The sequence below is a fragment of the Camelina sativa genome, chromosome 5, assembly GCF_030686135.1.
Source record: "Camelina sativa cultivar CO46 ecotype springtype chromosome 5, ASM3068613v1".
Taxonomy (NCBI): domain Eukaryota; kingdom Viridiplantae; phylum Streptophyta; class Magnoliopsida; order Brassicales; family Brassicaceae; genus Camelina; species Camelina sativa.
In genome coordinates this window covers 9,125,210-9,186,157 of record NC_141884.1, presented here as the reverse complement: position 1 = coordinate 9,186,157, position 60,948 = coordinate 9,125,210, and the positions used below count along the sequence as shown (strand labels likewise).

Below are 60,948 nucleotides of genomic sequence, written 5' to 3'. Positions count from 1 at the left end.
CATCTTACTGAACGATATTCTTGTTCTTCCTTCACTAGCCTAATGCCTTGGTTTCCCGCAGAACTTGCAATGCTCCAACTTCTCATCATCTTTTCAAAAGAGCATAGATTTATCTATACATATATCATATGTATGACACAGTAATCCTAGCTTTCACATCAAAGTTTCTGTCTCATAGTATGAACCGGTTGTCTGATTACCCTCTAGTAAATACTCCGTAAACAATCATGTCCATGAATCCCTACAATTTTTAGACAAACTGTAGTCGACCTTATTGTTCATGAACCGAGCTGCCAACGATAACTGCGATTGCCATTCCCGACACCATCATACATTGGAGTGTTTGCAGCAGCTAACATATCATCAAACCGTTTTTCTTCTTGGGTGGGTTGTTCATGAACATGATCATTTCCACTTTCATGTTCATGATACTCATTATATTGTACAGAACCATGAAATGCATCATTCACCATCCCAGCATATACATTCTCCCCATCAAATCCTATTGGTTCACTAGCACTAGCATAATCTGTATTATTAGCATAATGATTACTAGTTCCTTCCCAACAACATCATAATCTTCACCATGTTCATACCATACATAATAGTTAGGCATAAACCCCCTACTTAGCAAGTGATTCAAAACTGAGGCAGCTTTCAAAGACTTCGAATTGTGACATACTACACAAGGGCAATAAAACTTACCTCTCCTATTTTGTGCATGGCTACTGGCAAAATCGATGAACTCCTCCACACCCGCCGAATAATTCAACTAGATATGATTAGTGGATGGATCGATCCGATTGTACATCCATGCTTTTGATGGATTGTTCCACATTATTTTTTTTTCTTTCTCTCGTTTTTTTTCTTCCTCTCTCATTTTTTATCTTTCTCTCGTTTTTTTTTCTCACGTTTTTTTTTATCTTTGATGTCGATGTAAATGGAGGAAGAAATGGTGGCATATATATAAGAGAAATTTTGCGACTCTTTTGCAACTATTATAGAAAGTCACAAAATTTCAGTACACCTAACATACTTTTGCACGTTTTTTGCCGACATGATGCGACTCGTTTACGACCATTTTCATAGGAGTCCCAAAAGTTGAGTACATCTAGTTTCCACATTCTCAACTTTTTTGCCAACATGCAGGGATGACTTTGCTACTAAATGATAATTAAAAAAGTCGTTGCAAATAAGTCTCTATTTTGCAACCAAAAAGGCAGTTGCAAAGTAGGCACAAAATGCATCTTGTTTTGCGACGAAATAATATCAGTCACCAAAGAGTATGTATGCGGTCGCAAACGTGAGACATTTTTGTGACTGTATTTTTTCGTCGTAAATTTGCGACGCTTTTCCTTCTGTATTTTATATGGTCGTAAATAAGTATCAAAACAGTCGCAAAAAATGTCACACATTATTGCGACTAAACAATCAATCACAAACGGTAGTCGCAAATAGCCTTATTTCTTGTAGTGTTTTACCATGATATCGTAACAAGAAATAAGGCTATTCGCTTCCAGCTGCTCTCTTGCTGGAAGCGAAGGAGGATTAACCGGTAACTGTACCTGACCAGATTCACCGGAAGTAGAAGCGCCATCACCATCACCACCAGTAAGAAAGTTTCCACGTTCAGATTCTCCTGAAGTAGAGCCGCCACCGTGGCTGGAACTGTTATCAGAAAGCACATCGTTTTCCTTCTCCAGATCCGAAGGGACAAGAGCAAAGCAGAGTTTTCCTTCTCCAGATCGGAAAGACCAGAGAGGAAAGAAGTCGTCAACCTCAAAACTGTTATCAGAAAGCACATCGTTCCAACCTCTACATAAGACATAATTCCAGTTTCCACTCATCTTCCACTTCCTCAATTCAAGGGCATGCTTTTTCATCTCAGGATCCACCAAATCCACACTCACACCATCATCACGAAGCTTCATCGCATTTTCATGTATGTGTGTTGTCTCTTCCTCTGTCAAAAAGTCTGGATTTTTAACTTGCTTAAAAGGAACAGAGAGACGTCCTTGGATTTTGTCGAGATCAGTCTTGTACAGTTTCCTCGTTGAGATCAGCTTCGGATTGTAGCTGTCCCCTTCTTTCCTCATCACCCTCAGAAGCCACTCCGGTGGAGTCATTTGAATTGGTTCAACCTCTAAACCACGATCACGATCAACTTTGCGTATCTTGCGACTTCTCTCTTCCACCTCAATCGAACGTTTTTCCTTGGACCGACGATCTCTAACGCGAGAAGACCGAGAAGATTCTGAATCAAGATTAGGGTTTTGTCCTTCTGGTTCCGCGTAAGTGATTGATCTGTATCGACGTTCTAAGAGGCTCTGAAGCCTCTCTCCGATAACTTCGTGCATCATCTCCACCATATTAATCTGCCCTGAGTAAACCCTAGGTTCCTCTTTTTCCGATTTGTCTTCCTTAGCCTTGTACCCTAACGATATGTCGACCGCACAGAACAGTTTAAATCTTTTGTCTTCGTCATCAATACCGTACTCTTTGTTCACAGACGACGACGAAGGTCTAGAAGACGGTTCCGACTCAAAAAGACCAAACGTTTGGGGGTTTTCAGAAACCGTTTGCTCGATAAATTCGTAAAGTCGCTGCTTAGAAACACTACGATCATCAGATTTCATCATCGTGATCAAATCTCTTGAAGATGTAGAACCAAAAATAAAAAAAACCTAGAAGGAAACTCTTGAGTTCTAAACCAAAGAAGGAACTGGAAGGTTATAGCTTTGTTTGCAAGTAAATTGGAAAACAGGAGAGGTATTAAATAAGTAAAAAACGATTCAGGTTCCTATTCTTATAGGAAATTGATTTGAGTAGACCTAATACGAGAGTCGGTTTAATGCCTATTTTTTATATCCTTAAAAATTCAATTTTGGAAAATTTCCTAAACACTAAGGGTTAAGTTTACATTATTAAAAAAAAAAATCACATGTAAAAAAAAAAATGCTTCGACGGTCATAAAAAAACAAAATCTCACACTTTGTTGTTTCTTTCATAATAACATCAGTACGTTGTTTAGTAGTTTCAGCTCCTGCATACATAAAACTCTGTTATTATGTTTCCATAATAACATAACATAAAGTAACTGGTTTAGTAGTTTCAGCTCCTCTGTTATCAGAACAGAGTTTTATGTAACACATAAGATGCCATAATCATGTTTGTTTTCAGTAACTTGAGACACATTTACAGATCAAATTACACACAGAAAAAACAAAGACAAAATGAAACAATATATTCAATTAGTCAATCCTAAAGCTTTCTGATGCCTCTAAGCATGTTCTGACGACCATCATTCTTGATGAACCACCCAGGCTTGTACAAAGCAACAACATGTCCTATTGCCAATCCAAACAACACTCCTGGCCCATACCCTATTATTGCTGCTCTCCACTCCAATATTCCTTCGTCTTCTTCTTCAAGCTCGTGTGTGGATGGTGCGTCTTCCCTTAAACAGCTTTCTTCAAGAGGAAGACCACACATAACCCTCGATTCCCTTCAAATGAGGATTTAGGCTGCCCTATGATCTGTGTCCCTTGTGGTATTCTACCTATGAGCTGATTATTAGAAACATCTATGTACGCCAAATACGATAGTCTCCGGAGTTCTTGCGGGATCTCCCCCGAGAGTTTGTTTCCTGATAGGTCTAATGACTCGAGCTCAGTCACATTGGAAAAAGACATCGGGATATGTCCTGTGAATGAGTTGTCTGATAAGTTGAGGGCGATCAATGTTTTCAAAAGACAATAATTCTGGAATCTCTCCTTCTAGTTTGTTACCAGAGAAATCAATGGCAGAGTAGAAAGTAAGAACTTTCCCTTGCTCCATGTATAGACCTTTGTATTGCAAATCCAACGTATCTTCATAGGCAAACCGCTCATTCGAATAATCTCCCATATATAGCCTCTCTTCATCATGCATCTTGATAGAAGTTGCACTCTAGTTCGTAAAGTAATTTCTTGGTAAGGTTCCGGTAAATCTGTTATGCGATATTTCAAGTATCTCGAGTTTAGGAAATGCAAGAGGACCTTGCTCATCAGGTGGAGATATAGGACCATCGAATCTATTTGAACGGAGTGTAAGGACTTTCAAATTCTTCAATGCCTTGAGCCAGAAGGGAAAAGAATCATTGATATTGTTGTGATCCACACTTAAAAACCTTAGGAGAGAGCTGTTCAGGAGAGATCTTGGAAGGTTTCCGGTTAGCTTATTGTATCCAACATCAAATGTTTGTGTCAAAGAACCGCTATAGAACTCGTCTGGAATGTTTCCTTCCAACTTGTTTTTCCAGAGGTTCACTATACTGAAGTTACCCATACATGGAGGGATTGAGCCGGTGAAGTTGTTGTAGGATAGGTCAAGAATATCGAGAGCGGTTCGGTTACAGACAGAGAGAGGTATCTCTCCGGTGAAACTATTGTTCCAAGCAGACAAGTGGATGATAGAGACTGGTGGATTAGGGAATGAACCTTTGAAAGAGTTTAAAGCAATATCTAATACCTGCACCGATGAATTGGCCAAAACATGATCCAAGGAACCTCTGAAACCGGTGAATGAATTGTTTTGAAGATCCAAAGATACTAAAAGAGGAAGACTCCATAACCAATCAGGAACGTCCCCTTTGATTCTGTTGTTGGAAAGATCTAAATACCATAACTTCTTTAGGGGCTTCAAGAATCTGGGGAAATCACTGATGTTGCATCCGGACAAGAGCAAGACCTCCATGTCCTTTGGAAATTCGATGTCTGAATTCATACTCGTTGGTGTTAAACTGTTTCCGGAAAGATCAAGGTGTGACAAAGATTGAAGAGAAGAGAAGATTTTTAAGTCAATTGGGTGGCTTATGTTTAAGGAAGAGAGGCTGAGATACTGGAGACTAACCAACTTTGAAATATGATCTATGATCTCTGCTTCAAAATGGTTATTCCCAAGCTGTAAAGTCTCGAGTTTAGACGAAGATATATTAGTGATTTCAAATGAGCCAGTGAGTTGATTATCACTCAAATCAAGATAAGACAAGAAAGGCATGGTGATGAGAGAAGAAGGTATGGTTCCAGAGAATTGATTAAAAGAAAGGTCTAAAGCTGAAAGATTGGTTAGATTCTGTACAAGTGGAGCTAAGTTACCAGTGAGCTTGTTGTGGGAAAGATGTAACTTGGTTAATTTGGGTAGGTTACGTATTGAAGAAGGAACTTGGCCGGCGAAGCCATTAGAGGAGAGAAGCAAGACCTCAAGATTTTTGAGTTGACCAAAAGCAGAAGACAATAGAGAAGAATCGAAGTTATTGAAAGAGAGGTTAAGGTAACGGAGATGACTCAACTCGAAGAGGCTACTGTTTTGTCTCAGAGTTCCACGTATACATCCACCGGGGAGTTCAAGAAACGTGACAGCACCGGTCGTGTTATCGCAGACCACACCGCAGAGAAAGTTGGTGTCGTCGCTGCAGATGCTGGAGAACTGAAACTCGTTTTTGAAACGTTTAAGGGTCTCGCACTACAACAAAAATGAGCTTCGGTAGCAGACCTTTGTAGCACAAATTTACGAACTGCTACTAAAAATACCAAAATCGGATGCCAAGTATTTCATAGCATTATATTAACGCTAGTATATAATTTCATTTAGCGGGAACATAAAAATCAGTATTATAGCGGGAAGGTGTATTTTGGAGGCAAACTATATGGGTTTTTTCCCGCAAACTAAAAAAAGTCTCGATTCTTTGACCAAAAAATTAAAGACAGTCTTTTACACTTAGACCAAAAAATAAAAAACCCAGAAAACAAAAAGCTCTCTTATCTCAATCTCAAAGTTTTTTTTTTCCATTCCATCTAATCTCGATTCTCATTGTCAAGATTTCGATTCTCAACAAGAAATTTTTTCGACATTCTCTGTGTAGCAAAATATCCGTTTAGATCTGTCCCTCTTACCGGTATCCATTGCTTTGGCTCTGTCGCTCTCTGTCTCCGTCGTTCTCTGTGGCTCTGTCAGCCTCTGTCTCCGTCGCACTCTGTGTCTCTGTCGCTCTCTGTCTCTGTCTCTCTCCGCCTCGGTCTCTCCGCCTCTGTCTCTCTCCGCCTTTGTCTCTCTCCGCCTCTGTCTCTCTCCGCCTCTGTCTCTCTCCGCCTCTGTCTCTCTCCGATCTCAGTAGATTCGAATTCAGCTGATCTCGTCCACCTGAAAGGTATAAGGCATTCAATAAATGTATTATAGTTCTTTACTCTGATTTTAATTTTGACCGATTTGAATTTTGTCAGGTAATCACATCTCATCAGCTGGATCTTCTGCCTGCTTGCATCAGAACACAGAGGCTAGTTCTCTCAATGAAACTGATACTTCGTTTTGATAAATTGTTTAAGAGTTGAACGAATTGGTTGTTTGATATTTCGTTTTAATAAATTGTTGCTGAATGTGTGAATATGTTTGTTTGGTGTGTTTGTCTAGTGTTTGTTTGGTATTTGTTTGGTGTTTGTGTTATTCTTATGTTTTTGTTTTGTTTTCTTTATGGGTAAGGACATATAATGGTTATGGACAAGACATGGGTTCATCTTAACAGGTATGTGAAAACGTTTTGTATAGTTGAGTTTATTGGTTTAGTTGTTATGTTTAAGTTTTTTTAAAAGTTTGTAATTCGTTTTTTCCTTTGGTTTTTGCTTTTATCTTCATTGCAGAACGGATCCTGGTTATGAGAAAGGTGCTTGGGATTTTGTGAGGTCTGTGGCTGCAGGTTTAGGAGACAATTCAATTATTATTTGCCCGTGTATTGACTGTCGCAAAGTATATCGCCACTCAGCCGCTGATGTTGTTGATCATCTTGTAACAAGAGGAATGGATTGGAGTTACAAGTCGAGGGATGACTGGTTTCATCATGGAGAAGTGAAATCAGGGACTGAGTGTAGAAAGAACACAAGCCAGTGGAACGAAGAGATATTAGGTTTGTTCAAAGCTGCCGAGTTTACGGATGAAGAGCTTGTTAGTCATGGTGATTTAATTGATGTTGATGAAGGGGATGATAAGGTAGAAGATGAGTTCTTAGCCAAGCTAGCTGATGCAGAAGCACCACTGTATCCAGGTTGCACAAACTACAGCAAGCTATCTGCGATTGTTTCACTCTTTCGGTTAAAGACTCAGAGCGGTTGGTCTGACAAAAGTTTTGATAGTCTACTTGAGACTTTAAAACAGATGCTACCCAAGGATAATGTATTGCACACGTCCTTGTATGAGGTGAAGAAATTCTTCAAATCTTTTGATATGGGTTATGAGAAGATACACGCTTGTGTGAATGACTGTTGTCTGTTTAGAAATCAGTATGAGGAGCTCGACAGTTGTCCTAAATGCAAATCTTCGCGATGGATGATTAACAAGCGAACTGGTGAGGTGAAGAAAGGGACTCCACAGAAAGTACTTAGGTACTTTCCGATAATTCCACGTCTCAAGAGGATGTTCAGGTCAGAGGACACGGCGAAAGACTTACGGTGGCATTTCAATAATAAGAGCACAGATGGAAAAATGCGTCATCCGGTAGATTCTATGACGTGGGATCAAATGAATGAAAAGTATCCGTCATTTGCTGCAGAAGAAAGGAACATTAGGCTTGGACTCTCCACAGATGGTTTTAATCCTTTCAACATGAAAAATGTTAACTATAGTGCATGGCCTGTTTTGCTAGTCAATTACAACATGCCACCTGACAAGTGTATGAAAGAGGAGAACATCATGTTGACATTGCTGATTCCTGGACCAACTCAACCTGGAAACAATATAGATGTATATTTAGAACCTCTTATAGAGGATCTAAACCATCTGTGGGAGAAGGGAGAGGTAACGTATGATGCATTCAGTCGCACTACATTCACTTTAAGAGCAATGCTTTTGTGGACCATTCAGGATTTTCCGGTATATGGAAATCTAGCAGGCTGCAAAGTTAAAGGCATAATGGGTTGTCCGGTTTGCGGGAAGCACACAGATAGTTTGTGGTTGAGTAATTTAGAAAGCACGTGTATATGTGTCACCGGAAGTCTCTGTCACCGAACCATGTTTATAGACGAAAGAAAACCTGGTTTGATGGTAGAGCTGAGCTTGGTAGAAAAGGTAGGATTCTGACTGGTCATAACATTTATCAAATACTAAAAAATTACAAAAATGACTTTGGGAATGTAATAGTAAATGGAAGAAAGAGGAAGATGCAAGATCGTGTTGGTTCAGCCTCCTATATTGATGATGAATCCAGTGAATCAGAAGAAGAGGAAGAACAAGTAGATGAAGAGGAGCTATCCAGATGGAAAAAGCGGTCAATCTTCTTCAAGTTAGAGTATTGGAAGGTATGATTTATATGTTAGGTTTGTTATTCTACTAATATTTAGATTTGCTATATCTTAAAAAATAAATGTATATAACATTTTTTGTATTATCTGTCAATACATTGTGTAGGAAATGCCGGTTATGCATAACCTAGATGTGATGCACGTTGAGAGGAATGTTGCCGCCAGTCTTGTCTTTACAATGCTGCATTCAGCGAAATCAAAGGATGGTGTTAATGCTCGAAAAGATATGCAACTGCTTGGTATTAGAAAGGATTTACATCCCCAAGCACGTGGGAAAAGAACCTACCTTCCTCCAGGTCCTTGGTCTCTGTCCAAAACAGAGAAGAAAGTATTTTGTAAGCGATTGTCTGACTTCAGAGGACCAGATGGCTACTGCTCAAATATTTCTAGATGTGTTAAGATAGAAGATTGTACGGTTAAGGGTCTTAAATCACATGATTATCATGTGTTGATGCAACAACTTCTTCCGGTTGCAATCAGAGATTGAAATCTTTTAGATAGACCTCTTGTATATATAATTAGCTGTTAATTTTTTTAATCCTCAATGTTATTTATTTACAGGTTTGTTACCTAAAGGTGTTAGGATAGCTATTGGACGTTTATGCGCTTTCTTCAACAAACTATGTCAGCGAGTTATTGACAGAGAGGCAATTTCTGTAATGGAGCATGAAGTTGTGGAAACTATCTGCATGTTTGAGAGATTCTTTCCTCCAAGTTTCTTTGACATAATGGTGCATTTAACAGTCCACTTAGGCAGGGAAGTTCGGTTATGTGGACCAGTTCATTTTCGTTGGATGTACCCATTTGAGAGGTACAATCTAATAAACCAACTGTATGTGTATCAGTTGTGCCATTTACAATATACTTTATGCTTATCAGTATATTATTTTTATCTGCAGATACATGAAAGTTCTGAAGGACTTTGTAAGAAACATGGCAAGACCAGAGGGTTGTATTGCTGAATCATATCTCGCTGAAGAGTGCATGCGGTTCTGCAGTGATTTCTTGAAAAATACTACAAATGCTGATGAGAAAATGGAAAGAAATGCTGATTATGAGAACTGCTCTATCTTGGAGGGTCGTCCTATATCAACACCTACTTCATGTACTCTTACTGAGAATGAGAAGAACATAGCACATCTTGTTGTCATTCATAATATGGCTCTGATTGATCCTTATGTGGAGTAAGTTCTTCTACATTCTCTTTTATAATATTGTTGTATTTACATTTACTCAATGTTAATGTTATTTTTTCGTTTTTTAGCATGCATCTACAACATCTTCAAGATTCTAGTGAAAGATGTAGACGTGATTCGGTATTTTTGTGGAGAACCCATTTTCAGAAATTTGCCTCGTGGTTAAAAGAACAGGTATGTTTACTATTTTATGGTTTTTTTTTTATCATCTATTCTTCTACAATATAGTAAATGATAGTTGACAATTTTTTGCAACAGATACCTATGACTTCTGATCATGAAGATGCACTTAAGTGGTTAGCATATGGTCCTCGTCTATGCGCAAGGTCTTACACGGGTTACATAGTCAATGGCAATCGATTTCATACAGTCTCGGTTGATATAGGCAAACTCAAAACTGTGGTGTGTTGCATGAGGCCACAGCAATGTGTATAGCTAGTGCTAAAGACAATTCTCCAATAGTTGATGTTGTGTCTTATTACGGCAGAGTGGTGGATATTATACTGCTTGATTACAATGTCTTCTACATTCCTATATTTAAGTGCCAATGGGCAAATATAGGTAATGGAGTAAAGGAAGAAGAAGGATTCCTCATAACATATATATTTCTCTTCATATTTCCACTATTCCTCATAATCAGAATGAAGAGAAACCCTAGCCACTCATGATGGGTACATCCATAGTTTGATAACTTAGATCAATATATATATTTCCACTATTCCTCATAATCTCTTCATATTTCGATTCAACCTACAGTGAAACCCTAGCCACTCATGATGATCAAGAACGAAGTAAGGATGAGAGTAAGTATTGTCGAGGAGAGATCTGATTTACGTGACTTGACTGCTGCTGCAATGAAGGCTACGTACAATACACGGGAACCAGGCGGAGTTGAAAGATGCATCGATTTGTTGAAGCACTTGAAGTCTCTATCTCTTTCCGTGAAGGATATGGAACATTCTGAATCAATAGCTAAGCTGGAGGCTTTGAAAAGTCATAGGAACCCTAAGATCCGTAAGGAAGCTCAAGTTTTGTTTCATTCGTGGTTGAAGACAATCTACACCCAAGGAAGCGACAACTCTTTCCAAGCTACCCTTACCAAGGCTCGTCTGGAGAGAAAGAAGCATGTTCTCACAAGGTGTTCGGAGTTGAAGAAGACGGAAGAAACGAGATCTACGTCTCATGAAGCCACCACCTTTTCGGGGTTGAAGAATAAAGAAGACGAGAGTTCTCAGACTCTTGAAGCGGTAGAGATTAAGAAAACGATAACACTTTCGGAGTTGAATAAGAAAGAAGATCAGAGATCATTGACTCGTGAAACAGAGAAGATTAAGAAAGAAGCAAGGAACGATGTTTCGGTGTTGAAGCGGAAAGAGGATCATAAATCTGATACGTGGGACGAGAAATATACTAAGAAAGATACAAAGAATGATCTAAAGCAGCTCAACCTGAAGAGAAGACGTGTTGCTTTGGAGGATGGTACGACGAAGAAGCCAGGTGAAGATATTGCGTACGTACCAAGTTCCGGTTCATTGACAAAGAAGACTACAACAGAAAAGGAGCTGAAGAACAAGAAAGTGGATGAGATGGTGAAGCTGTTCGAAGCAGCAAAGAAAGCTGCTGATGTGGCCAACGCTAAGGGCATTCTCTCGGGTAAACGAGAGGCTCTCGGTGCATTGACGCACTAGAGTTACTCAAGAAAATCAATATCAGTCCAAAACCTACTGAGCCAAGGAGGATGATGGAAAAGCTTGAGGGACTTACAAAGCATAAAGACCGCAAAATTTGCAATGTTGCATCAGCCCTTCTTCACCTTTGGAGACAGAGGATCAGAGAACAAGACTGTAAAAAGTCTGTGACCAAGACGTTTCCTAAAAACTTCCGTGAAGCTTGTTAGATAGCTGCGGTCAAGGCTTCATTAGAGAATCTACAAAGATGTGAAGATCACGGCTTGAACAAAAGAAAAGTCTCTGGTAGATTCTAAAGGTTATGAAACATAGTATAAAACATATAAGTGTGTGGAACAGATGATATCATTTGTATGCGTAGTTGAGTTTTGAACAAGCTATATTAGAAATCTGATGTTTTTCATCATCCTGGCGAGATGTAAGGTTTCACGTTGGAATCTGAATTCGTTAAATTTTCTGCTTCTTTTAATTTTCTATGCTTTGTTTGTTTTGTTACACACGAGAGTGATAGGAGAGAAATAAGCCAAGAAGGCAAGAACCAATCATGATGAGTGTCTCCAAAACAAAACATTGACAGATACTCACAGTTCAGATTGGAAAAAATACGAGAAGGTATTAAAAAAAGTAAAAAAATTGATTATAATGTGATTAAATTGATTTGAACAAACCTAATACGAGAGTCGGTTTAATGCCTATTTGTTATCCGTACAATTTTGTAGAAAACCCTAAACACTAAGGGTTAATTAAGTTTCCATTATTCAAAAAAATTCACATGTTTTCGTCCGTTGATAAATAAAATCCCACATTTTATTTTGTTTCGTATGTTTCCATAATAATGTGGAAGTAATTTTTAGTAGTTTCAGCTCCTCTATAAACAGAAACAGAGTTCATAGTAAGTAGTATCACACAACATGCCATAATCATGTTTTTCAGTAACTTGAGACACATTCACAGATCAAACTACACACAAAAAAAAAGTAAATAAAAAGAAACAAATCAATTCTAAAGGTGTCTGATGCCTCTGAGAATGTTCTGACCATCATTCTTGATGAACCAATCAGGCTTGTACAAAGCAACAACATGTCCTATTGCCAATCCAAACAACACACCTGGCCCATACCCTATTGCTGCTGCTCTCCACTCCAATATTCCTTCTTCTTCTTCTTTGGGCTCATGTGTGGATGGTGTGTCTTCCCTTAAACAGTTTTCTTTAAGAGGAAGACCACATAACCCTCGATTCCCTTCAAATGAGGATTTAGGCTGACCTATGATTTGTGTCCCTTGTGGTATTCTACCAGTGAGCTGATTATTAAACACATCTATGTACGCCAAATACGATAGTCTCCAAAGCTAAGCATTACATAGTCAAACTCCTTACCTTTGTAAAAACACATCTAAACTTCTTAAACAGAATTAGACAAACTCCTTACCTTTGTAAATACACATGATGAAGAAAGCCAACCTATTAACTTGAAAACGGAACTAGACAAACTCCTTACGTACCTTTGTAAAAACACATGTTGAAAGCCAAACTATTAACATATACCTTTTATCCAACAAAAACGAAGTAATGTATTTTCAAGAGTGGCTGTAGCTATGTTGAGTGAGTGTCCTAGATTCATGAGTGTGTTTTCCTTGTGTGTGTAAGTGTGTAGTAGTATTAGAGTTTGTGTGTGTTGTGTAAGATCAATCCAAGTTTTATAAAATGTAGTTTCATAAAGAAAAATGTTTCTCTTATTTTTCACTCAGTTTCTTGACCGGTTAATTCACAACAAACATTAAACCCGCTAAGTTCAGAGACGCTCTGCAAGCTTGGCTCGCTACAAGATTTTAAGGGTTTAATGTTTTAGCCGTATCAATTTTCTTTCGGAAAAAGCTGCATATATATAATGTACCAAGGATTTTTTTTTGGGTTGAATATATTTTTACATTCATTCAAAAAAGAAAAAATTAATTGTGAGAGTTAAAGAGATGAGAGAAACAAACCACTGTTGGTAAGTGTGAGTGAAGCAGATGTGTAGATGGGTGAATGTCAACAGTCTTTGTTGGTGTTGATTTCAAGAAAGCCTTGTTTGTGCCATTCATGTCGATGTCTCATAAGGTTGGTATAAATTGCTTTTCTAGCGAATAATGATTAATCGGTTGATTTTTCCTTATAATATACACTTCAGGAAGTGTGGGAAAGCGTTGTTGGGGAAGAAAGTCCAGAAAAGGAGACGCCTTTGAATTGAAAAGACTGAGGTGTTTTTGTCTATGCCATTGGCAATCAAGTGGCTCAGGGACACTGGTTGATAAGAATAGTTCATCAACACGATTTCAGACAATAAACACCAAACCCTTTCTCTACAAATTAATTATTTCATACAAAAGTTCCAAAAAGGGTTTCTGAGCTCGATAAGTATAACGGAGAAAGGAGAAAAAAAGGTTTTGGCAACCAAAAAGGAAGACTAATCCGAACTCTGAAAAATAACTGGTTTGTTTTGGTTTTTTGTTCATCAAAAGAACAGCTTGACAACCTATTCAGTTTTAAAAATCAAACTCAAAGTGTTGTGATTTATGCTTGTAGTTATTGTAACAAAAAAAAAAAAAAACTAGATAGTATGAAAAGCAAGAAATCATCAAATACAAAGGTTCATTCTTTAGAAGTGGTGGCGATAAAAGTCCCCATAGAGAAAAAAAAAAAAAAAAAAAAAACACACACACACACACAATTAAACAAAGATATTCAAAGAAAGTTCATGTCTTAGCACCATCATTATCTTTCGTTAAACAATTCAAAGAACAAGTAATCTTTACAGGGTCGGCGTTATATTTTTTGTAGTAGATGTAACCAGAACAACGATTACCACATTTAGTGCAAAATGGCCGAGTGCTGCTACTGTTGCGAAGAACTTCCACTTTGCTAAACCCAAAAAGAAATATGGTAAACCCAAAAGAAAACTTGTAACCAGGCTTCATATAAGCAGAAGATCCGAAGATGCAATCAAGGTGGATAGTGATACAACATTTGTTGCACATGTAGAACCAATCAGTTGGATTAAGCTCTTTCTCACATATTTCACACCAATACTTATCATGTGCTTCTTCTCCATAACAAAGAGAAAGAGGATGCTTGTCGTATTTGTAGCATACTTTGGTTGGAATGGTAGCACATGGATAACACATAGAGAATTTGCATGTAGTACACTGTAGGTAAGACCCCCGACATATCTCCTTGCAACCCTTGCAACGAATCTTGTTTTCACCTTTGGAGGATGTGCAGATGAATAGAGGATGTTCGTGAATTTCATGGGTGAAATAGTCAGGAACTAAAACACAACGAACATCTATCAGAAATTTCTCTGACTCACAATTATTATTGGCACATATGTACCTGAAGCCGGAGGTCTTTCTAGAACAAGCTGAACAATCAATGAAAAAATTTCGACAGTATTGAGGAGAGGTGTCTAGGATAAGAGGGTGTTTGTGTAAGGCATGACTAAGTTTCCGAAGAAGACCAGCACATACCTCGTGGAGAAAAAAATCACATGGCGTGCAATTGTAGAAATCACGAGAGTTGATAGGAAGGATGCATGCTTGACATTGCTTCTCTGCATCTCGAAAACCATCATACTTTTCGATCTTTAGGAGATGGGCATGAGAGAAATGCTTTATCGTGTCACTACCAATCTTTATAAATGGCATGATATCTTCAATTTCGTCAGATTCTTCGGGTTCCCATTCGAGTTCTTCCCCGTCCCATACGTTCTCATGCGTTGCACATTTGGAGTGAACTACATAAGAGCAATTCTCTTGGGTGCAATCATATTGCCCGTACTTGATGTCAACTGGTTGGTAGCAGATCTGACATGGTGAAATTGTAGAATGTAGGTAAGGAGCATGAAGAAGACGATGTTGATGACGCGTGATCTTTATGGCTCGTGGTAAGTTGATGCAGCTCTGATGGACCATGTAGTTACATTGAAAACAAGCATAGCTTGGCTCAAACACATTAACCACTCCACACGCATCACACGGAGTCAAGAGTGGTCGCGGATAGAAGACGAGTTGATGGTGATGACTCTTTGGGTTTGCAAGGACAAGAAGTGGAACATTTTGTGAGCAAGAGAGATCCAAACAAAAGTTGCATATAGAACAACGATAAAAGCAATTTCCTTGGATATCTTTTCCACACCATGTGCACTGATCAGAGCCGATAGATCCGAACTTCTTAGGATTAGATTTGTTGGAGTAAGATAAAACTGTAGTGCAAAGGGATTCATCTATACTGCCATCAGATATAAATCCGGTTTCATAGTTCCGGAAAGTAAAAGTCAGAGGGTGTTGGAGGTGATATGGATGGGTTAACTTCCTTGGGAAATTGTGACAACCATTGTGAAAATTCACATCGCACGTCTTGCAGAAGTAATGGTTGTGGTAACTGAAGGGAGATGGTTTTATACCGCATGAAAAACAATCAAACTTGATGTTCCTTTTGCTATATCTTTGAGAGAGGGTGTGAGGGTGAGTTGGATGAGACAAAAGACATCTTGCATTTTCTTCAAGAAGAGGAGGAGCAGGCTTTGAAAATTTTCTTCTTAATGGATTGGAGAAAAGAGGTGGAGGAGGAGGAGGGGGAGGACGTGCAGGAACTAGAGATACTAATTTCTTGTCCATCTTTTTGCTGGTTTGGTTATGATATCGTCTGAATCCAAGAGGTGGAGGAGAGGGAGGAGGTGGAGGTACTTCTTGTTTCTCCATCTTTTTGTAGTATCGATCATGACATTGTCGACATCCAGGAGGTGGAGGAACTAGAGATATTTCTTTTTTGTCCATCTTGGTGCCGCTTTGGTTATGATCGATGTATGCTTTTGGTAATTTCTTCTCTCCCACTTCTAGTGGAGTTGAGTTAGTACTTAGTAGGAGTGTTTTCCAACTTTTAGTGGAGTTGAGTTACTGGAAATATTCATATTAGTAAATAAGCATACCCATATTTCATACTAATAGACAATGACCAACTTGTTGTTGATATTATTAAGAAAGACCAAAGTAAACAATAGTGGCCAACTTGTTGTTGATATATATTATTAAGAATGACCAAAGCAGACAATTTTATACCTTGGTAATCGTTATTTTTTGTCGACATCTTGGTAATCGTTTACTTGTAAGGAAACTATTAGGATCATTAAATTTGTTACAACGACCTGTTTCCATCCTGTCATTCAAATTAATTTATATAATTAAATATTAAGTTTATTTTTATTAACTTATTTCATAGATATTCTTGTATTTTTTATAGATTTAAATGATTTGAAAATCTTTTACAATGCAAGAAAATCTATGAAATATGTCATTAAAATCAGATAAACTTTTTTTTTCTGGCCAATTTTTATTTTATGTGCAAAGTACTATTCAAATTCCACGTTAAAAGGTCAGACTTTTTTCTTCACAATTTGCACTAACAATTCTTTAACATTCTAGTTAAATCAAGTTGCTATTATAAAATACATAACATCCAATAACACCAGAGTTTAATAGCAATGAAAAGTTAATGACTTGAATAACACTAGATTCTAAAGTAATTTAAAAGACTACTTAAAAGTACTTAATCCAATAACAGATGAATTTAAAAGACTTGATAAAATGTTTAGTCCAATAACACTGAAATTCAAATGTCTAATAAATTCTTTCACATTCTCCCATCCAATACCCCTTCCCCTCCCTAAATGATACTCCATCTGTTTCATAAAGAGTGTCATTTTGACACAATTTTTTTTGTTAGAAAAGAGTGTCATTTTATATTTTCAATACAGTTTTTAATATTAAATCTCATTTTTATCTCTACTATTTCAACTTATTAATTAGAAAGAGAAATTGTTTTAGTGTATTTATAAAGTGTAAAATATAAATTTATATAATTTTCCTAAACTGTGTGCAATGTGTCAGAATTACACTCTTTATGAAACAGAGGGAGTATATTTTACACTCTCCGAGGTTTTTTTTGTTATCGTTCTAGAGTTAAATTTATGTTTCATATTACTTGTCGTTTAATATTTACGAAGCAAAATTATTAATTAAATTTCCAGTTTTATCCTTCATTTTTAGCTTATTAATTACTTATAACAAATAAAATAGTGTATTAATGAAAAGTAAAACATTAAATTTAGCTATTTTTTTAAACATGTGTGAAATTACCTAAAATGACAAGTAATATAAAATAGAGGAAGCATATAATATGAAAAGGTTTTTCACTAGCTCTATTTCTCTAGATTTGTGACATTTGGCATCTTAACTAAGTGACATGTGTAATTTTAATCAACACATGAGTAAACATATTTATCTTCACTTCCTCAATTCATTTTTTCAAACAACGAAATTAAATTGTATATATTCTTATGCATGTATGCCTTTTCATTTTCCATTATTTATATAGAGTACTAAAACTCATGCTTTCAGAACCTAAATATCTATATAGAGTACTTAAAGATACTTATATCTATTTTTATTATTTTAATATATCATTATTTGATTTTAATTTCTTCCAGTAATTTAAAATAATGGGGAAATTAGCAAACTTAAGAACAAAAAACTTCAAATGAAACACAAATTCAAATCTATTTTTAAGTTTTCAAATTAAAAAAAAATTCAAATTTGAGAACAATTCGAGAAAAAACTTCAAATAAACACAATAAAAACTTATTTTACTAAAAATAAATAGTACAATGTTAAATAATTTTTATCAAAAACATAATTTATTTCAATAAATAATTATTTTAGTTTTTTCCCTAATGACCCACATGTCCTCATCATCATAGCCATGTAAAAAAATTGAAATTTAATTTTTCTAACATAATATTTTTTGTCTCATATTCTAAAAAAATGAATTCAAAACAAAAATCAGCCCAAGAAACCACAATTTTGTATGTCTTATAATATCCTACTATATTAATTGAGAAGTACAAATATAAAACTACAACCTTAAAAAGTGTAAAAATTTACATTCAAATGTCATTAGAAATATTTAATAAAGATTAATTACTTAATTTAATAAAAATAATAAATACTTTGACCAAATATAAACAATATATCAAGAATTTTTGAATAAAATCTTTTAAATAATTATTAATTTTCAAAAAAACATCATTTTCTTTTTCTAATTAATTATGGACAAAAATTATTATTTATTTTTCAAAATATGTAACCAATCAGAAATTTTAAAACTAAGATTTTATATCCAAATAGATAATATGATTATTTTTAATAACTATATTTGGAAAAAAATGTTAAGATTTTAAATTATGGTTCTCTTATCATCTTTCTTTTATTTTATTTACAAACTGTTTTGAATTATCATATAATGCTTATGATTAATAAATATGTAAAAACATTTCTGCATATGTTGTGATTTGAATTTTTAAAAACAAATATATATTACTCAATCTATGAAGAAAAATGTGTATTTTATTTTTTCACATTGGCGGATTGGTAAAACTAAATTTATATGGCTGATAAATTCATAAATTTTATTTACTTAGAATTACAATATTATAATTACTACTTCAAAATACTTCACAAAATAATGATGCAAATAATACAAACAAACAATATAAAACTGTTTTATACATCAAACAAGAAAAGACAAGAAAGGCATGGTGATGAAAGAAGAAGGTATGGTTCCAGAGAATTGATTAGAAGAAAGATCTAGCTTGGTTAGATTCTGTAAAAATGGAGCTAAACTACCAGTGAGCTTGTTGTGGAAAAGCTGTAATTTGGATAATTTGGGTAGTTTTTTTATATAAAAAAATAAATGTTAAACTATATTCAAAAAATAATATTTTTACAACTTGTACAACGTTTTTATAGAAAACCACAAGCTACCACCAAATCAAAACAAAATGCTGAAAAATGTTTACATAAGCCGGTATTGTAACCACACTTGAAACGCTTGTCACACCGCCGATTACCCAAGAGGCCAATGGCGAGCAGTTGATCACGAACTTGTCTATCAATCCAGTCAATGATACAGGCGGCTGTATTTGGAACCTCGCCGTGTTGGCGCCCATTCCACTCTCTCCAAATTATGTAAATAACAGTTTGGAAGACATACCAAATTAGAAAGCCATCAACCCGGTATAGCTGCGGATTAGAAATAAAATCTAGCAGTGAGGACCAATCCGTTGTGCACCTCGCTTTTAGCAATTAGTAGACTCTTAGTAAGAGCTGACCACAGTGCAGAAACAAAAGCACAACTAAAGATTACGTATCCAAGAAGGAACTTGGCCGGCAAAGCCATTAGAGGAGAGAAGCAAAACCTCAAGATTTTTTAGTTGACCAAAAGCAGAGAGGACAAGGGAGAAGAATCGAAGTTGTTGAAAGAGAGGTTTAGGTGGCGGAGATGACTCAACTCGAATAAGCTACTGTTTGGTCTCAGAGTTCCACGTTAACATCCACCGGGGACTTCAAGAATAAAGTATATCGAATATCAACTTTGTAGCTTTTATTCATAGAACAAGTGGATTAATTGAACTGATAACATTTTTTTTTTAAAATTTGTTTACATTCTATTTAGAAGACACATACAAAATTATTTTTATTTGAGTTCCAAAAAAAGATCCTATTATTATTTAAATGCCCCCCTCAATTATATGTGTAGATACAATACCACATATTTTGTAGGAAAATAATACATCTTGTAAGAAAATAATTAATTCCTTGTACTTACTTTTTTTTTTCTTAAACGGAACCGAGTCGCGCATTAGGAAAAAATAAACAAAAAGTTAAAATCTGGAAGGGTTAATTATATTTAGGATTTGCTAATTGCTTACATGTTTCCTTTTTTTGGTTGGATTTGTTACGATATCATGTTATCCGCTTTATAAGATTTGTTTAAAAAAAAAAACTGATTTGGTCATGCTTAGTTAGATCGATATATATGTATTTCCACTATTCCTCATAATCTCTTCATATTTCGATTCAACCTACACTGAAACCCTAGCCACTCATGACGATCAAGAACGAAGAAAGGATGAGAGTAAGTATTGTCGAGGAGAGATCTGATTTACGTGACTTGACTGCTGCTGCAATGAAGGCTACGTACAATACACGGGAACCAGGCGGAGTCGAAAGATGCATCGATGTGTTGAAACACTTGAAGTCTCTATCTCTTTCCGTGAAGGATATGGAACATTCTGAATCAATAGCTAAGCTGGAGGCTTTGAGAAGTCATAGGAACCCTAAGATCCGTAAGGAAGCTCAAGTTTTGTTTCATTCGTGGTTGAAGACAATCTACAACCAAGGAAGCGACAACTCTTTCCAAGCTACTCTTACCAAGGCTCGTCTGGAGAGAAAGAAGCCTGTTCTCACAAGGTGTTCGGAGTTGAAGAAGACGGAAGAACGAAGATCTACGTCTCATGAAGCCACCACCTTTTCGGGGTTGAAGAATAAAGAAGACGAGAGTTCTCAGACTCTTGAAGCGGTAGAGATTAAGAAAACGAGAACACTTTCGGAGTTGAATAAGAAAGAAGTTCAGAGATCATTGACTCGTGAAACAGAGAAGATTAAGAAAGAAACAAGGAACGACGTTTTCGTGTTGAAAAAGAAAGAGGATCATCAATCTAAGACTTGGGACGAGAAATATTTTCAGAAAGATTCAAAGAATGATCTAAAGCAGCTTAACATGAAGAGAAGACGTGTCACTTTGGAGGTTGGTCAGACGAAGAAGCCACGTGAAGATATTGCCTACGTACCAAGTTCCGGTTCATTGACAAAGAAGACTACAACAGAAAAGGAGCTGAAGAACAAGAAAGTGGATGAGATGGTGAAGCTGTTCGAAGCAGCAAAGAAAGCTGCTGATGTGGCCAACGCTAAGGGCATACTCTCGGGTAAAATAGAGGCCTCTCGCTGCATTGACGCACTAGAGTTACTCAAGAAAATCAATATCAGTCCAAAACCTACTGAGCCAAGGAGGATGATGGAAAAGCTTGAGGGACTTACAAAGCATAAAGACCGCAAAATTTGCCATGTTGCATCAGCCCTTCTTCAACTTTGGAGATAGAGGATCAGAGATCAAGTGCGTAAAAGGTCTGTGACCAAGACGTGTCTTAACAACTCTCGTGAAGCTCGTTAGATAGCTGCGGTCAAGGCTTCATCAGAGAATCTACAACGATGTGAAGATCACGGCTTGAACAAAAGAAAAGTCTCTGGTAGATTCTAAAGGTTTATGAAAATAGTATAAAACATATAAGTGTGTGGAACAGATGATATCATTTTGTATGGGCGATTGAGTTTTGAACAAGCTATATTAGTGGATTTTTTTTCATCATCCCGGCGTGATGTAGGGTTCTACGTTTGAATCTAAACTCGTTAAATTTTCTATGCTTTGTTTTTTTTTGTTACACACGAGAGTGATTGAGAGAGAAAGAAGTGAAGAACCAATTATGATGAGTGTCTCCAAAACAAAACATTGACAGATACACATGTGTACACAGTTCAGATTGGAAAACATACGAGAAGGTATTAAAAAAAAGTAAAAAACATCAGGTTCCTATTCTTATAAGATTGATTTTAATGTGATTAAAGTGATTTGAACAAACCTAATACGACTACGAGAGTCGGTTTAATTAATGCCTTTTTGTTATCCTTACAATTTTGTAAAAATCCTAAACACTAAGGGTTAAGTTTCCATTATTCAAAAAAAAATCACATGTAACGAATGCTTCGACTGTCAATAAATAAGATTTCACAGTTTGTTTTGTTTCTTATGTTTCTATAATAACATGAGTACGTTGTTTGATCTGGAAGTAACTAATACAGTAGTTTTAGCTCCTCTGTTACCAGAACAGACTTTTATAGTAACACATAAGGTGCCATAATCATGTTTTTGAGTAATTTGACAAAACTTCAAAGATAAAATTACACACAAAAAAATAAATACAAAGAAATAAAACAATCCTAAAGGTGTCTGATGCCTCTGAGCATATTCTGACCATCATTCTTGATGAACCACCCACGCTTGACCAAATTGTTTTCACAAACCGAACCAAATTTATATTGTAGTCCAATTCCATCACATTCTGTAGAAACCAAAAAAAAATCAAAATTTCAAAAGTTTTAAGATCCAAACCGATCACATGACCTATGGAAAATATTTTGTTGGTCATGTGATCAGTTTGGATCATGGGCTCAGCTATAGTTTAGCACCATTTTGACCTATCATAGATTTTGCTTCTAGAAACAAACTAATAGGTGGCGCAAACAATGAAGTTGTTTTATTTAGGAAAAATTCGTAGCTAAAACAGTTCATATATTGTAGTACAGTTAGGAACAATTAGGTCCTAGTCAAAATCATTGATTCAAACTTGAAGCATCCACACTTGATATATGCTACATTTACATATAAACAAATCTTAATAATTCTGACGTTTAATAACAAACCTTACTTACATATAAACAAAAGGATGATTCTACCAGAGAGAGAGGTATAAGACAAGATCATCCCTTATCACTATATATTTTTATTCTCTGTGCAGAGGTGTTAAAGCCATTTGTTAAGGAAAGCAGATGAGGAAAACAAATTAAAGGGTACGAAGATTAGTAACACCGGACCATCACTGAATCATTTATTATTTGCTGATGATGCATTGTTTTTCTGCCATGCCCACCCCAAATCTTGTACTACAATAATGAAGATTCTACAAAATTATGATAGAGTTTCAGGACAAGCAGAGCAATCACTTTTGTTCTCGGGTTAAGACAAGGTTAAGAAGGATTCTGATTATCCATAATAATGGTGGTTGTGGAAAGCATTTGGGTCTCCCAGAACATATAAGGAGAAAGAAGAAAGAGATATTTTCATGTGTAGTTGACAAAGTCAAACACAAGGTTGGTTTACAAAATACTTGTCAGAAGCAGGAAATAAATCTTTCTTAAAACAGTGGTCATGGCTCTTCCGGTTTACACCATGAACTGCTTTAAGCTTCCAAAAGGGATGTATGAGGAAATAAATAATGTTCTAGAGAAGTTTTGTTGGGATAAAAAGAATGGACAACAGTCGATGCACTGGTTTTCTTAGAAAAGAATGAGTTTATCTAAAAAGGAAGGAGGACTCAGATTCAGAAATTTGGAAAACTATTGGAATATATAGGAAAATATACTTATGTCCATATACATAATATTGTAATATTCTCTAATAGAGATTAGGAAGTTCTCTTATCTTGGTTCCCAAGTTACTCTCTTTGTATATATACATGTTGTAATCGTCTAAGATCAATAAGACAAATCATTCAGTTTATCTTGCCCCCTCTAGTTTCTACATGGTAGCAGAGCCAAGAACTTGGTTTCTAGTTTCCTTCTTTCTAAGTTTCCCTGTTCCTTTGTTTCTCAGTTTCTCTGTTTCGGGTTCATCTCCGTTTGTTTCTGTTTTCTTTGTTGGCCGTTTGTTGTCATGAGTGAAGAAAAAGTTGTTGTTGCGGTTAAGGCCTCTGACTCTACCGCAGTCACGCCCTACACCTTGTTTTCTTCTGTCAATCTGGGATCTATGATCTCTTCGGTGATGTTGAATAGAGAAAATTATTCCGAGTGGGCAACCGAGATGTTCAATGCACTTCGGGCCAAACGGAAGATTGGGTTTATTGATGGTACGATTCATAAACCAAAAGAGGAAGGATCCGAGATGGACTCTTGGACAAGTGTTAATTCAATGGTTGTGGGGTGGTTACGAACGTCAATCACTCCTCGTGTAAGATCGACAGTTTCGTTTATTGATGATGCAGCAGAATTGTGGGAGAATTTGAAGAACCGTTTCTCTGTGGGAAACAAGGTTCGTATTCATCAGCTGGTGTCTCAGCTAAGTTCGTGTAAACAAGGAGGACAGTCCGTCATGGACTACTATGGTCGACTTGTGAACCTATGGGACGAACTGCAGAGGTATCGTCATCTACCAGTGTGCACGTGTGGAGCTGCTGCTAAAATCGCAAAAGACAGAGAAGATGAAAAGGTTCACCAATTCGTTATGGGACTTGATGAATCTCGATTTGGTAATGTCATCAGTCAGATCATTGATGCTGATCCATTGCCAGATTTGGCACAAGCTTATGCCAAAACCATTCGTGAGGAGCAGCGACTTGCAGCAAAGAAGAAAGAACAACAATATGATGCAGTCGGTTTTGTGGCTCGACGAGAAACACAGCCGGAGTCAGTTCCTTCGTCGGTCACTAATGAAGCAGTTGAAGCTTCCAGTTTTGTTACACGATCGGGACTCTCCTCGAATTTTTCCCAAGGTAACAACAAAAACAGAGAGCGCTCTTTGCTCTGCTCTCACTGTGGACGGTCCGGACATGGGAAAGATTATTGTTGGGAGATAGTTGGTTACCCAGAATGGTGGTCGGATCGAAACAAAGGTGGACGCGGGTTTGTTCGTGGAGGTAGAAGTTCGCCTTCAGGGGGAGCTGGTCGTGGTTCCAACTTCGTTGCGTCTGGTCGAGGTCGTGGATATGCCACCGTTGCTCATGCTACAAGTCCTCATGCCTCGACTTATCCTGCTTTTACATCTGAGCAATGGCAGGCTATAAGTAAGATGGCTTTGGAGAGAACAAGTCAAAACACAGATAAACTTTCTGGTAAGCTTTTTTCTGGTAGAATACATGAGGATTTGATACTTGATACTGGAGCATCTCATCACATGACTGGAAATCTTAAGTTGCTAGTAGATATAAAGTCAATTCCGTTGTGTTCCGTGGGCTTTGTGGACGGAAGCAAAACCGTGTCGAAGAGTATGGGTGTACTTCATGTTTCAGATCGAATTGTCTTGGACAATGTTCTATATCTTCCAGACCTCAATTGTTCACTTATTTCTGTTTCACAACTGCTTAAACAACTTGGCGGAATGGCATTGTTTACTGATACTCTTTGTGTGTTACAGGACCGTTTTTCGAAGACTCTGATTGGAGCCGGGGTTGAACGTGATGGGGTTTACTATTTTAAGGATGTCGCTGGAATACAAGTCAACAAGGTTGGAGTGAAGTGTGATGCAAGTTTGTGGCACCGTAGGCTAGGACATCCGGCAGTTTCAGTTCTTTCTCATTTACCGCAAAATACTGGTGTTTTTAATTTAGCTAGTCCTAGTCCTTGTGACATTTTTTTTAGGGCTAAGCAAACAAGAGAAGTTTTTTTTGAGAGTTCTAATAAATCATTGGATTGTTTCTCGTTAATTCATGTTGATGTTTGGGGTCCCTATCGCGTTTCTGCGTCTTGTGGAGCTGTGTATTTTTTGACCATTGTTGATGATTTCTCTAGAGTGGTGTGGACACATCTCTTACTTGAGAAGTCCGAAGTTCGTCAAGTTTTGGAAAATTTTTGTGCCTATGCCACTAGACAGTTTGACAAGCCGGTACGTATGGTTTGCAGTGATAATGGCACAGAGTTTATGTGTCTTGCTTCATTCTTTAAGAGTAATGGCGTTATTCATCAAACATCTTGTGTTGACACTCCACAACAGAATGGACGTGTTGAGAGGAAGCACCGTCACATTTTAAACGTTGCTCGTGCCTTATTGTTCCAAGCAAGTCTCCCTGTTTCGTTTTGGGGAGAGGCGGTTTTAACAGCCACATATTTGATCAATAGGACGCCAACGAAGATACTTCAAAACCGGACTCCCTACGAACTTCTTCACGGTAACAAGCCGTCCTATGATCATATTAAAGTTTTTGGATCCTTGTGTTATTCTCATCGTCGGTCTCGGGATAAAGATAAATTTGGAGAACGCAGTCGTCGGTGTGTTTTTGTTGGTTATCCGTTTGGCAAGAAAGGTTGGAAAGTATATGATCTCGAGTCTAATGAGTTCTTAGTTTCTCGAGATGTGATTTTTCAGGAAGATATGTTCCCATTTGCGATGATGAATCGTGATCCGGAGGATTCAACTAGTTTGCATCGTATTGACAATATTGATGATAATTGGGTGGTTAATTTGGTCCCTACATTTGAGGACAGGGGGAGTTTCAACAATGACGAGATGGTCGATACGGCAGCTCCTGCTCGAGACTCGAACACTAATTTGGTTGGGCTAGATGATCCTAACAACTCTACTTCCGCTGTTCAAACTGTTCCTCCTGCTGTGTTGACACCGGTTGTTACTGATAGTACTCACAATCAGCCTGTTGTTCCCGAAGAGTTGGGCAGAGGCAAATGTGAAAAAATTCCGTCGGTTAAATTGAAAGACTATGTGTCTTATTCTGTTCGTCGTATTGAAGAAACCCATCACGCTTCTCCCAACTCCAACCTCAGTGTCTTCATCAATGGTTCCAGGTACACACACTCCATACCCCCTAACGAATTATATTTGTGATGATAATTTCTCTCCTTCTCACCAAGTGTTTTTAGCGGCTGTTGTTGCCGGTGTTGAACCAACCTCGTTTAAACAAGCGATGCAAGATCCGCGGTGGACAAAAGCTGTTGGTACCGAGATCGATGCTATGGAAGCAACACATACATGGAGTGTGGTCGACTTACCTCCAGGCAAAGAAGCAATCGATAACAAGTGGGTTTTTAAGCTCAAGTATCATGCTGACGGTTCGTTGGAACGTTATAAAGCTCGGTTAGTTGCTTGTGGGAATCGACAGGTTGAAGGTGAAGACTATAACGAGACATTTGCTCCTGTCGTAAAGATGACTACGGTTCGAAGTTTATTACGTATTGTTGCGGCCAAGAATTGGGAAGCTCATCAAATGGATGTTCATAATGCATTCTTGGATGGGAATTTAGAGGAAGAAGTTTATATGAAGTTGCCAATGGGTTTTCGTCATTCTTCTCCGAATAAAGTATGTCGTCTGCACAAGTCTATTTATGGGCTTAAACAAGCTCCACATTGTTGGTTTTCTAAGCTTTGTTCTGCGTTGGTCAAGTTTGGGTTCGTGCAGTCATATGAAGATTATTCTCTTTTTACATACTCCGAAGGTGATGTTGAGCTTCGAGTACTTATCTACGTTGATGATCTTTTGATTTGTGGAAATCACTCTCATATGATTAAGCGTTTTAAAGAATATTTGGGTCGTTGTTTTCACATGAAGGATTTGGGTAAAGCAAAATATTTTCTTGGTATTGAGATTGCTCGTAATCGTGAGGGTTTTTATCTTTCTCAAAGAAAGTATGTTCTTGATATTGTTTCCGAGACTGGTCTACTTGGTTCTCAGCCTTCGCCAATTCCGATTGAAGAGAATCATAAGTTGGGGATAAGCAAAAGTGATTTCCTACCCAATCCCGAGGTGTATAGACGGCTCGTTGGTCGTCTCATTTATCTCCTTACAACTCGGCCTGAGTTGTCCTATGCTGTTCAGCTTCTGTCTCAGTTTATGAAAACGCCACGAGTTGATCATTTAGAAGCCGCATATCGTGTTGTCCGGTATCTTAAAGGTACTCCGGGTCAAGGTATTCTCTTGAGTTCCGACCCTGATTTGACTCTTACTGCCTATTGTGATTCTGATTACAACTCATGTCCATTTTCCCGACGATCGTTGAGTGGTTTTGTTATGTTTCTTGGTGGATCCCCTGTTTTGTGGAAAACTAAAAAGCAAGATAGGGTGTCACACTCTTCCGCTGAGGCTGAGTACCGGTCCATGCGAAATGCTTTGCAAGAAATCTTATGGCTCCACAAGTTGTTTGCTGATTTGGGTTGTTCTCAATCTCAGTCTGTTCGTTTGTTTTGTGATAGTCAAGCTGCAATTCATATCTCCTCAAATCCGGTGTTTCATGAGCGAACTAAACATATAGCATCTGATTGTCATGCAGTCCGTGATGCAGTTCAAGATGGGACGCTCACCATGGTGCATGACAATACACATAATCAACTTGCTGATATATTTACTAAGGCGTTGGGATGTGTTCCGTTTGAAAGGTTATCATTCAAGTTGGGCATTTGTGATCTTCATGCTCCAACTTGAGGGGGAGTATTGGAATATATAGGAAAATATACTTATGTCCATATACATAATATTGTAATATTCTATAATAGAGATTAGGAAGTTCTCTTATCTTGGTTCCCAAGTTACTCTCTTTGTATATATACATGTTGTAATCGTCTAATATCAATAAGACAAATCATTCAGTTTATCTTGCCCCTCTAGTTTCTACAAAAACTTTAATCTAGATTTGTTAGGGAAGTAATTAACGAAAGAATTAATCTAGCCGAAGCCTTTTTAAGAAAAATAACAAGAGGAGGATTTGTGAGTTCTGTGGATAAGCTAGATTGAAATCTTTAGCTAGTCATGTTCACGTGGACACATAAATCGTTTTATATACAACTTTTTTTGTTTTTGTGTGTTACGAAAATTCACGTGGCTTGAGTTCTTGAAACTCTTAAGAATTTTTCAGATAAATATAAATAGATTGCGTATGATACTATTATACTATACATATAAGGTCTAGAAAAGACGACTTTAACATTTCTTTCAATGCCATGGTAATGGTTGGTGTGTGAGGGCATCAGCCGAGTTCCAGTTTTGGACTCTAGTTCGTTAAACTGAAGTGTTACACAGTCAATAATTGACTTTTGCTTCTGGTCAACACATGTAATATATTCCCAATTTCCCACGTAACTAGTTTCATCATTTTGAATAAAGAAAACGTAACTATATAATTTTTTCTTTTAGCATCTATGAACGTTTATTTTTTTTGGTAGGATTGATTAGCATCTCTGTATATTATTAGATATATAAACGCCGCGTGTATATTGTGTGAATTAGGTGAGTTATTATTAAACGAAAAAACAGATGTATCGCTGCCAGAAAACTTTTGACACATTTAACTATTTAGCTTTATTTAAATTTATTATTTACAACTTTATGCTATTGTGTTTTTGACAAAAAAAAAAAAAAAAATTTGTTATTTTTAAAATCTTTATCACCTAACTTTATCAATCCCCTATTAAAACATTCTATTGAAAAAACTGATATGCTGTCGTCAGAGAGCTCGAGACACATTTAACTATTTAGCCTCATTTAGATATATTATTTACAACTATATGCCATTTTGTTTTTAACAAAAAAAAAGTTTTATTCTTAAAAACTTTATCACTTAACTTTATTAATATTAATTAAGTTTACGCTTTAAATATATTTTATATATTAGAAAAACTGATTTATTGAAATGCATGTATAACCCACACGGATCTCATGAATTCAAGCATGAATGCAAAGATATTTTACGGTTCAAAATATTTAAACCCGTTGCGGGATGGCTTAGCAGACGGGTTTGATCGGGTAAACAATTTTATTTAAATTATCTGTTTCATGAAATTTTAGGTTTTTGTAATTTTTATCTGATTTGATAATTCAAGATTTTGATAGAAAATCTAACGATTACTAATTTGGTTCACATTCTATCAAGATTCGCCATCATGTCAATCTAAAATTTATTGTGAAATGATAACTATTTTAAACTTTTATAAATTTGATGAATTCAAACCAGTATAAGTTTTTTTTTTGGTAAGAGACAAACCAGTATAAGTTTGTATTATAAATGTTATACTAAATAAATATATTTACAAATGTAATATTTCAAACAAAAATTTTATTCTATGCAACAGCACGGGTTATTACCTAGTTGGTTATTACTTATTAGGCGAATGTCAACGCAAGTGTTTATGTATTCATGTAAGAAGTAAAACAACAATTGCTGAACATACATATATATACATACCCTGAGTAATCTTCCGGAGAGTTGTGTTTAAAGCTAACCAGAGATACAAAGAAAAAAATTACGAGAAGATTTTGAAGTCGCTGGCTGAACATTAGTTTCGAGGATATTTGAGAAAAGCTAGCTATGATTTCCTCCCCATATGAACTTTGATCGATACACGTAAAAAACTGTAGAGCATTTTACCATGGTAGTAGTTATATGTCTAGCTTTATAAATACAACTATTTTAAACATACTTAATCCTTTACCTTTAGTGTCCTCATCATTTTGATTGTGCCTCAAAACGCAGATATTTACCATGCACACAAAAATAAAAGAGATCGAATATCAAGTTTGTAATTTTTTTATTCATACAAAAGTGTATTAATTAAAGTATTAAACTGATAACTTTTTTTTTTGTGTGTGTGTTCTATATAAACACGTACGACACATAAAATAATTTTCTTTGAGTATGTCCAAAAAAAGTTTCTATTTTTATTTAAATGCCGGTCTCAATTAATATGTGTAAGATATTGCAATGCCACATATTTTGTAGGAAAATAATACATCTTGTAAGAAAATAATTAATTCCTTGTACCCGACTCGCGTATTAGGGAAAAAAATACAAATAGTTAAAAAAAACTGGTATGGTTAATTAATTAGGATTTTGCTAATTGCTTACATGTTTCCTTTTTTTGGTTGGATTTGTTACGATATCATGTTATCTGATTTATTAGATTTGTTTTAAGAAAAAACCTGATTTGGTCATGCTTAGTTTGATCGATATATATATATTTCCACTATTCCTTATAATCTCTTCATATTTCGATTCAACCTACACTGAAACCCTAGCCACTCATGACGATCAAGAACGGAGAAAGGATGAGAGTAAGTATTGTCGAGGAGAGATCTGATTTATGTGACTTGACTGCTGCTGCAATGAAGGCTACGTACAATACACGGGAACCAGGCGGAGTCGAAAGATGCATCGATGTGTTGAAACACTTGAAGTCTCTGTCTCTTTCCGTGAAGGATATAGAACATTCTGAATCAATAGCTAAGCTGGAGGCTTTGAGAAGTCATAGGAACCCTAAGATCCGTAAGGAAGCTCAAGTTTTATTTCATTCGTGGTTGAAGACATTCTACACCCAAGGACGCGACAACTCTTTCCAAGCTACTCTTACCAAGGCTCGTCTGGAGAGAAAGAAGCATGTTCTCACAAGGTGTTCGGAGTTGAAGAAGACGGAAGAACGGAGATCTACGTCTCATGAAGCCACCACCTTTTCGGGGTTGAAGAATAAAGAAGACGAGAGTTCTCAGACTCTTGAAGCGGTAGAGATTAAGAAAACGAGAACACTTTCGGAGTTGAATAAGAAAGAAGTTCAGAGATCATTGACTCGTGAAACAGAGAAGATTAAGAAAGAAACAAGGAACGACGTTTTCGTGTTGGAAAAGAAAGAGGATCATCAATCTAAGACTTGGTACGAGAAATATTTTCAGAAAGATTCAAAGAATGATCTAAAGCAGCTTAACATGAAGAGAAGACGTGTCGCTTTGGAGGTTGGTCAGACGAAGAAGCCAGGTGAAGATATTGCGTACGTACCAAGTTCCGGTTCATTGACAAAGAAGACTACAACAGAAAAGGAGCTGAAGAACAAGAAAGTGGATGAGATGGTGAAGCTGTTCGAAGCAGCAAAGAAAGCTGCTGATGTGGCCAACGCTAAGGGCATTCTCTCCGGTAAACTAGAGGCCTCTCGCTGCATTGACGCACTAGAGTTACTCAAGAAAATCAATATCACTCCAAAGCCTACTGAGCCAAGGAGGATGATGGAAAAGCTTGAGGGACTTACAAAGCATAAAGACCGCAAAATTTGCCATGTTGCATCAGCCCTTCTTCACCTTTGGAGACAGAGGATCAGAGATCAAGTGCGTAAAAGGTCTGTGACCAAGACGTTTGCTAACAACTCTCGTGAAGCTCGTTAGATAGCTGCGGTCAAGGCTCCATCAGAGAATCAACAAAGATGTGAAAATCACGGCTTGAATAAAAAACAAAAGTCTCTGGTAGATTCTAAAGGTTATGGAAAATAGTATAAAAAATATAAGTGTGTGGAACAAGCTAGATTAGTGGATTTTCGTGATCTTTTTCATCATCCCGGCGTGATGTAGGGTTCCACGTTTGAATCTAAACTCGTTAAATTTTCTGCCTTTTAATTTTCTATGCTTTGTCTTTTTGGTTACACTTTTTTTGTTAAATTTTCTATGCTTTGTTTTTTTGAATCTAATCCCGGCCGCCCGGCGAGAGTGATTGAGAGAGAAAGAAGCCAAGAACCAATCATGATTAGTGTCTCCAAAACAAAACATTGACAGATACTCACTGTTCAGATTGGAAAACATACGATAAGGTATTAAAACAAAAGTAAAAAACATCAGGTTCCGATTCTTATAAGAAATTAATTATAATGTGATTAAATTGATTTGAACAAACCTAATACGGGAGTCGGTTTAATGCGTATTTTTTATCCTTACAATTTTGTAGAAAACCCTAAACACTAAGGGTTAATAAAGTTTCCATTATTCAAAAAAACTCACATGTTTTCGGCTTTTCGCCCGTTGACAAATAAGATCCCACATTTTATTTTGCTTCATATGTTTCCACATTTTATTTTTACACATGACATGCCATAATCATGTTTTTCAGTAACTGGAGACACATTCACAGATCAAAATTACACACACACAAAAAAGTAAATAAAAAGAAACAAATCAATCCTAAAGGTGTCTGATGCCTCTGAGAATGTTCTGACCATCAATCTTGATGAAACACCAAGGCTTGTACAATGCAACAACATGTCCTATTGCCAGTCCAAACAACACTCCTGGCCCATACCCTATTGCTGCTGCTCTCCACTCCAATATTCCTTCTTCATCTTCTTCTTTGGGCTCATGTGTGGATGGTGTGTCTTCCCTTAAACAGTTTTCTTCAAGAGGAAGACCACATAACCCTCGATTCCCTTCAAATGAGGATTTAGGCTGACCTATGATTTGTGTCCCTTGTGGTATTCTACCAGTGAGCTGATTATTAGACACATCTATGTATGCCAAATACGATAGTCTCCCGAGTTCTTGTGGAATCTCCCCTGAAAGATTGTTAACTGACAGGTCTAATGACTCGAGCTCAGTCACATTGGCGAAAGACATAGGGATATGTCCATTGAATGAGTTGTCTGATAAGTTGAGGGCAATCAATGTATTCAAAAGACCAATAGATACTGGAATCTCTCCTTCGAGTTTGTTATCAGAGAAATCAATGGCAGAGTAGAAAGTAAGAACTTTTCCTTGCTCCATGTATAGACCTTTGTATTGCAAATCCAACGTATCTTCATAGCCAAACTGATCATACGAATAAAATCCCATATATAGCCTCTTTTCATCATTCATCTTGGCGGATGTTGCACTCCAGTTCGCAAAGTAATTTATTGGTAATGTTCCGGTAAATCTGTTATGCGATATTTCAAGTATTTGGAGCTTGGGAAATGCAAGAGGACCTTGCTCATCAGGTGGAGATATAGGACCCCAAAATCTATTTGAACGGAGAATAAGGACTTTCAAATTTGGCAATGGCTTGAGCGAGAAGGGAAACGAGTCATTGATTCTGTTGTGATCCACACTTAGAAACCTTAGGAGAGAGCAGTTCAAGAGTGATCTTGGAAGCTTTCCGGTTAGCCTGTTGTATCCAACATCAAATGTCTGTGTCAAAGCACCACTATAGAATTCATCTGGAATGTTTCCTTCCAACTTGTTTTTCCGGAGATTCACTATGGTAAAATTACCCATACATGGAGGGATTGAGCCGGTGAAGTTGTTGTAGGATAGATCAAGAAGATCGAGAGCGGTTCGGTTACAGACTGAGAGAGGTATCTCTCCTGTGAAACTATTGTTCCAAGCAGCCAAGTTGATGATGGAGACCGGTGGATTAGGGAATGAACCTTTGAAAGAGTTTGAAGCAATATCTAATATTTGTACCGATGAATTGGCTAAAACATCATCCAGCGAACCTTTGAATCCGGTGAATGAATGGTTGTGAAGATCCAGAGAGGCTAAAAGAGGAAGACTCCATAACCAATCAGGAATGTCCCCTTTGATTCTGTTGTTGGAAAGATCTAAAAACGATAACTTCTTTAAGGACTTCAAGAATCTGGGGAATTCACTGATGTTGCATCCGGACAAGATCAAGATCTCCATATCCTTTGGAACTCCGATGTCTGAATTCACACTCCATGGTGTTAAACTGGTTCTGGAAAGATGAAGGTATGACAAAGATCGGAGAGAAGAGAAGATTGTTAAGTCAACCGGATGGCTTATGTTTAAGGAAGAGAGGCTGAGATACTGGAGATTAACCAACTTTAAAATAGGATCTATGATCTCTGCATCAAAATGGTTATTCCCAAGTAGTAAAATCTCGAGGTTAGACGAAGAAATATTAGTGATTTCAAATGAGCCAGTGAGATGATTGTCGCTCAAATCAAGAAAAGACAGGAAAGGCATGGTGATGAGAGAAGAAGGTATGGTTCCAGAGAATTGATTAAAAGAAAGATCTAGCTTGGTTAGATTCTGTACAAATGGATCTAAACTACCAGTGAGCTTGTTGTGGGAAAGCTGTAATTTGGATAATTTGGGTAGGTTACGTATCGAAGAAGGAACTTGGCCGGCAAAGCCATTAGAGGAGAGAAGCAAAACCTCAAGATTTTTGAGTTGACCAAAAGCAGAGGACAAGGGAGAAGAATCGAAGTTGTTGAAAGAGAGGTTTAGGTGACGGAGATGACTTAACTCGAATAGGCTACTGTTTGGTCTCAGAGTTCCACGTAAACATCCACCGGGGAGTTCAAGAAACGTAATTGCACCAGTCGTGTTATCGCAAACCACACCGCTGAAGAAGTTGATGTCGTCGCTGCAGATGCTGGAGAACTGAAACTCGTTTTTGAAACGTTTAAGTGTCTCGGTTTGGTCTGGACGACATCGGAGAGCAGCGACACAGTGGAGGATGGAAACGAGAGAGACTAATCCCCAAAACGAGTTCGACATTTTGGATGGATAAGTACTGTGAAAATTTTAGGAAGCACAATCGGATATTTTCTTTGGCTTGTGAATCATCATCAATCCCTTGTCGCCTTGTTTATATAGTCACACAAGTTGTAAACTATGACGGCTTTCGCGTGGCTTGAGTGTATGAAACTCACAAAAGTCATCAAATTATTATAATAACAACATGGCTTAAAAACAACAAAATTATATTGGCTTATATATTTTTTTACGCGGTGCCTTTAATTTTTATCTTTCTTTGATCTTCTGTGTAATGGAAATTTTACATTAGCAGGAACGTTTTTAAGTGTAGACTCTCTTCCTGGTCAACACTTTAACGAAGTAATGGAAATTTTAGTATAGCAGGAACGTTTTTAAGAAAAATAACAAGAGGAATTGTGAGTTCATGTGGACATTTAAATTGTTTACATTCGATTTTTTCTTTTTTTTTTTGTGTTAGGAAAAATTTCACGTGGCTTGAGTTCTAGAAACTCTAAGAAAATTTTCAGATATATAATAGATTGCGTGACAGTTATTATACGTATATATTATACTACATATTATTAAAAAAATACGACTAATTACATTTCTTTCAATGTCAGGGTTGGTGACGCCTCACTCTCAGCCGAGTTTCAGTTTTGGTCTTCCTTAAACTGAATCCACGGTCAACAACTGATTTGCATGTTTCTGGTCAACACATACTACTACTGTACATTCCCACGTAACTAGTTTTCATTGTTATTATTAGTTTGAATAAAGAAATTAAACATAACTAGTTATTTTGTAGTACTATATATCTGTATACTAAGTTATATCCCGTGCTTAAAGCACGGATCAACATTAAAAAAAAATTATAATATAATAATAAAAATTATTGTTTTTTTTCTACAAATCAGATTTCCATTAAATTCAAATAAAGAGTAATTTATAAAGCTTTTATACAGAATTATTGTAACACAATTATTACATACGCAGATGTATGCGCCATGCATTAAGAAAAATACAGTAGAAGGGAGATTGACGATGCTTTCCGAAGAGTAGTCTTACTCGCTAACCGTTCATAAAACTGGTTATTGTCCAACTTCATATTTGATTTTTCTCTGTTACGATTTGCATGCAGCATCTTGTGGCCGAACTTTCTTTTTGCGAACCATAACTGTAAACCCAATGTGTCCAAACATAACTCTGAAATGTAGACATAATGGTATCAATGCTTCCGTACCAAAGTCTTTCTGACATATATCGACTTTGTAATATTCAGAGAAACCCACAATACTTTATTTGATCTTATACTTTGGCCAACACCATCACCAACAACACCCAAAAAGCAATGTATTGGAATAGGCACAACCGGAAGTTTTTGACTTTGCAAATGTAAAATCATTGCCACGGGAATAAGCCAAGTCATCTCCATCTCTTGAACAAACTGGATCAACAACGTAACCTGAGTATCATAAAAACTAATTCCTTGTGACCCTATCATGACAATAAAGTCGCATCGAAGCTTTGTTAAAACGTTCTTCAAACTCAATGTATGCCCATTACCAATAATATATTGTCGCCCATATGTGATCAATCCCACCATTAATTTCGATATGATAGTACAACAATAGCCTAATTGATGTAGTCCTAAACCCATCCCCCAAACAATAGAATCACCAAAGGTTACTCCAGGATCCCAAATCTTAATCTGATCTCTGTTTCTCATGTAGTAAATATGCAAATTAGATTGAACAGAACATATATGGGATATGAAACGACAACCATCAATCAGAGATGGAAAGAGACTGACACAATTACTCTTGGGCTGTGGTTTGAGTAAGGTCAGAAATATACTCTTCCAGAAGAAGAGAATGAAAACGCGAGTTTGAAGAAAATTCCAACCGCGACGGAGACGAAACAGCGACACAACCCTTTTCCGACTCAAATGCAAGACTCTCGGTGAATTTTGGGTTTGATGAAACACCATACATGCCGAGAATGGTGCCAGGAAAGTTGTTGGACTCAGATCTGTCCACATCGTCTTTCCAATGGAGCAAATGATGGGGAGTTGGAATACGGATTTGCCAATATAATTAACTAAAAAAACTATATAGAAAGAGAAATTGAAGAACTGGAATTAAGGATAAAGAGCCGACCGACGCCGGAGAAGCCAGCGCCGGCCGGAACTGATGGAGATCGAAGAACGGTTACTATAGAAACGGCGCTTTGAGAGAGAGAGAGAGAGAGAGAGAGGACTCAGAACTGTAGTCAATTGTTTTATTTTTTAAAAAAAGTTATTTTGTTTGAGATAATATTTATTTTAAATTGTTATGTAAATCTATTAGTCTATTTGAAAACTAATTATTTTAGAATATTATAGTATTTTATTTTTGACGTATTATTACAGTTTTATATTGTTTGTTTGTTGTATTTGCATCATTATTTTGTGAAATATAAAATAGTAATTTTAATATTATAATTGTGAGCAAATAAAAATTATTAATTTATCATTTATATAAATTTAGTTTTACCAACCTGCCAATGTGGAAATTAAAACGCACATTTTCACACAATGAGTAATATATCTTCGTTTAAAAAAATTCAAATCACAACATATGCAGAAAACAATATGCATTTTAAATTATACGTATTATATGAAAATTCCAAAAAAATTTGTAAATAAAATAAAATAAAGATGATAGGAGAATCATAATTTGAAAACTTAACAAAATCTTTGAATTTAGTTATTAAAAATAATTGTATTGTATACTTGGATATAAAATCTTAATTTTTAAAATTCTGATTGGTTTATATATTTTTTTAAAAAATAATAATTAGTAATTTCGTCTATAATTTATTAGAGAGAGGAAATATTTTTTTAGATTTTCTTAGATTTTTTAATATTTGATATGTGAGTGTTTTTAATTTTTAATTAGTTATATTTATTTAAATTAATTAATTTTTTCTAATGGTAATTGAATGTAATTTTTTACAAATTTTAAGGTTAGTTTCATATTTGTACTTCTCAATTAATATAGTAGGATGATAAGAGTATATAACAAACGCCTCGTGTTTATTGTTTGAATTAGGTGAATAATAACCATTGAAGATAATTGATTATTACGTGAATGTCAAAGCAGGTGCACAAAAAGTTGATGCACATATATATAAATAATACTTGATATATGGTGTTTTTATCGGTTCTAAGTCTTTGTTTTCTCTCTTATATTACACTTTTTATTGAGTCAAAGTGTGTTTTTGGAGTCTTTTAGTTCTTTATCGAGTCTTTACAGGTTTTAGGACACTTTGGAGGAAATTGGAGGAAAATGAGCTATTCTGGATACAAACAAGCATATGAGATGAATGTTGGTTCACGTGAAAACCCGCCTACCAGAGGAACCCGCCTGGCTAAGCAACAAAGTCTAACCCGGCAACTTTCACGCCAAAACTCGCCTATCTGAGGAACCCTCCTGGATGAAAAGCAAAGTCTGACCCGGCAACTTTCACGTTAAAACCCGCCTATCTGAGGAACCTGCCTGGATGAGAAGCGAAGTCTGACCCGGCAAATTTCACGTTAAAACCCGCCTATCTGAGGAACCCGCCTGGCTGAGAAGAGAAGTCTGACCCGGCAACTTTCAAGTTAAAACCCTCCTATCTGAGGAACCCACCTGGATGAGAAGCGAAGTCTGACCCGGCAAATTTCACGTTAAAACCCGCCTATCTGAGGAACCCGCCTGGCTGAGAAGCGAAGTCTGAACCGGAAAGTTTCACGTCAAAACCCGCCTACCTAAAATACCCGCATGGCTGAGAAATGTTTTAACTAGGCCGTTACCTTTTTTTACCCTATTTTGAGAGTTTTATAAATACCTTTTATTTGCTGGGAGAAAAACCCTAAGTTTTATTCTAAGTTTTATTCTACACTTTCTTTCTGCTACCTGAGACTTTTTGTAAGCCACTCTTTTGGGATTCTAGAGATTGATCCTCATTGACAATTTGGAGAAGATTTCTAAACCCTTTCTTATTATTTCTGCAAATTAATCATGTTTTCATCATCTGTGATTTTTGTTTCCTCTTTTGCTATGTGTGAGTAGTTCTCCAATTGGGTTTTAGGGTTCCAATTAGGAGATTCAATGAATTGATGTTTTAATTATTGTTTGGAGTTCTTAATCCTTAGGTTCTTTGATTCACATGATCGTAATGCTAAAATAGGACTGATCACCTTGTTTTAGACTCTAAGAGGGGGGTATTCAACTTGTTTATTTTAGGATTTGATAGGATTTTAAAATTTCAGAATTCTGAATGATTTTAGGAGATTTGATTATGTTTCAGAGTTATTCTATTAAAAAAAAGTGATTTTATGAGATTCCATTAGATTCTATGAGATTTATTAGTAAACTTTGAATGATTTTAAAATATTTTATAAAACCAAAAAAAGAAAACTCTATACCAGAATATAACTAATCGCTTTGTGTTTGTGAAGGTGCTGGAAAGACGTAACTTTCGTCGCCACCACCATAGTACCTAATCTGGTCAAGCTAATTAACCTAATAACATATTTGATTGTTAACTTCAACAAAGAAAAAAAAAGCTTCAAGTGAGATGAAGTACAAAAGAAGAAGCTAAAGGAAGAAGATGAGCAAAAGGAAGAAGAGGGTCAACGACACATGAGGAACCAATACTAGCTGCCACGTGTAGAGGTGTGTCTCCATTGTTGTTCTCTTTTAGGAGGAGTGATGGGCAAAGATCAAGTAAGGCAGCGGTGAAATCCAGCCTCTGATGCTAGCTGCAACATGAAGAACGTTGTTGTTATAATGTGAAGAAGTCTCAAGAATGAATCTAAATCAAGTAAAGTTACCAAAATATACATGTGAAGAGGAATTCTTGGAGAGGAAGAACAAAAGAGAAGTCAGATTGAGGCTTTCTACCACATTACATTTCGAGTATCCTTTATAAACACTAACCGGAGGATCAAACACCTGCCATTATAAACAAACAACAACCATATTCCCATCCAAGAGAGAAACTACATATATATACACAAGAGACTATAAAGCAAGAAGTATTCTCACAGATGATCCAACTTGAGCTTGACAATTACTCAAATCCTTGTAAATGCCAATGACATCACCCTTCCGAACAACGAAAAACGTGTCCTTTACTTTATCCATAGCAGAAACAACGGTTGAGGAAGACATCTTGGATTTACCATACTTTGGTTCCTTTGGTTGATAAATAATTCAAAAACAAAGACACTTTTTTTTGGTTCCTTTACTTCTGTGTGGTTTCAAAAGTTGCTCTTAGTACTACTGCTCGTGAGCATCTTCTCCAAACAATCAGCAACGTACATTATTACACTATTAGTGTAAACGAAAATTCTAGGACCATCCAAGATTTAAACCACCCAAGGGAAGGTTCTCAACGAAAGAGGAAAAAAAAACAAAGAAATATGTATAGCTAGAGGACGTGAAGAGGTGAGACCTTTTTCAGTTTTGATTTCCCAGAAAATACAGTTTTTTTTTTCTTCTAAAATCTTGTAAAATTCTACCTCAAAGGGTATGATTTTGAGGGAGAGTATTTTCAACTAAAAAACAAACCAAAATCTCTTAGAATCATTTAAAGTAGCAGTTTTAAAAAAAAAATTGATATTTTGAATAACAGTAGATTTCAAATAAGTTTTATGAATCTTGATTGAATAACAAGGGATTTTGAATTATTTTAAATGATTTTACATAAATCTAAGTTGAATAACATAGGATTTTAAAAGATTTTTAAAAATCATCAATTGAATAACAAGTGATTTTAAGAATACTCTACAATCTTCTAAAATACAAGTTTAATACCCCCCTCTAAGTTTTTCTATGCATCAAAAGTGTTCGATAGAATGCCTGAATGAGTGTGAATTGAGCAATGTATTTCTAGCCTGAGAAAGTTGATGTTGGGACGCATTGTGAACTTAATGAACTTGATTGTACTGCAAATTTGGCTAGGAGGTTGCAAATGAAAGTTTAGCAAACTAGTAGTCAAGTTTAGGTTCTAATGCCTTGAAAGAGGGTTAGTCTGTTATTGTGTTCATGTTCTAGAACGGTTCTTAATTATTGAATTCCATATTTCATTTTCTCATTAGTCATTGATCTCTGAAATACCCTATGACCCAATGTTTTAATCTTATAAGCTAATCGATTTTTATTTCTTGCATTTTTATTTACAATTCTGAAACCAAACTATCTTTCGTTCGCTTTAGCTATTTACGACTCTCGCAAATCTTTAGTGTACCATTGGTCCTTGTGGATTCGACCCCGTATATACTGCCTTGCGGTTAAGTGTATCGGGTAATTACTCGAGCAATCAAGTTGGCGCCGTTGTCGGTAGATCAAGAGAAAACCACCTTTACATGTCTCTATGGTACCTTTGCATATCGAAAGATGCCATTTGGATTATGTAATGCTCCAGCTACTTTTCAGCGTTGTATGATGTCTATCTTTACTGATATGATTGAGGATATTATGGAGGTTTTCATTGATGACTTCTCTGTGCATGGCACATCTTTTTCTGTTTGTTTGTCTAATTTGTGCAGGGTACTTCAGCGCTGCGAGGACAAGCATTTGGTTCTGAACTGGGAGAAATGTCATTTCATGGTTAGGGATGGAATTGTTCTTGGGCACAAGATTTCAGAGAAGGGTATCAAGGTTGACAAAGCTGAGATTGAGGTCATGACCAGTATGCAACCACCATCTTTAGTGAAGGAAGTCAGAAGTTTTCTAGGACATGCTGGTTTCTACATGAGATTCATCAAGGATTTCTATAAGATTGCTAGACCGTTGACTTAGTTGCTGTGCAAGGATCAGAAGTTTGAGTTTGATGATGACTGCCTCAAAGCATTCTAAACTATCAAAGAATCTCTTGTGAGTGCTCCAATTGTTCAACCACCTGATTGGGAGCTACCTTTTGAGGTAATGTGTGATGCTAGTGACTATGCAGTGGGTGCTGTTTTGGGTCAGAGAAAAGACAAGAAGTTGCATGTTATTTATTATGCTAGTCGCACTCTTGATGGAGCACAGCTCAACTATGCCACAACAGAGAAAGAACTTCTTGCAATTGTATTTGCCTTTGAGAAGTTTAGATCATATCTTGTTGGGTCTAAGGTGATTGTGCACACTGATCATGCTGCATTGAGGCACTTGTTGAATAAGAAAGATGCCAAGCCGAGATTGTTGAGATGGATTATCCTGCTGCAGTTGTTTGATTTGGAGATAAAAGACAAAAAGGGCATTGAGAATGGAGTAGCAGATAACTTGTCAAGGCTGAGAGTAGAGGAAGGAGTTCCAATGGATGATGCTCTTCAAGGTGAAGAACTTGCTTCAATTGAGGATGGTTACTTAGATGAGGTGGAAAAGGCTCATTATTCAACTATAGCTGAGCTCATGACAGTACACACTGTGAAAAGTAAATTGCCTTGGTATGCAGAATTTGCAAACTACTAGTCACATGATGTTCCACCAGCAGAATTAACAGGCTATGCTAAAAAGAAGTTCCTTAAAGATGTTCAACATTACTATTGGGATGAACCATATCTGTATAAGAAGTGTAAAGACGGACTGTTCAGGAGATGTATTTCTGAAGGCGAGGTAAATGGCATCCTCCAGCATTGTCATGCTTCAGCTTATGCAGGGCATTTTGCTTCTTTCAAGACAGCCACAAAGGTTCTACAAGCTGGTTTTTGGTGGCCTACATTGTTCCATGATGCACATGAGTTTGTCTCCAAGTGTGATGCTTGTCAGAGGAAGGGTAATATCAGTAAGAGGAATGAGATGCCTCAAAATTTCATCCTTGAAGTTGAAGTGTTTGATGTGTGGGGCATTGACTTTATGGGGCCTTTCCCATCATCCTATGGAAACGAGTATATCCTGGTTGCTGTGGATTATGTTTCTAAGTGGGTTGAAGCTATTGCTAGTCCAACCAATGATGCGAAAGTGGTGCTTAAGATGTTTAAGACAATTATCTTTCCTCGATTTGGAGTTCCTCAGGTGGTGATTAGTGATGGTGGACGACATTTCATCAATAAAGTTTTTGAGAACCTGTTGGCGAAGCATGGTGTAAAGCATAAGGTGGCTACACCCTCTCATCCTCAAACAAGTGGTCAAGTAGAGATCTCTAACCGAGAGATTAAAGAGATTTTGGAGAAAACAGTGGGTAAGTCATGGAAAGATTGGGCTGCGAAGCTTGATGATGCTCTATGGGCATATAAGACCGCCTTTAAAACCCCCATAGGAACAACACCGTTCAACCTTATCTATGGCAAAGCATGTCATCTACCTGTGGAACTGGAATACAAGGCATTATGGGCAACAAAGCTGATGAACTTTGATATTAAGGCTGCCGCAGAGAGACGACTTATTCAGCTTAACGAGTTAGATGAGATTCGGTTGAAGGCTTATGAGAGCTCCAGAATCTACAAAAAGAAGACCAAAGCACTTCATGATAAGAAGATTATCCTTAAAAAGTTTGCAGAGAATGACAAGGTACTACTGTTCAACTCTCGTCTCAAGTTATTTCCAGGAAAGCTTCGATCACGCTGGTCCGGTCCATTCACCATCAAGGAAGTGAAACCTCACGTGCAGTTGTTCTTTGGGACCCCAATGGTAATCTGTTTACAGTGAATGGTCAGCGACTCAAACTATATCTTGGGGATTCAACTCTAGAAGAGGGCACTGTGGTTCCTCTAACGGATCCCGATCATGCCTAATGGCTCATGGGGTCAAGCTAATGACATAAAACAAGCGCTTTGTGGGAGGCAACCCACCAGGTATTTCACTTTTTACTAATTTTTTTTCTTTTAAATTTCTTTCGAATCTGTTTGACCTCTTTTCTTGGATTTGTTTTCACACCGAGACGGTGTGAAGCAAGTCTGGGGGAAGGTGTCATATGTATAGCTAGAGGACGTGAAGAGGTGAGACCTTTTTCAGTTTTGATTTCCCAGAAAATACAGTTTTTTTTTTCTTCTAAAATCTTGTAAAATTCTACCTCAAAGGGTATGATTTTGAGGGAGAGTATTTTCAACTAAAAAACAAACCAAAATCTCTTAGAATCATTTAAAGTAGCAGTTTTAAAAAAAAAATTGATATTTTGAATAACAGTAGATTTCAAATAAGTTTTATGAATCTTGATTGAATAACAAGGGATTTTGAATTATTTTAAATGATTTTACATAAATCTAAGTTGAATAACATAGGATTTTAAAAGATTTTTAAAAATCATCAATTGAATAACAAGTGATTTTAAGAATACTCTACAATCTTCTAAAATACAAGTTTAATACCCCCCTCTAAGTTTTTCTATGCATCAAAAGTGTTCGATAGAATGCCTGAATGAGTGTGAATTGAGCAATGTATTTATAGCCTGCGAAAGTTGATGTTGGGACGCATTGTGAACTTAATAAACTTGATTGTAATGCAAATTTGGCTAGGAGGTTGCAAATGAAAGTTTAGCAAACTAGTAGTCAAGTTTAGGTTCTAATGCCTTGAAAGAGGGTTAGTCTGTTATTGTGTTCATGTTCTAGAACGGTTCTTAATTATTGAATTCCATATTTCATTTTCTCATTAGTCATTGATCTCTGAAATACCCTATGACCCAATGTTTTAATCTTATAAGCTAATCGATTTTTATTTCTTGCATTTTTATTTACAATTCTGAAACCAAACAAACTATCTTTCGTTCGCTTTAGCTATTTACAACTCTCGCAAATCTTTAGTGTACCATTGGTCCTTGTGGATTCGACCCCGTATATACTGCCTTGCGGTTAAGTGTATCGGGTAATTACTCGAGCAATCAATACTCTCTCCGTTTCAAAATATAAGATGTTTTGGAGAAGTTTGTTGTTTCATAAAATAAAATGTTTTTAAATTTCAATGTAAATTTTAGATTAATTTAGTATTTTATATTATGCAGTATTGTTTCTGATTGATTGAACTTGTTAAAGTAAAAACTTCTTAATTTGCGTATTTTGCTTAAAACATCAAACGGAGAGAGTACATAACCTGAGCTTCCGGAGAGTTGTATTTACAGCTAACAAGATCGAGATACAAAGAAAATAGTTAGGTGAGATTTTGAACGAGCTAAAATCTCATAACACCCTTTCTATCAAAACAATTTCTCAAAACTCCCTCAATGGTAAAAGGACAATATTACCCTTAATGAAGATTGTTTTAGGTTAAATATAATTAAATCAGTAATTGTTCAACGAAAAACACAGTAGCTTAGTGGTTGCGAGCTCCATGCGCACGCGCGCGCGCCCAGGGTTCGAATCCCACTATGCGGGGTACAACTGGTACAACTAGGATGCAACTAGTACAACTAGGGGATATATGGTACAACTATGCGAGGTGCAACTGGTACAACTATGGTGCAACTGGTACAACTAGGGGATATATGGTACAACTATGCGAGGTGCAACTGGTACAACTAGAAGTTGGGTATGTACGACTAGAATGTTCAATATTCTTTAAAAATTGTTAGAGGGGTAGTTTCGTCCTTTCATTAGAAAAAGGGGTAGTGAGAATAAATGAGGGTATGCAGAAATGAATTTCTGGTATAGGGGCACAAGAGATGAATTCCCGATTTTGAACATTATTTATCAACCAAAGGAACCAAAGTATGGTAAATCCAAGATGTCTTCCTCAACCGTTGTTTCTGCTATGGATAAAGTAAAGGACACGTTTTTCGTTGTTCGGAAGGGTGATGTCATTGGCATTTACAAGGATTTGAGTAATTGTCAAGCTCAAGTTGGATCATCTGTGAGAATACTTCTTGCTTTATAGTCTCTTGTGTATATATATGTAGTTTCTCTCTTGGATGGGAATATGGTTGTTGTTTGTTTATAATGGCAGGTGTTTGATCCTCCGGTTAGTGTTTATAAAGGATACTCGAAATGTAATGTGGTAGAAAGCCTCAATCTGACTTCTCTTTTGTTCTTCCTCTCCAAGAATTCCTCTTCACATGTATATTTTGGTAACTTTACTTGATTTAGATTCATTCTTGAGACTTCTTCACATTATAACAACAACGTTCTTCATGTTGCAGCTAGCATCAGAGGCTGGATTTCACCGCTGCCTTACTTGATCTTTGCCCATCACTCCTCCTAAAAGAGAACAACAATGGAGAGACACCTCTACACGTGGCAGCTAGTATTGGTTCCTCATGTGTCGTTGACCCTCTTCTTCCTTTTGCTCATCTTCTTCCTTTAGCTTCTTCTTTTGTACTTCATCTCACTTGAAGCTTTTTTTTTCTTTGTTGAAGTTAACAATCAAATATGTTATTAGGTTAATTAGCTTGACCAGATTAGGTACTATAGTGGTGGCGACGAAAGTTACGTCTTTCCAGCACCTTCACAAACACAAAGCGATTAGTTATATTATGGTATAGAGTTTTCTTTTTTTGGTTTTATAAAATATTTTAAAATCATTCAAAGTTTACTAATAAATCTCATAGAATCTAATGAAATCTCATAAAATCACTTTTTTTTTTAATAGAATAACTCTGAAACATAATCAAATCTCCTAAAATCATTCAGAATTCTGAAATTTTAAAATCCTATCAAATCCTAAAATAAACAAGTTGAATACCCCCTCTTAGTTTGAGCCTAATTTGAGGATATTTGAGAAAAAGCTAACTATGATTATTACTCCCCATATGAACTTTGATACACGTAAAAAATGAAGACCATTTTACCACCTAGTTACATATATGTAACGTTGTGTATTTATCATGTCATGATTGTTTAACTTTTCTTTTTCCGTGCAAAAGAGAGATTATGCATATTTAACCATTTTTATTTTCTGATAAAATGTTAAACTATTTAATATTTATTTACTTAACCATTTTTATGGAATTATAGTATTGATTTACCCTAACTATAATCTGGTAAATGCATCTGTTAAACAATTTGATGATTACATATTAAAGATGACGTAATCCCTTCATGTCTTCTAATTAAGATTAAGACCAATACGTAGATATTTTACCACACAAAAATAAAATATACCGAATATCAGGTTTGTAGTTTTTTATACATAGAGCAAGTGGATTAATTAAACTGATAACATTTTTCTAAAATATATTTGTTTACGTTCTAATATAAACGTCACATTAAATATATTGATTTGAGTTTGTCCAAAAAAAGTTTATATTTTTATTTGAATGTCGCCCTCAGTTAAAATGTACAGTAGAACCTCTATAAATTAATACTCGATAAATTAATAATCTCTATAAATTAATAAATTTCTCCGGTTCCAAGTTGGGACTAGTGTAATTTTGGACACTATTCAATAATATAATAAATAATAAATCTTTTGAAATTTCTTTGTAAATATATGGTCCCATCAATAATATAAACTAATAATTATATAAAACTATCTAAATATATGTATATATCTACACATTAATTTTTATTAGAGTTCATTTTTAATATTTTTACTATATAAAAATCTTTGAATGCTATCTTCAAAAACATGATAATTGTTATTTTCATTGTAATTGATTTTATAAAAATATTAGTTATAAAGATTAAATCTTATTTTTAATATTTTTTATCAAATTTGGAAAGTCTCTCTATAAATTAGTAACTAATTAATTTATCGATAAATTAAAACCTTTATAAATTAATAAAATTTCATGGTAACGACTTTATTAATTTATAGAGGTTTTACTGTATATTGCAATGCCACATATTTTGTAGGAAAATAATACATTTTGTAAGAAAATTATTTATTCCTTGTACTTTTTTTTCCTTAAACGGAACCGACTCGCGTATTAGAAAGAAAAAAAAGGTTGAAAAACTGGTATGGTTAATTAGGATTTTTCTTACATGTTTCCTTTTTTTGTTGGATTTGTTACGATTTCATGTTATCCGATTTATATGATTTGTCTTAAAAGAAAAAAACTAAACCTGATTTGGTTAGGCTAAGTTAGATATATATTCCCACTATTTCTCATAATCTCCTCCATATTTCGATTTCAACATACACTGAAACCCTAGCCACTCATGATGATCAAGAACGAAGAAAAGATGAGAGTAAGGATTACCAAAGAGAGATCTGACTTACGTGACTTGAGTGCTGATGCAATTAAGGCTACGTACAATACACGGGAGCCAGGCGAAGTCGAGCGATGCATCGATATGTTGAAGCACTTGAAGTCTCTGTCTCTTTCCGTGAAGGATATGGAACATTCTGAATCAATAGCTAAGCTGGAGGCTTTGAGAAGTCATAGGAACCCTAAGATCCGGGAGGCAGCGCAAGGCTTGTTTCATTCGTGGTTAAAGACAATCTACACCCAAGGAAGCGACAACTCTTTCCAAGCTACTCTTACCAAGGCTCGTCTAGAGAGGAAGAAGCATGTTCTAATAAGGTGTTCAAAGTTGAAGAAGAGGGAAGAACGGAGATCTATGTCTCGTGAAGCCACCACCATCTCGCTGTTGAAGAATAAAAAAGACGAGAGTTATCAAACTCATCTTGAAGCGGTAGAGATTAAGAAAACGATCAAACTCTCGGAATTGGATAAGAAAGAAGATCATAGATCATTGACTCGTGAAACAGAGAATATTAAGAAAGAAGCAAGGAACGACGTTTTGGTGCTGAAACAGAAAGAGGATCATAAATCTGAGACTTGGGACGAGAAATTTTTTAAGAAAGATACAAAGAATGATCTAAAGCAGCTCAACGTAAAGAGAAGATGTGACGCTTTGGAGGATGGTACGGTGAAGAAGCCACGTGAAGATATTGGCTACGTACCAAGTTCCGGTTCATTGACAAAGAAGACTACAACAGAAAAGGAGCTGAAGAACAAGAAAGTGGATGAGATGGTGAAGCTGTTCGAAGCAGCAAAGAAAGCTGCTGATGTGGCCAACGCTAAGGGCATTCTCTCGGGTAAACTAGGGGCCTCTCGCTGCATTGACGCACTAGAGTTACTCAAGAAAATAAATATCACTCCAAAACCTAAAGAGCCAAGGAGGATGATGGAAAAGCTTGAGGGACTTACAAAGCATAAAGACCGCAAAATTTGCCATGTGGCATCAGCCCTTCTTCACCTTTGGAGACAGAGGATCAGAGATCAAGAGTCTGTGACCAAGACGACGTTTCCTACCAACTCCCGTAAAGTTCGTTAGAAGAATCTGCAAAGATATGAAGATCATAGCTTTAAAAAAAAACAAAATCTCTGATGGGTTCAAAAGGTTGTGTGAAATCTTTGTGTCAGGAAAAGAAAAAGATGATATATATCATTTGTTTGCGTGGTTGAGTTTCAAACAAGTATATTAGTGGATACCAGATGTTTTTCATCATCCCGACGAGATGTAGGGTTCCACGTTGGAACCTGAACTCGTAAAATTCTCCATGTCTTTTACGTTTCTTTGCTTTTGTTTTGTTACACTAACACACAAGTGATGGAGAGAGGAAGAAGTACTCAAGAACCAATGATGATGAATGTCTCCAAAACAAAACATTCACATATTACATATACACACAGTTCAGATTAAAACCTCACACGAGGGTTACGTTGGTTTAATGATGCTTTAATGTTCTGAGATAGTAGTAGTACCCAGCGAAGCTCCTTCTTCCCGTGTACCTCAAATATTCTACGTTCATATTTAATATTTTCCATGCACTAACAAAAAGTGTTTTAAAACTATTTGTAATGGGTAAGAAAGTCCAAGCATTTGTTCTTTTATGGAAATCTAATCTAAACCGAATCGATTCTGAACTTCGGTTTCAATTTGACAAAATTGAATTCAGAAACAGACCCAAATTTTAATCATTTTCAAACCAAACCAAAGCAAACCGAACCAAATTTCTATTTTAGTCCAGTTCCATTATATTTTCTAGAAACCGAAAAACCAAAATTTTCGAAAGTATTTACATCCAAACCAATCACATGACATATAAGAAAAATGGTATTCGTTATGACACATGACAAACCGATCACAAAATTTTCATGACAGCTAGCCTATATATATATATATATATACAAGAAATAGGCTCGCACGATGCGCGAGATATATTAAAATTTTTTATTAAGTATAATATATATTAAAGGGATTGTTGCCAAATATGCCCTATTTTTTAAAAAAGTTTTGGGGAATGCCACATTTGTTTCATCTTTCTAAAAATGCCATATTTTTACTGTTCACATGTGATTAAAAGACAAAAATATCCTTGTATGAAAGAGAGTGATTGTCGTGGACGAGATCTGATGGACAAGTTACTAGAGTAAGTCATAGACTTGTCCACGAATTTTATTTTTATAACTTGTCTACAAGAATTATATTAACGAAGTTGTCTACGAGTTCAAATTAGTTATCTATATTATTAAAAATAAGTTGTCTATGAAAGATAATTAAACAAAATGGGTAAAGTTGTGGAGATAGTGGACCAAAAAAAGATGTCAAGGAAGATGAACAAAAAAATGATGGTGGACCAAAAGAAGATGTCGAGGAAGATGAACCAAAAGAGGATGGTAGACCAAAAGAAGATGTTGAGGATGATGAACTAAAAGAGAATGATGGACCAAAAGAGGATAATGTGGATGAGGGTAGACCAAAAGATGATGTCGAGGATTGGGTTTCTTGCCGGCATCTTTCTCCATATAATCTTGTCCATCATCCACATCTTATCCATCATTCACATCTTGTCCATCATCCACATCTTGTTCATCATTCGCATCTTGTCTGCCATCCGCATATTGTCTATCATCCGCATCTTGTTGATCATTGGCATCTTATCCATCATCCACATCTTGTCCATCATCCTCATTTTGTAAATCATTCGCATCTTGTCCATCATGCGTATCTTGTCCATCATCCGTATTTTGTCTATCAACAACATAGTGTTTATCAGAGGTATTTATGTCTTTTTAAATAGAGGTTGTGGCATTGTGGAAAAGAAAAAGAAAAAGTGGCATTTTAACTAAAGTTTTTTACTGTTTATGGCATTTTTATTAATTAACTCTATAGTAAATTTAGAAAAATATTTTTGAAATAGATTTTTTTTTAATATGAAAAATTTATTTTTTAAAATATTTAATATGTGTTCCTTTATATATATGGTTCTTAATGTTTTGACGCAAAATAAAATAAACAAAACATATCAGAAATATTTTTAATTAAAGTAAATAAATCCCTCAAAGTTCTGTTATTTTGGATTTTATTGTTTTGTGATAAAAGCATCTCCAACCCCATTCTATTTTAAAGTCAATACTCTATTATAGAGTTACATTTGCTTCGACTCTACTCTCTATCTTACTCTAAATTAGAGTAAATGGTAGGATTACTCTATATTCAACTTTATTTTTTACACTAACTCTATTTTAGAGTCAAAATAGAGTGATACATTGAAAAAAAAACTATGCCCTATTTTAGAGTAAAAAATAGAATATATATTGGAGATAGTCTTAGCACACATAAAGTTTGTATAGAGACCATATATCAAACATTTAAAACAAAAATTGAGTATTAAAAATTATTTACAAATATTACCAGATAAATCTCATCTTGCCCTACATATTTTCCAAAGCTTTAATATATGGATGTGATCAAGACTTATATGATTATTCGCTAGATCTCTATAACCAGAAAATTATTATGAAACTATGTACCGATGAAAAGAAATAAATAAATTTATGTTTTAGTCCCAATAGTAAAGAAAAGTAATTGATAAAATATTGATCTTTTTGCAAGTGGTATTACAACTTTGTATATTATTTAACTCAATCTTAATATTTGATTTTTGTTTTACTCCACAATATGTTGCTACCGTTTGATTTTCTTCAATTAGCCTCATAACAAATTTCTTGTGAATTAGAAACTTTATATAAATGCTGAAAATGGGTTATAGTTCTATGATGGTGGGCTATTTCTCGGTCCTTAGACTATATTTTTATTCACTATGTTCTCTTAATTATCAAAAAAAATTAACTCTCCAACATGTCAATCGGTGTAATGGAAGGAAAGACAAAATCAGGAAAATTGATATCAACAATAGATACATTCCAATTAATTTTCTGACTTAACTACATTTTTAATTTATTTTAACTTACATGTAAATGTATTTTTTAATTAACTATTCTTGAACTTATAATATCTGTATGCTGACTTTTCCATCAGATTTTGATGATTGGTGATTTCAAAACACAATATGTGAGGAAAAAATCAGATCAACTTAAATTCATCCAATCAATAAACTAAACTTCTGAGACCGGAATACGGTTTAACTATAATATTTTAATATATAAATGTTATATGATGCTTCATAAAAGAGCCATTTTGAGATAGAGAAAAAAGTTAAACTACACAGAATTGTTGAAAATATTTAGACAATATGTTACTATAATAACAGGACCATTGTTTTAGTTACCGCAAAATCAATTTAATTTGGTCTTTTCGTTAAGTAATTAAGATAAATTATATTTCTTTACATTTTTATCTTTTTTGGAAAAAACTGATAAGTAGTCTAAAAAGAAAATTGTAAGACCTTACTATATAATTACTTTGATAGATAATTTATTGTTGTTCTATATATTAATTTTACTTTCATCATCTAAAAGTAATACTTAACAACAAATAATTTTAAAAGAAATATCCTCTCTTGTAATCTATTTTCAATAATATCCTTATATATATATATACAAAATAACTAAATTCTAAACCCTAAACTTCAAATGCTAAACATTATCTCTCCATCGCTCTTGAATGAACTTGCCTCAACTTTTTTTTTTGTTTTGTGAATGATTTCGTAGATAAAAAGTTTAACTTTTATAAATTTCATACTATGGAGTATTGATGTACCATTTTTTCTATTGCTTGCTTTTTTTACGACTCACCTCTGTATAATTAACTTTTATTTTGCTCGGTCTATAAATGTTTGAAGTGCCTTTGATATGCCTCCATCTTCATGGATAGTGATTCTCCACAATCCAGCCTGGCCAATATTGTAATATGAAACAAAATCCCTTTCATCCAACAAAATGAAAATGTTGCCATAAATCATAATCTGACCTTCTTTCCATTTATCATTGAAATTTTTAAACAGTACATTAGTTTAAAAATTATGTGGGACTGTATTAAATGGTTATATTAGACAATACTCCCTCTGTTCCTGATTAATCCATATTTTAGGATTTTCAAACATATTAAGAAAACATATTAGAAACTGACTTTAGTTGCATTATTTTTTTTTTTCGATTAACAAATTTCAATCAATAATATTCAGTTTCTTTTTTGAAGTTTACAATTTGTCATTAATTACTTATTTAAAATATATAGAAAACCTAAAATTTGTTTTTTTTGTGCAACATTTTTTTTCTCTAGAATATGGATTAATAAGGATTGGATGGAGTAGATTTTAGTGAGGAAAACATATTGTTTAATGGGACAAAATTATTTTACAAAATATACCTTGTCAATGCATCTATATAACTATTCTACCCAAAAAAAAATGTGTCTACGTAACTATAAAAGTTGGAAGAGACTTGGCCATGTTTTTCAATCTTCTTCTCATCTGTGAAACACAAAACACATGACATACATCTTGATTATGGAGAAAAAGAGTAAATATATTTTGATTAATCATAAGGACCCCTTGCTAAACATCAAACCTCTGTTTGATCATCGAGGATTGGAGAAGAGTACCATCATATCAAGAAACTTGACAATCTGTTTTCCTCTTGCATCAATGATAATACGTTAGAACAGGTCTAGAATTTGAGAGTAAATTTGAGTCCAAGTATTTAAGTAAATGTCTACCTATGGCTATATATACGTACACTATTTGAATGGTAGATATATGTTACTCTTAGGTTCAAAATACATTATTGACAGTTACAAATTTGGGAATTATGGAATTTGGTGTCATAAGTTTTGTAACATATATATTTGCAACGAAAATCTTTTCATTAGATTAAAATACAGTTTATATATATGATTTTGAACATGACAACAATTCTGAAATGCTCTTGACAGATCGATTTTATGTTGATATGTGCATTGATATGAAAGGAAAAGCTATTATTGTGTAATTTATACATTATTATGTAATTTATCTAAATTTAATAGGATTTAAGTGGAACTGACTAACTTTATTGCCTACTCAATTAATGAAAGAATGATTTTAAAATGTGTAATAATTAAGGTTTATAAAATTACATAAAAGCATAATCATAATCATGTATTTAAACTATTTCATTTCTCATCCAAGATATAGTTTTTATTATGACATTTTCTTTTATTATAAAATAGTGTGTATTTTTTTCACTTTAAAGAATGAAAGACAAATTAAATAAAATGTAAGAAAATGTGTGAAACAGATGTATCAATTATCAGTTATTTATTAATAAATGTTATAGAATATTGTATTTTGTATCAAATATATAATATGAGATTTTATTATAAAACAATCTGATTTTGTTTGACAAAAGAACTTAAGATATAAAAGTGGATTTTAAAATATATGTCAATTGTACCAACCGGATTGTATCAAATATATAATATGAGATTTTATTATAAAACAATCTGATTTTGTTTGACAAAAGAACTTAAGATATAAAAGTGGATTTAAAAATATATGTCAATTGTACCAACTGGATAAGAGAAGTATGATTATTTGAATTAAAAATGATATAAATTTGTTGAAAAAAATAGAAATAAAGGATGACAGATGTCACTAAAAAAGAATGTCAAATGTCGCAATGTGAGTAAGAGTTAGAAAAAACTTTCTCATATTATATATATATATAATGCAACACTATTTTGACCTCTATGGATCATAGATTTTGCTTATAATAGAAAACAAACACATACGTGTGGCGCAAACAATGTAGTTATTTTAGTTAGGAAAAATTCGTACCTAAAACAGATAGTTCATTTCATGTTAGTACAATAAATTTATATGGAACAATTAGGTCTTAATTAGTCAAAATCATGGATTCAAACTTTAAGCATCCACACTTAATATATAAAGATGGTTACATATAAACAAATCTTAATAATTCTGATGTTTCACTTCTTTTTATAAAGGTCCATTGAATTTACAACCTTTTTAGAAAATAGAAACAAAATTTCAATTAATTAAATTACTAAATTACTGCATTAACTAAAAAAGTAACGAAAAAATATTAGCCGCAGCGTCGTCCCTAGATCTCTCTCTTCCTTACATTTGGTTTCCCCTTCTATTTTTGGATCTTTCTCACTTCGGTACACACAAAGCCAAACAAACAAAACTCTTCTCTCTCTTTCATCGACACAAATTCGATTTGTGGTTGCGTTAGGGCTTTTTTTTTTTCCCTTCTTCTTCGTTTGGGTCACAAAAAGCAATGGGACAACAGAATTTGATATACAGCTTCGTGGCTCGTGGTACGGTGATCCTCGTCGAGTATACCGAATTCAAAGGAAATTTCACTTCCGTCGCTGCACAATGCCTTCAGAAGCTTCCTTCTTCCAACAACAAGTTTACATACAACTGCGATGGTCATACCTTCAATTACCTCGTCGTAAATGGCTTCAGTGAGTCTCTTCTTCGTCTCCCTCTCTTCACATCACACGTAACAATTTAGTTTCGGTTTCGCTCTTTTGGTAGGCGTTACTTTGGATCTATTCGCGTGTATAAAATTATATGATCATTCTGCTTCGGTTAATGTTTTTTTATTTGGATCTCTGTTTTTGGTGTTTTGATTTGGTTGAGCTTTTTATACATTATGATCAAATACTCTACTGATTTTTGTTTTGTAATGGCGATATCTTATATTTGTCTTTATTTGTGGTGTAGCCTATTGTGTTGTTGCTGTTGAATCTGTTGGGAGGCAGATTCCAATGGCTTTCTTGGAGAGAGTTAAGGAGGATTTTAGCAAAAGATATGGTGGTGGTAAAGCTACCACTGCTAAAGCCAACAGCTTGAACAGAGAGTTTGGGTACTTTATAGCCATCAGAATACGAAGAAGAAAAAAACTTCCTTGTGGATATGGTTTTATTTAACTAAGTTTGATGTACATTCAGGTCTAAACTGAAGGAGCACATGCAGTACTGTGTGGATCATCCTGAAGAAATTAGCAAACTTGCCAAGGTTAAGGCTCAAGTGACTGAGGTGAAGGGTGTCATGATGGAGAATATTGAGAAGGTCAGATTTGTGTATCCATGACAATCTCACGATTCTATATCATTAATTTTGTGTATATTTTGTCATATCTGGCTTGAACTTCCTCTGCCACTTACAAGTGACACGCTTCTGCGAAACTGACTTAGAGCTTCATGTAATTCATTCATTTGCAGGTCCTTGACCGTGGTGAGAAAATTGAGCTTCTAGTTGACAAAACTGAGGACCTTCGTTCACAGGTCACTAGTTACCATTCACTCAAATGTGTCTGATCCTCTTTTTTTTTTTTTTTTTTCTTTTGATGAACATAAGCATGAAATGGCTGTCAAGTTCTAACGCTCTTATATTTCCAATTTTCTACAGGCACAAGATTTCAGAACGCAAGGAACGAAACTGAAAAGAAAGATGTGGTATGACAACATGAAGATTAAGCTCATTGTCTTTGGTATCATCATGGCCTTGGTTCTCATCATCATCCTCTCGGTTTGTCCTGGCTTCAAGTGCGCCTAAAACATAATTAAAAAGATTCCGAAGAATATGTTGCGAGATTACAAGTCCCATATTGCTCTACTAAGCTGATTGGAACTTCCCCCGGTATATGCCCTTCTTTTTCTTTCTGTTTTCGCAATCTCTCTTTATATAATTTTTTTTTTCATTTGATTTTGTTAGGGAAGAGAAATATTATTACTTGAGTAGTATTGAGAAATGATTATTTAGGGTATGAATGTTTGGAAAGACATGTTGTAAGCTGTTGGGGTTTGCTCATATATAGATTAGGTCTTTGTGCTGTTGGTGAAGATATGTTTTTTTTTTTTGTAATCTAAAAAATCGAATGTTGAGTTTCTGCTTTCAATCTCATTTTGTTTTGCCTTTGTTGTTGCTAACCAAATGAATGAAACCATGTTCTTTCTCTGTGAAAATTATGTATTACTGATCCTCGTCTGCCCACCTCAGTCGTTTTTCTTATTAGAAAAAAAACTGATATGTATGACTAAAATGCTTAATAAGATAGAGATTACACAACACACACAAAGAAATGCTTAATACAAAACCAACAACCACTTGACATTGAAGGATCAAACTCAAACGGAAACATTCTTAACATCTTCTGCGTTTATTCGGACCAATTATCTTGGTGAGGCACTCCGGCTTGTATGAGGCAATGGCTTGTGCTGCTGTCAATCCGAACAAGATTCCAGATCCATACCCTATTGCCACTGCTTTCCAGCTTAACACTTGTTCCTCTTCATCGTCGTCTTCTTTGCGTCGCTGTGTTGGTGGCTTATTACTCCCAAAACAAGTTTCCTTGAGAGGGAGGCCACAAAGCCCTGCATTCCCTTCAAAAGAGGATTTAGATTGCCCAGTGATTTGTGTTCCTTGTGGTATTTGACCCTTGAGTTGGTTATGAGACACATTTATGTACTCTAAAAACGAGAGGCTCCCGAGTCCACTAGGAATAGTTCCTGAGAGTTTGTTTCTTGACATGTCTAGTGACTCGAGCTCCTTAAGATTGACCAAAGACATAGGAATATGGCCTGTGAAGGCGTTGTTTGATAAGTTGAGTGCAATCAGTGCCTTCAAGAGTCCAATGGATTCAGGAACCTGTCCTTCGAGTCTGTTCCCAGAAAAATCAATGGTGCCGTAGGAAGTGAGGATCCTCTGTTGCTCCATGTGTACACCTTTGTATTGTAAATCTAGAGTATCCGTATAATCATAGCTGACTACACCATGTGGCTTTTCCTCGTATTCCATATATAAACCCTCATATTCATTCATTGTGAGTGATGATGCTCTCCAATTGACAAAGTAAGTTGGTGACAACCTTCCAGTAAACTTATTGTCAGCAACCTCAAATATCCGAAGCTCTGGAAAGCCAAGAGGACCTTGATGATGAGGAGATATTGGACCATAAAATTTGTTTGAACGGAGGGTAAGGACTTGCAAATCCTATGAAGCCTTGAGCCAGAAAGGAAACGTGTCTTCGATGTTGTTGTTATCTAGGCTTAGAAACCTTAGAGATGTACAATTTACAAGAGACCTTGGAAGCTTCCCTGTTAATCGATTGAAGCCAATATCGAGTGTCCGTAGAGAAGCGCCAACACTGAACGCGTCAGCAATACTTCCTTCCAAGTTGTTTTTCCGCAATTTCACAATTGCCAAATTATTCAAACATTGAGGAATTTTTCCGGTGAAGTTGTTGTAGGATAGGTCAAGAGCAAAGAGAGAGCTAATGTTGCAGATTGAAAGAGGTATCTCTCCTGTGAAACTATTATAACTCGCAGAGAAGAGTTCAATAGAGGGTGGTAGATTATGAAGTGATCCTTCAAAATAGTTGTAATCTTGAAATAAAACATGCAGTGATGAATTTTCTAAGACTTCTGCGGAACCTTGGAAACCATTGAAATAATTATTTGTAATAATCAATGATTCCAGACGAGGAAGGCTCCATAACCACTTAGGAATTTTCCCTTGGATTCTATTGTCGGATACATCTATATGCTTCAACCTCTCAAGGTTCTTCAATATGTTTGGGAACTCGCTGATGTCACAGTCTGCCAAAGACAAGTATTCCAAGGTCAATGGGATATATGATTCTAAACTTAAACTGGCCTGAGATATACTGCTACCGGAAAAATCGAGTTTCACCAATGATTTGAGGGAAGATAAGAGGTTTAAGTCAATCTGGTACCGGTATCTTGCGTTTTGGAATGAAAGGTCGAGAAGTTTGAGGTTGGTGAGCTTTGAGATAGACTCTAGGATTTTTCCTTCAAATTGGTTGTTCCCAAGGTGCAGATTCTCGAGGCTAGAGGATGAGATAGAGGAGTTAGAAACTTCAATAAAATGGGAGAGATGATTTTCACGAAGATCAAGAGTTGATAAGATTGGCAAAGTGAGGAGGTAAGAAGGAATGGTTCCAGTAAATTGATTATAGGAAAGTCCTATATAGAAGAGTTTAGTTAGATTTTGTACATATGGGAAAGTACCAGTGAGCTTGTTTTGGTCAAGGTACAAATCAGTTAACCCGGTTAGGTTACTAACTGTGGGAGGAACTTTGCCGAGGAAGCTATTAGTGGAAAGATCCAAAAACGCTAATTTGTTGAGCTTGCCAAATTCGGTAGGGACTGAGGAACTGAAGTTGTTGTAACTGAGATCAAGGTAACTTAGGTGGTGCAACTCAAAGAGGCTACTGTTGGGACTCAATTTTCCAGACAAGTAATTACTGGAAAGGTCTAAAGAGGAGAGCTTGCTTAGATTTTGTACAGGTGGAAAACTACCAGTGAGCTTGTTATCGCTAAGGTCTAAAATGGAAAGCATGCTTAGGTTACTAAATGAGGACGGAACTTGACCAAGGAAGCCATTAGAGTAAAGAAACAAGACCTCTAATTTGTTGAGATTGCCAAACTCAGAAGGGAGTGAAGTGGAGATGAAGTTGTTTTTAGAGAGATCAAGAAAACGAAGCTGACGAAACCGGAAGAGGCTGCTATTGGGCTTCAGAGTTCCACTGAGACAGGCTCTGAGTCGTAGCTTCGTGACCGCACCCGTTGAGCTATCGCACCAGATGCTATTAGAGGGGTCACTATGGTTGCAACCACGGGTGTCAAACTCGTTCTTGAACTGCGTAAAGGCTTTAATTTGGTGGGGACGGCAAGAAACAAGACCAACATGTTTATTTAAAGTGGATAAGCTTGAAAGGGAGACACAACAGAGAAAGATTAGCGAGAGAAAAAACAAACGCATATGTAATTCTGACATGGTCGTCATATTATATTTTTGGTTTAAGAAAAGGGAGAGAGAAGTGATTGGTATAAATAAAGAGATTTAGTATTGCATTTTAGCACAAGTGCACAACTTGACTCAGAAAAAGTTAGAGCTATGACAGTTAAGTCTTTGTATTAGATCGGCCTTGAAGAAAATAACCGCAATAGCTAACATATGTTCATATTACAGAAATAAACTAATTTATCAGGTCAAAGCTCCTCACATGTGTTCATATTACAGAAATAAACTAATTAATATAACGAAAAACACGGGGATACGTTTGTCAGCTTGTGGATCCGAGACGTATGTACTTAGCTTATAGTGATTGATTTACGAAGAAGAACTGTCATTGTATTTGTGCACAAAAAAAAAACTGTCATTGTATTTTTTTTTTTTTTTGTGTATTGGTATTGGTAAAGTGATCACGTTGTGGTTTAGGTAACAAAAGATCGCTATAAACGGAAGAAAAAGCTTTTGCTAAGCAAAAGAACTAAATAAAAACATGATCGAGATGATTTTTTTTTTTTCAAATTTCTTTATCGAAATTCTCCATATATATAAGGATAACCACATTTACAGATACTGTCACTGCCGCAAATTCTGGAGCATAAGTTACTTACCGATTGATATTGACCATAGACGTGTCACACACGTTCCGTGTGAGTAAGGTAAGGAGAGGGAGTTTCGAGGATTTTGTGTTTAGTTTTGTGGGCTGACTTGACTACTGACTATTATGGCATAGTCTACGGGCCTCTTTAAGCTATTCAAGAAAATATTAAGAGCCTCAACAAAAGCTCTAATTAAGAGGCTAAGATTTAAATTGTGATCAAAACTCTTTCAAATAGACCCACTTACCAGAATCAATCAAGTTGTTGGGGATTGCATATGTACATTAGGTCTTTGTGCTCGTGGTTATGACCTGAAATTCTTTTACTTTTAATCAAAGATCTACTGTTGAGTTTGTGCTGTTTCTTTCAGTCTCCTAATTTTTGCTTCTTTCATGATGCTAACTAAATTAACTAGGACTCAGAACCCCCCGCAATGTCGCGGAGGAAGTATTTTAGACAAAATAAATAAATTAAATTTAAAATTATACATTAGAAAATTATTTGAATGTAATAGAATAGTTTGAATACATAAACTGT

The 60,948-nt window shown here is 35.6% G+C and overlaps 4 protein-coding genes and 7 pseudogenes across 7 annotated transcripts; 6 read left to right on the top strand and 5 right to left on the bottom strand.

The window, feature by feature from the left end:
- Positions 1-278: 278 nt before the first annotated feature.
- LOC104789071 (uncharacterized) lies at positions 279-2,639 on the bottom strand (annotated as a pseudogene).
- Positions 2,640-3,261: 622 nt separating this feature from the next.
- LOC104789070 (receptor like protein 22 pseudogene) lies at positions 3,262-5,595 on the bottom strand (annotated as a pseudogene).
- Positions 5,596-7,066: 1,471 nt separating this feature from the next.
- Positions 7,067-9,958, top strand: LOC104789069 (uncharacterized; annotated as a pseudogene).
- Positions 9,959-10,299: 341 nt separating this feature from the next.
- LOC104789068 (uncharacterized) lies at positions 10,300-11,420 on the top strand (annotated as a pseudogene).
- A 2,439-nt stretch (positions 11,421-13,859) lies between these two features.
- LOC104789066 (uncharacterized) lies at positions 13,860-16,001 on the bottom strand. The gene has a single exon (XM_010514816.3). The coding sequence runs from the start codon at positions 15,949-15,951 to the stop codon at positions 13,948-13,950; it is 2,004 nt and encodes a 667-aa protein (XP_010513118.3). The 5' UTR covers positions 15,952-16,001; the 3' UTR covers positions 13,860-13,947.
- Positions 16,002-20,203: 4,202 nt separating this feature from the next.
- On the top strand, positions 20,204-21,316 carry LOC109132830 (uncharacterized; annotated as a pseudogene).
- A 9,409-nt stretch (positions 21,317-30,725) lies between these two features.
- LOC104789065 (uncharacterized) lies at positions 30,726-31,838 on the top strand. Its single transcript, XM_010514815.2, has one exon. It carries the CDS (start codon positions 30,738-30,740, stop codon positions 31,836-31,838), a length of 1,101 nt encoding a protein of 366 aa, XP_010513117.2. The 5' UTR covers positions 30,726-30,737.
- Positions 31,839-32,465: 627 nt separating this feature from the next.
- Positions 32,466-34,998, bottom strand: LOC104786315 (receptor like protein 22 pseudogene; annotated as a pseudogene). The gene has a single exon (XR_015556947.1). The product of XR_015556947.1 is annotated as a receptor like protein 22 pseudogene (transcript).
- Positions 34,999-47,955: 12,957 nt separating this feature from the next.
- On the top strand, positions 47,956-49,074 carry LOC104789063 (uncharacterized). Its single transcript, XM_010514814.2, has one exon. It carries the CDS (start codon positions 47,956-47,958, stop codon positions 49,072-49,074), a length of 1,119 nt encoding a protein of 372 aa, XP_010513116.2.
- A 6,068-nt stretch (positions 49,075-55,142) lies between these two features.
- Positions 55,143-59,885, top strand: LOC104789062 (vesicle-associated membrane protein 725). 3 transcript variants are annotated; one of them, XR_015556528.1, is made up of 7 exons: positions 55,143-55,458; positions 55,721-55,862; positions 55,948-56,068; positions 56,221-56,283; positions 56,408-56,638; positions 57,119-58,942; positions 59,051-59,885. XR_015556528.1 is itself a non-coding variant. In XM_019245802.2 (5 exons), the coding sequence occupies exons 1-5, from the start codon at positions 55,269-55,271 to the stop codon at positions 56,552-56,554; spliced, it is 663 nt and encodes a 220-aa protein (XP_019101347.2). In that variant the 5' UTR covers positions 55,143-55,268; the 3' UTR covers positions 56,555-56,914. The 3 variants fall into 3 exon arrangements, 1 of the variants encoding a protein (XP_019101347.2); XR_015556527.1 differs by having other exon boundaries at positions 57,119-59,885; XM_019245802.2 differs by lacking the exons at positions 57,119-58,942; positions 59,051-59,885 and having other exon boundaries at positions 56,408-56,914.
- Positions 57,274-59,806, bottom strand: LOC104789061 (receptor like protein 23 pseudogene; annotated as a pseudogene).
- Positions 59,886-60,948: the final 1,063 nt, after the last annotated feature.

Bases quoted from the DNA above. Each gene is read 5' to 3' on its own strand.
- LOC104789066 (XM_010514816.3), bottom strand. From the start codon at position 15,951: ATGGAGAAACAAGAAGTACCTCCACCTCCTCCCTCTCCTCCACCTCTT.
- LOC104789065 (XM_010514815.2), top strand. From the start codon at position 30,738: ATGAGAGTAAGTATTGTCGAGGAGAGATCTGATTTATGTGACTTGACT.
- LOC104789062 (XM_019245802.2), top strand. From the start codon at position 55,269: ATGGGACAACAGAATTTGATATACAGCTTCGTGGCTCGTGGTACGGTG. The intron at 55,459-55,720 runs GTGAGTCTCTTC...TTTGTGGTGTAG, and splicing joins CCTCGTCGTAAATGGCTTCA to CCTATTGTGTTGTTGCTGTT. The intron at 55,863-55,947 runs GTACTTTATAGC...ATGTACATTCAG, and splicing joins AGCTTGAACAGAGAGTTTGG to GTCTAAACTGAAGGAGCACA.
- LOC104789063 (XM_010514814.2), top strand. From the start codon at position 47,956: ATGATCAAGAACGAAGAAAAGATGAGAGTAAGGATTACCAAAGAGAGA.